This window comes from Sander vitreus, chromosome 9 (assembly GCF_031162955.1).
Source record: "Sander vitreus isolate 19-12246 chromosome 9, sanVit1, whole genome shotgun sequence".
Taxonomy (NCBI): domain Eukaryota; kingdom Metazoa; phylum Chordata; class Actinopteri; order Perciformes; family Percidae; genus Sander; species Sander vitreus.
Genome location: NC_135863.1, coordinates 2,279,909 through 2,351,997, shown reverse-complemented (window position 1 = coordinate 2,351,997; position 72,089 = coordinate 2,279,909). Strand labels below are relative to the sequence as shown.

Sequence of the window (72,089 nt, the reverse complement as noted above, 5' to 3'; positions counted from 1 at the left end):
ACATTATTGCATAATGCCGAAGGTAGGTTAAGTTTCATCGGTCTCTGAAAAGGAAAACAGTGGCTTAAGAATTTGTTTCAGTGATCAATTATTATTAATAATTTATGATCGCTGGTGGAATGTAACAAAGTACATTTACTCAAGTATTTTACTTAAGTACAAATTTGAGGTACGACTCTTTTCTTTGCGTGTCACTTTCTACTTCTACACCACTACATCTCAGAGGGAAATATTGTACTTTTTACTGCACTACATTAATCGGACAGCTTTATTTACTTTACAATTTAAGATTTCTGCACACAAAACACATGTAGTTTATAAAATACGGTGTTTTATTATAAATGAAACTAGCCAACAATATAACGGCCTACAAGTCCACCAATGATCAGCCGAATGAACTGTTTTGATTGTGTCCAGTTTCTAAAATGTGAGGGTTTTTCTGCATTGAGTACTTTTACTTTTAATAAAAAAAAAAACTTTTAATAAGTACATTGGGCCTCATTCACCAACCGTTCTTACGAAGAAATGTGTTCTTAAACCCAGTGTTCGAACTATACCGTGTCCTTTTGTCGTGCGGTTGCGACTTACAATGACTTACAAAGATACATAACAGCTACAAGTGTATGCACTATACAGAATTTACCCTATTATACTTTATCGACAGGAATTGATAGGTCAAACGGCAAACAGCCACCTACATATTGATTATAAACAAAGCATCGGGCTGTCTTTGTTGGTGGCTTTAAAACCACTGGAAACACTACTAAATATTATGCCTCGTTTGGCATTTACCTGTTGCAGTAGAATTTCTATTTCTGAATGACTGAAGTTCTTTTTTCGTTTGGTGATCGGTGGACCGTCTGTGCGTCTTTTGGACATTCTCCAACTTTTCTTGCACACGGCCCTGAAGTGTCATGTCCTTATATGGGAATTTGCGGGGGCGTTTTCTCATGCTAATTAGGAACAACTGGCACGCGCTTTCATTTACGAAGACGTGGGATTCATCAATCCTAAGAACACACGTGCGAACAATTCTGTTGTTTAAGAACACGTCATGAATCCAATGTAGACTTTTCTTAAGAAGTTTATTAAGAACAAAGTTAAGAAAATTCTTAGGACGATATTGGTGAAGGAGGCCCATTGTCCTGACGATACTTTTACTTTAGTAACATTTTCAATGCAGGACTTTTACTCTTAACAGAGTATTTTTTATAGTGTGGTATTGCACTTTTACTTAAGTGAAGGATCTAAATCCTTCTTCCACCACTGTATATGATCATGAGGAAAAGAAAGAGCAGGAAGCATGTTGTCAACAGTGGACAGTGACAAGGACCGCGATGTATTGTTAATAATACGTCCCCGTTTTATGTTTCCACTCAGACCCTTGTGGCGGTGAACGGGGAGAAAGATCCAGTTGACATCATCTCGTTGACGAAGGGCTGGCTGAGTCGTGTGTGTGAGCTTCTGGGAGCCAAGCCTGGGAAGATCAGCGAGGGCGAGTTGGCTTCCTTTTTGTCGTACGCCATCGCCTACCCTCAGAACTTCCTCCCAGTGATCGACAGCTACAGTGTTGCCTGGTAACTAGCTGCGGGTTCAGTTCGGACCTGCGGCCCTTTGCTGCATGTCATTCCCCTCCCTCTCCCACTTTCCTGTCTTAATCTGTCCTATAAATAAAGGCAATAAAAGCCAAAACTAAATCACAAAAAAAGAGTAAAGCTGCAAAGATTACTTGATTATTTGATTAGTTGTCAACTATTAAATGAATCGCCAAATATTTTGATAATCGATTAATTGGCTTGGGTCATTATTTATGAAAAAAAGGGAAAAATTCTGTGATTCCAGCTCTTTAAATGTGAATATGTTCTAGATTCTTCTCTCCTCTGTGACAGTAAACTGAATAGCTTTGGAGTTGTGGACAAAACAAGACATTAGAGGACATCATCTTGGGCTTTGGGAAACACTGATTGACATTTTTTACCATTTTCTAGCTTTTTCCCAAATCAAAAAAGTAATCGATTAATCTAGAAAAGTAATCGACCGAATAATTGATACTGAAAATAATCGTTAGTTGCAGCCCTACTAAAGAGCTATGTATTATACTTTACCTTGCAGCCAGACAGCCCTTTCTGTTGACACTACATTTTTTCAACAGTAGAACTTTCGTATTTCTACTCATAAGCTCAACTCTGCGTGTGTGTGTGTGTGTGTGTGTGTGTGTGGGGGGGGGGATTTCTGTGGAAAGGAAAGGGCTGTCTGACAGCAAGGTAAAGCAATAAAATTATTTTAAACATAGCATATTGACAAGTACAATGTGCTATTGTTACCAGCAGGTGTCACTAGCGTACACTGAGTTAAATCAGGTTTGGAGTTATTCATCTGTTAGTAATATTATTTGCTGGAAATCCTCATTTCAACATCACAACTGGCAACTGCAGTGATGCTCACTGTTGTGAAAAGACTATGGAAGACTGTCCTCCACTCAAGGCTGCAACAAACAAATGCCTTTGTTATTTAAAGCTTTAGTGCGTAACTTTTTGATATTAATGAACGTCCGTTACATTCAAGCCATTGCCAAATGAGTTCCTACAAAGCTAACTAAGACTATCAGCTCCACACAACTCTCTCTGGATTTCAGAAGAAGAATGTTCAGAAGATTGTGGTGTCCGGTGACTTTCGCGCGCAGAAGCTCGAGTGAAGATAATGACCTCTTCTAAAGAGTCCGTCGTGTTTTTTTAATCCTCCGTGTCCTCCTTGGCTACTAGTAACTGCGTGGAGGAGGGGTGGGGGTGTGTGCGCGATCACGGAAGGCTTGTATCATGTGGATGCAACAACAGTGGTGTTGTCATTACTTAGAATTCCTCATGGGGGCGACAGAAACTACGCACCATAGCTTTAAATCATCTGTTGATCATATTTCTTTTAATCAATAATAGAACATTTTCAAGTAAAGATTCTTAGAAAAAAGTGGGAAATCCCTAGCCTGGGTAAACCCTGACGAACTTCCGGCAAATTTGAGATTTGCTCTGCAAGTCAGTCTGGCGAAGACCCCATTCAAACCCATTTCCAATGTCCCCAAAATCGAGGCACCAATCACAACCGCTGAGGCGGGCTTTACACCAATCACAACCGTTGGGGTGGGCTTTACGCGCCGACGATAGCGCAGCGACGGCAAGCAGCTTTTTGTTTACATTCAACATGACGGTTACCGAAGCACAGCGTCACCCGGATCGTTGGTCTGATTGGTTGAAGGACTATCCAATTGCGCCCAGAGGCATTTGAGCGGCGTCTGTTGGTGACGCCCCTTTGGAAATGAACTGTCAATGAACCTTTCCCAGACCCACTCTCAGTTACAACTGAGAAGGGTCTGGTGTCAACCAGGCTAGGAAATCCCACTTTCCCAGAACCCAAAGTGACCTACACATTTTTAGGGCTGGGTATTGAATTCAGTACTTTTTAGGCACTCGACCGAATTGACGCCTTAGTATCGAGCGTCGAAAAATGCCTCGTCATTCAATACCAAATTTCAATAGCTAAGGAGTAAATCCCATCAGCGTCAATGAGCCAATAAACATGCAGCATGCTTCTACGAAGTATCGGTATCGAAGTAACGGCATAGGTATCGGTAACGTACCTGTACCGGTAATTTTGAACGATACCCAGCCCTACTAATTTTAACAGTTCATGTTATAGTTTATGTTCATTCTCAGGTGTGTGTGTGTGTGATTTCAGTAGTGGTCTGCTGAACTTCTGCGCTGTGGCCTTGTCGCTGTGTGAACTGGGCTACAGGCCTGTCGGAGTGCGTCTGGACAGCGGGGACCTCTGCCGGCAGTCGGTTGACGTCCACCGTGTCTTCAGACTCTGCAGCGAGCAGTGAGTGAGGTGCCACGCTGTATGTGTACCTTTAAACAAGGTTTCTGCAGGTTTCACCATGTCAAATAGAACACTGTTTAAGACCTTTTTAAGGCCATTTTCAATGAAATTTAAGACCTTTTTCATGACGTAAAATGTCAAATGTCTGTGATATAATCCGAAAGAGACTTGGGCCAGTAAGACGAAGGCTGATTGTAATGCTAGTGGTAATGCAGCGAATTATATTTGTACTAGCGCAAGAAAGAACTACAACACCACGGAATCAAAAGAGAAAACATTCTAAAGCATTTCAGTGAGCATTAGAGGTAGCATTACATGGGTGTAGGAACATTAAGACCTGTTTAAAATGATTTAAGAACAAGAAGTGAGATCTTCAACAGGGGGTCCTCAGAGTTACTGTAGGGGGGGGCATCAAATTAATCAATTTTTTGAAAGTTTTTCAAAAATGAAAATGTCCTAACATGAATCCAACATATTATTAGAAAATATAAATCAGCCTGTTTGTGGAAAAACATGATCATATGCTAACTGGCCTGTAGGTAAGGTAGTCCCTAAGGCCATCCGCAGATGCAGCTAATCCTGAGGATCCACGGCGCCACATTTTATAAAAATGATTTATAAAATCATACCAACAATTATTATTTAAATTGCTTAGTATTCTTTGCACATAAAAGGTATGTATAAAGGCTTTAGGCCGCCCTACACGTTATTGCAGGCCCAGTTTAATATATATTAATATTTAATATATATATATATATATATATATATATATGCAACTTAATTCTATACAATATATGTAGTAGGGGGTCCCTGCACCGTCTCTCTTTCAGTTAAGGGGTCCTTGGCTTAAAACACTTTGAAAACCCCCGACCTAAAGCCAATAGTTCAGCGAACAGCGACTTTTTAAGGCCTACAATTTGGATTTTGAAATGTTAGACTTTTTAAGACCCTGCAGAAACCCTGTTTAAAACTGACAGTGAGAATATATCTCTCCCTTCCAAAGGTCAGTGGTACATGTCTGATTGTCTGTTGTTCCTTTCGTTCGCTTCATCTCTACAGTTTCTCCATCTCGGCCTTCGACTCGCTGATCATCGTTGGGACCAATAACATCACAGAGCAAAGCATGGCGGAGCTCAACAAGAAGGTAGGTTGACTGGACGTATGGATTGTCTGTGATGAACAAGAAGTGCCTTTCTTCCCTTTCCCCTGATGTTCTGCGTGTCATCGTTTCAGGAGAATGCGATCGACGTGGTTGGCGTTGGAACACACCTGGTCACCTGCACACAACAACCCTCGCTGGGCTGTGTGTACAAGGTAATGTGTCAAACAAACACAACACTTAAACTGTCTCTCCAAATGCCCCAAAAACTCACTTCTCCTATCATGTTAACGTTGGTGTTTGTATATGTGCGTTAGCTGGTGGAGGTGAGGGCGAAGCCCAAGATGAAGATCAGTGAGGACCCAGAGAAGAGCACTGTCCCCGGGAGGAAAGCTGTCTACAGGCTAGTTGACGCTGACGGTGAGAATCTATCTGCTTCACCCCGATTCCAACATACTTATTTCTCTCTATGTTTCCACCATCTTATTTTAGTTTTGGCTGCTTTTTAAGAATCAGGGTTCTTTTTTTCAATGTTTTTAGTTGTCTTTTACAGCACTTTTGTCATGCAACTTTGGTTTTTTTGTCACATTTTCCCAACGTTTTGAACTGATTATTTACTTTATTTGTGAAGAGTGTTGTAGGGAAACATCCACGTTATTTTTTATGTTTTCTTGGACAATTTGGTTGAAAGAAACCGACATTTGTGAAATAGAAACTTTTTGAATATGGGTCAAAGTTGACCCGAGGACAACAGGAGGGTTAAATCTTTGACAATGTGGAACGGAGCCCAACAAGTTTGGATGCCCTAAAAAAGTCACCATTCTAAAAACCTTTTGGATTTAGGTAACTGGCACTACCCTCATTACAGTGTTTCCATTATTTTCTTTACAAGTGGCTGTAAGAATGAAAAAGGTTTGGTTTCCTGGTGTATAATGAGCATTTAAACAGCCTCACTGGGCTGCTACTGTGCCTGTAAACGTTTTCACAGCTTCCCGCTCTCTTCTCCCTTGCAGGCCATCCTTTTCTGGACCTGGTGTGTCTCGCTGCGGAGCCTCCTCCAGAGGCGGGACGTTCTCTAAACTGTTACCCTCTGAGGTGTGATGACTCCCGTATCTCAGTCATTCCAGCTCACGTCGCCTGTCTGCGCCAGGACGTGTTTACCAAAGGACAGGTGAGGACGGCCCGTGGCTGCTCAGAGATTGAAATTAGACCAGTTGCCGTTTGTCTCGCCATTTACTTTTATTTTTTCAAAACGGGACACAAATTCCAGTATCCTGGGTGAAAGTCGTGTTATGTTTTTCTTATACTTTATCACCTTACGTCCTGCTTTTCTCCCCGAGGGGCCGGCCACTAGAACTCTCCTGTTGTCCTCGGGTCAAATTTGACCCATTTTCAGAAAGTTTTTATATCAGAAATTTTAGGTTTCTTTCAACCTAATTGTCAAAAAGAAATAACATGGATGGTTTCATACAACGCTCTTCACAAGTAAAATAAATGATCAGTTCACTACTTTCATTGCATGTGCTGTTTATTCAAATTTATAGCATTTAAAAAAAATTGTGACAAAAAAAGTGACAAAAATGTTGTAAAATGTTTCAAAAACATTGGAAAACAACAACAAAACCGTCAAAAAAAAAAAAGGCAGAAAAAATTGACTAAAACATTGTAAAAAGCGACAACAGCTTAAAAAACAATTACGACCCAGAAAAACAAAAAGTTGCATGGTCGACGGGAAGACATTACAAGGGTTAATACGAGTCGTAATTGCTGCTTGAACAAACGACGGAGCGTTTTTCAGGGAGGACAGTCTCCAATAACCGCATGAACATCTATAATGCTGCCGTAAAAACCATAAAGAATCATACTTAAACATAAGAAAAAGCAGATGTGTTGTTTTGGGAGGCATTGAGCAGTACAAAACAAGACAGGACTCTACTGTGTAGGAGTTTAATCTTCATGAATGCGTCTCCCCCTCTTTCTAGGTCACACACCCTCTGTGCAGCGCTGCCGAAACTAGAGCAAAGGTCCAGAGCTCCCTCCAGACTTTGCACCCCCGACACAAGAGGCTGCAGGAGCCAGACTCTTACACAGTGAGCTTCACAATCAAACCAAACCTCTACTGGCTACGTACAAAAGAAATACAAAAAGATTTTTGTTCACAGACTTAGAAGCCGGATCTTACAAACTACACTCTATCTTGTCTTTGGCCTTCTCTCCAACCAGGTGGCGCTGTCAGAGAAACTCCATAACCTTGTCACAGAGATTCAAAAAGGAATCTCCAACAGCAGGAACTTTCTCTTGGCCAACTAAAGAGAATCCGAGACAACCGCTCCGTTGTCATCTCCTGTTTTGTTCTTTTTTTGTCTTTTTATTGACACTCTTTTCCAAAGTGCCTCACGGTAAAAGAAGTGCATACTATTCTAACAGTATACACACCATACTCTCCAAATACAGGAATACACAAATGTGTTGTGGCCGGTATCATTCTATAAAACAGGGTTCAAAGGAACAGAGCTTGACAAGGAGTTTTGTGCGTAAAGATGGAAGCAAATGAAAATGCAGCATTCGTCTAAGTTAGTGGATGTATTTTCTGCTGGAAACTGGTTTTGATGGTTTCAACAAGAAGCTTCCAAACAATTGAAATTGATGGATAATGTAACTGCAGAGCACAGTCAGTCACACTTATGTTTATATTTACGAGATATTTAATAGAACTTTGTTTCCTCTCTTATTGTCTGTGATCCAAATGTAAATAAAAGAGAGGGCTCACTTCTAAAAATAAAAAAATGCAACCTGTTAAGTCTTCTAAATTGAACAACAACAATATTAAAACTTAGTCTCTAATGTTTTCCGAGTGCTGTAAAATGTTTGTTTGCATCAGTAATGAAAGTAAAACTTCATTGTTGACCACGGAAAGTCAAGTCAAGATCACCTATTAGCTTTTTTAGGAGATTTCAACCAAATTAGATTAGATTAGATTCGGTTTGGCTCCAACCAGAAGTGCAAAAAGAGCAGAAAAGTCCAATGTGATATACAAAGTATAGACAGGTGGTGCATAGACCGGACAAGGAATATGTGCAGTGTAGACAGTAGTATACAGTTGGTTTACAGAAGGTGGTTTAGAGTAATATAAATTAAATATAAATATGTGCAGTGTATTAGCAGTTACCTTATAAGAGCAGAATAAATATGGCTATGTAATATGAACAATGTACAGATATGTGCAATGTAGCAGCAGTAACATTATACTAGTAGTAAGAATAATATAGATATATGCAGTATATTAACAGAATATATTATAAGAAAAAACACAATACATTTGGATATTCAGTATGAACCGTATAGACAGATATGTACAGTATAGTACAGCTATGTGCAGTGTGGTAACAGTACCATTGTAGTGCAGCGACAGTAACTTAGAGGCACAAAATCTCACAGGTGGACACAAACACGACTCCGATGGGACGGTCATGTTGCTCTGCGTTAGCTGGATGTGTAGTTGTTTGCTAACACAACTTTATAATATATCAACGCTGTTTTCTAGATTGTTTTTTTGCCCCCTAGTGACCAAAAAATTGATTAATTGCAGCGTCATTTTCTTTTTTTCTTTATTCTTTTTTTTAGATTATTTTTTGGGCATTTTCGCCTTTAATCACCAGGACAGCATGAAGGGGGAGACAGAGGGGGAAGACATGCAGGAAACTGCCGCAGGTCAAACCCCAACCCTGGACCTCTGCGTCGAGGAATAAACCTCCCCCATATGGGTGCGCACTCCACCAACTGAACTACCCGGTCGCCCCACTGTTGTGTATTTTGACCAATTTTTAAACCACCTGAAATAATACTACAATTGCAGTTGGTCAGACTTGCCAATATGTTTATTTTTTTTCCTTGTAGTTTTCAGTTGGTGTTTGTATTAAAGCCACTAAGTCTAGAATTTGAATCTTTTCAACTTTGGTGCCTTACAGTGGTAGTGTAAAATTGAAATGTATTTTGGTCTGTAATTATTTGCACAAACAATTTGGGATAAAAGCATATAAACATTATTTTTCTGACTCACTGCAAAAGATTGTTATGAAACTGCTAAAAACAAAACGGTGCTAATTTTCACTAGGATTGTCCTACTTTTCTTCAAACAGAACGTGTGCCATCAGAATAAAAGTTGCCACTATCACTTGTAACTTCGACAGATGGGGGTTTTGAATTTGCTCCATGCTATCTTTTATATTTCTGACATGTCAAAATAATTAAAAATGATATAATTATGAAGAGAAACTTCTTTGCAGTTCATTTGCAGGCTGTATTTTGAGTTTTAAAGGCAACTGCACAAGACAAAACATCCCAACAGTGTGCAAGTTGTCCTGTTTGTGTTTGACTTTTAATTTGGATTTGAGATCCGGCTCAGGAGGGTTCAAATGACTGAAGAGTTACACACTCCTCTTCATCCTCCCTCTGTCATGAAAACTCTTTTCCACATTACTCTCCACCCTCCCTTCCTTTCTGCTCTGAGACACGTTTCCTTGAATTCTGATTGGCTGCCTGCTGACCAGTGGTAGTAGACGTGCAGACATATGGAGCTGGTTAGACATGGAGAGGCTGTGATGTCATTTATGTCTGCCTCATCTCTCTCAGGTGGACGACACTCTGCTGATGTTTTCTGCTCATGCACATCACTGAGGTTTTATTCATTAGGAAACCTACTGTGACTGATATTCATCATCAGAGTTGGATGTAACACAATGTATACAAGATATTCCATTACAAGAAAACATCTCACTTTCCAGAATACCAGCTGAGATCAGTTGCACTGCTTTTTTAACCAGGGCAGCAGTTTTCAGATTACATTATGTGCTTACATAATTGCAAAAGGGTTCTCCAATGTTTTCTCAGTTAGCCTTTTAAATGATATCAGATTAGTAAACAGAATGTGCCGTTGGAACGTTGGATGAATGGTTGCTGATAATGGGAAATGTAGATATTGCATTAAAGATCAGCCACTTCTTTCTACAACAGTCGAGAACCCTTTTGCAATTATGTAAGCATATAATGTAATCTGAAAACTGTTGCCCTGGTTAAAAAAAACAATGCAAATGATCTCAGCTGGTTTTCTGTCTGGAATGGAGTGGAATGGAAATTTCTACGTGACATATACAATCATGTGAACAAATTAGGACACCCATGCTAAAGTTGACTAAAAAGAGGAATAAGAAAACCATCTTTAGGAAATTGTATCGTAATTGGATCGTAATGCCTTAATTAAAAAAATGAGGAAAAATCCAATCTTTAAGGACACCAATTTTCTTTGTGAATGAGTAAAGTATCGTAAATAAATAAATGTTCGTCCTTAAAATACAGGGGGCATAAATAAGTCCATCCCTATGTTATATTCCCATAGAGGCAGGCAGATGTTTATTTTTAAAGGCCAGATATTTCATGGATCCAGGATACTATGCATCCTGGATCATAGTGGCACCCTCCCCACATCATCACATACCCTTCACCATACCTACAGATTGGCATGGTTTTATTTCAGTTCAGTTTCAGCCTAATATCCATCCATCCATCCATCTTCATCCGCTTATCCGGGGTCGGGTCGCGGGGGTAGCAGCTCCAGCAGGGGACGCCAAACTTCCCTTTCCCGGGCCACATTAACCAGCTCCGACTGGGGGATCCCGAGGCGTTCCCAGGCCAGGTTAGAGATATAATCCACCTAGTCCTGGGTCTCCCCCGAGGCCTCCTCCCAGCTGGACGTGCCTGGAACACCTCCCTAGGGAGGCGCCCAGGGAGCATCCTTACCAGATGCCCGAACCACCTCAACTGGCTCCTTTCGACGCAAAGGAGCAGCGGCTCTACTCCTCACGGATAACTGAGCTTCTCACCCTATCTCTAAGGGAGACGCCAGCTACCCTCCTGAGGAAACCCATTTCGGCCACTTGTACCCTGGATCTTGTTCTTTCGGTCATGACCCAGCCTTCATGACCATAGGTGAGGGTAGGAACAAAAACTGACCAGTAGATTGAGAGCTTTGCCTTCTGGCTCAGCTCTCTTTTCGTCACAACGGTGCGATAAATTGAATGTAATACCGCATCTGCTGTGCCGATTCTCCGACCAATCTCCCGCTCCATTGTCCCCTCACTCGCGAACAAGACCCCAAGTTACTTGAACTCCTTCACTTGGGGTAAGGACTCATTCCCTACCTGGAGAAGGCACTCCATCGGTTTCCTGCTGAGAACCGTGGCCTCCGATTTAGAGGTGCTGATCCTCATCCCAGCCGCTTCACACTCGGCTGCGAACCGATCCAGTGAGTGCTGAAGGTCACAGGCCGATGATGCCATCAGGACCACATCATCTGCAAAAAGCAGCGATGAGATCCCCAGCCCACCGAACTGCAACCCCTCTCCACCCCGACTACGCCTCGATATCTTGTCCATAAATACTATAAACAGGATTGGTGACAAAGCGCAGCCCTGGCGGAGGCCAACTCTCACCTGAAACGAGTCCGACTTACTGCCGAGAACCCGGACACAGCTCTCGCTTTGGTCGTACAGAGATTGGATGGCCCTGAGAAGGGACCCCCTCACCCCCGCATCTCCGCAGCACCTCCCACAGTATCTCCCGGGGCACCCGGTCATACGCCTTTTCCAGATCCACAAAACACATGTAGACTGGTTGGGCATACTCCCAGGCTCCCTCCACGATCCTTGCGAGAGTAAAGATCTGGTCCGTTGTTCCACGACCAGGACGGAATCTGCATTGTTCCTCTTCAACCTGAGATTCGACTATCGACCGAACCCTCCTTTCCAGCACCTTGGAGTAGACTTTACCGGGGAGGCTGAGAAGTGTGATACCCCTGTAATTGGCACACACCCTCTGGTCCCCCTTTTTAAAAAGGGGAACCACCACCCCGGTCTGCCACTCCTTAGGCACCGTCCCAGACTTCCACGCAATGTTGAAGAGGCGTGTCAACCAAGACAACCCCTCCACACCCAGAGCTTTAAGCATTTCTGGACGGATCTCATCAATTCCTGGGGCTTTGCCACTGTGGAGTTGTTTAACTACCTCAGCAACCTCCACCAGGGAAATTGATGCCAATCCCCCCTCATCCTCCAGCTCTGCCTCTACCATAGAGAGCGTATTAGTCGGATTTAGGAGTTCCTCAAAGTGCTCCTTCCACCGCCCTATTACCTCCTCAGTTGAGGTCAACAGCATCCCATCCTTACTGTACACAGCTTGAGTGGTTCCCCGCTTCCCCCTCCTGAGGTGGCGAACGGTTTTCCAGAAGTACCTTGGTGCCAACCGAAAGTCCTTCTCCATGTCTTCTCCGAACTTCTCCCACACACGCTGCTTTGCCTCTTTCACGGCAGAGGCTGCAGCCCTTCGGGCCCTTCGGTACCTTGCAACTGCCTCCGGAGTCGTCTGAGATAACATATCCTGGAAAGACTCCTTCTTCAGTCGGACGGCTTCCCTGACCACCGGTGTCCACCACGGTGTTCGTGGGTTACCGCCCCTTGAGGCACCTAAGACCCTAAGACCACAGCTCCTCACCGCAGCTTCAGCAATGGAAACTTTGAACATTGTCCACTCGGGTTCAATGCCCCCAGCCTCCACAGGGATGCACGAAAAGCTGCACGAAGTTGAAAGTCTGTCGGACAGGGGCCTCCTCCAGACGTTCCCAATTTACCCGCACTACCCGTTTGGGCTTACCAGGTCTGTCCAGAGTCTTCCCCACCCCTGACCCAACTCACCACCAGATGGTGATCGGTTGACAGCTCCGCCCCTCTCTTCACCCGAGTGTCCAAAACATATGGCCTCAGATCAGATGAAACGATTATAAAATCGATCATTGACCTTTGGCCTAGGGTGCTCTGGTACCAAGTACACTTATGAGCATCCCTATGTTCGAACATGGTGTTCGTTATAGACAATCCATGACTAGCACAGAAGTCCAACAACAAACAACCACTCTGGTTTAGATCAGGGAGGCCATTCCTCCCAATCACGCCTCTCCATGTGTCTCCATCATTACCCACGTGCGCGTTGAAGTCCCCCAGCAGAACTATGGAGTCCCCGACTGGAGCCCCATGCAGGACTCCACTCAAGGTCTCCAAGAAGGCTGAATACTCCGAACTCTTGTTTGGTGCATATGCACAAACAGTCAGAGTTTTCCCCCCCACAACCCGCAGGTGCAGGGAGGCGCCCCTCTCGTCCACCCGGGTTAAACTCCAACGTTGCGGCGCTCAGCCGGGGGCTTGTGAGTATCCCCACACCCGCCCGGCGCCTCACACCCTGGGCAACTCCGGAGAAGAAAAGAGTCCAACCCCTATCCAGGAGTATGGTTCCAGAACCAAGACTGTGCGTAGAGGTAAGCCCCACCAGATCTAACCGGTAGCGCTCCACCTCCCGCACAAGTTCCGGCTCCTTTCCCCACAGAGAGGTGACATTCCACGTCCCCAGAGCCAGCCTCTGCTGCCCGGGTCTGGTCCGTCGAGGCCCCTGACCTTCATTGCCACCCATGTGGCAGCGCACCCCACAGGTGGTGGGCCCATGGGATGGAGAGATGTCTGTCACGTAGCTTTTTCGGGCTGTGCCCGGCCGGGCTCCGTGGCAAACCACCAGACGCTCGCTGACGAGCCCTCCATCTGGGCCTGGCTCCAGACGGGGGCCCCGGGCTTCCTCCGGGCAGGGTCACTTCATCCCTTCCTCGATTTTTCATGTGATTTTTGAACCATTCTTTGTCTGGCCCCTCACCTGAGACCACTTTGCCTTGGGAGACCCTACCAGGAGCACAAAGCTCCAGACAACACAGCCCTCAGGTTCATAGGGACACACAAACCTCTCCACCACGATAAGGTGATGGTTCCCGAAGAAGTTAGCCTAATAGCTGGTTTGATTTGCATTGAGAGATGATTTTATGGAAAGTACCCCATGCCAATCTCTAGGTAAAACACACACATATTACATTCTTTTTATTTAGATGATAACGTGATGATGTTCATGCAGATATTTCCTCCTTCAGGAAGAACATTCCTCCTGAAAATGGGAGGGATTCTTGCTCAAAGACACTTCCCAAACTTTGCAACTTTTCAACCAACTTTCCCCTTCATAGACCATCTAAAATAAAGTCTTTAACATCAGTTTCATAATGCTGCAAACGTTATGCAATACAAACTGATGACAAGAATCTATTATATTTGGAAGAGATTACAAATTTGTTTTAAATAGGTTTGAAAAAATGTCAGCTTTGCTTTTTGATATTTCAGGACGCTGTTTTTTTGAGCAGTCATCTAGCTTTACATTGTTTTATTAATATTGTTGAAAATATTATTTCAGTGTTTAAGATTATTTCTGACTTGGAGACAGCAGTTAACTGATTTGTTTTTTTATGACTCATTATTAAAAAGTATTTATCTTCCCCATAGAAACATTATGAAAAATGAAATAAAATTGCCTGAGATTGACCAATACACATTTTTAAATAGTTAAATGTGTGTGTTATTAGACTGTGTGTGCAATTACAACAAGCACATGGCACCCATTCGAAGGAATGGCTCATGATATTTGTCTGTTCTGGAAATCTAAATCAAACACAGAAAAAAAAGGAAACACTAACTTCCCAAACTAAATCACTGTAGTTTGTACGAAATGTAAATGATTTGTTGCTGCAGCTGATGGCTGTCTGACATGTTGTGAGCTTTGTCATTTGAACCCCACATCTGAACACCCCCCCGCAGAGTTCTTCCTCTCACCGCCGCTGCAGATCTCCTGGAGACCCGCGGAGGTCGCTCATGCCTCCTTTCTCCCCCCGCTACACAGACTCCCCCTCCCCTCCCCTCATCCTCCCTCAGATATACCACACTACAGCACAGAGAGAGAGAGAGAGAGAGAGAGAGAGAGAGAGAGAGAGAGAGAGAGAGAGAGAGAAAAGCTCATGGGGAAATATCCTTTTCATTGTAAGTGGAGATGTTCTGGAGCTAGACCTACGGAAGAGGATTAGAGCCACATGTGAAATGATGTATTTGGGTTCTGTCAGAAAGTCAGAATTCTGAGTTTAAAGTCAGAATTCTGAATATTTAAAAATATAATCATTTTTTTACTTTTAAAATAGGCTGTAGCCTATTAATCTCGGAATTCTGAGAATAAAGGCAGAATTCTGACTTTAAACTCAGAACTCCAATAATTTGTTTTACATGTGGCCCTAATCCTCCTTCCCTTGTTTGGTTTATGAATGATTTAAAATTGTTTTTTCCTCACTTAAAAAAGTAAAATCTAGTAAAATTGCAAAAAAAAATAAAAATAAAATGTGTAGAGATAGCCTATGTCTAGAGAATGACTTTTTAGATTAATCTCCCCTTGTATGGCGCTCCTAAATGTTGATTTTATTTTCTCTAGCCTTGTTGCTTTTGACTGATTTGAAGTAATAACCCCCTTTTTGATTTGCTTAGGTGATTCTTTTCTTTCATGTACACTAACAACATTTGTACCGAACCTAGTGATCCCGTACGAGAGTTGTTTTTCATGTCAATTAAAAAAAAAAAAAAATAATGATAATAAAAAAAGAAATTAAAGAGAGAGAGAGAAAATCGGATCAAGCTTTTCGAGCTTTTCCGGTCTGCTAGCCCTATTTTCCTCTCAAGACCTCTGGCTTTGGAGCAGAGCGCACGCGCAGGCAGAGAGATCCTGCCGACGAGCAGCGACGAGGAACTGGGGTAATTAACGCGTACGTAGGCTACCACCACAACCCCACACGCCTCCGTACGGCTACTCCTGCGCACGATAATGCATCCTGTCCTCAGTGTAATGTGTCCGGTAAGGAGGAGTGTGTGAGGGGAGAGCAGAATGGGAGGGCGGCCGCTCCGTGCTCTCCCATCCCCTCCGTCTCTCCGTCTCCGGGACGCCGCCACAGAGCGCTCGCCGATGCCGGTCCTCCTCTCCGCCGCCAAGCTACACTCACCTCCGGGTAACTGTCCGACTCGTCATTACATAACTCGGAGTTAACCGTGTCGCTCGCTTTGTCGACTTAAGAACCCCCCCCAAAAAGGAGAGGGATAGACACATCTTGTTTGGACTGGGCTGCCTTTGCTGTCGTGGATTCAAGGACCATAAGGGTGGAAACCTGAGATCAGCGGTGATGAGAGAGGATTTCACTGGTCTTCCAGAAGCATCTGGAAAGGATAACACGGGGATACACTCCCCCTCTAGAGGACCAGAGGATCTTTCACATCTCAGACATTTGAGTGTTTTTAGCTTCGAGTGATGTCTTCTAGCTTGTGTTTTTAAGTGAAATTGGTTTAAAATCACTGGCACAATTTGGGCTCATAACAAGATTTCCTCTTTGCACCAGTGGTTTTGGACATGTTGGATAACTGGTGCATTCAATAAGTGATTAAAAGGACCAGTACCACCCGTACAGATCAGATATCCTGCAAGGTTTCCTCGTAGCTATGCAGTGAAGATGTGTGCAGCCAGGTTCAGTGGCTGCCTCAATGGCTGTGCCGAGGAGGCTGCAGGTGGTGGCGCCACAGCGGGGACTGCCGGTCCGGTCACGGCCTCCAGGATGCTGGACTGGACAGAGGCCGGTCCTCGCATCCTCCACAGCCTGGAGATGGGGACAGTGATGACCATCTTCTACCAGAAGAAGTCCCAGCGGCCCGAGAGGAGAACTTTCCAGATAAAGCAGGACACGCGGCAGATAGTGTGGAGCCGAAGCCCTGACAAACTAGAAGGAGAGAGTGAGTATTGATATGAAAGCATAAATGGATTCCTGAGAGGGCCATCTGGGCTCTTAATCCATTCGCGCATATGGGTGGGAATCACAGGGTACCTCACGATACGCTACATGGCTCACGGTACCGAAAATATCATGATAAAGCAATTCTGCGATAATCAATGTATTGCTAGACAATCCTATAATGATGCATCACGATATCGGTGAAAAGGTTAGGGCAGGTTTTCAGTCTGTGGATTCAAATTACAAATACCATAGAGCAACTATGGGTCCAGACTTTGGACTTAAACAAGGCTGGGGTATCTGTTATTTTCCTCAAACTGCTGTCCGCCATCCCATTGAAAACCTCTTCCTCTTCTGCTACGCATTCATGTGTTGAGTGTATGAAGTAGTGACGCTGGGAGCAGGGAAATCTATTTAGAGCGCTTTATTTTATTAACTAAAATATCGATATTTGGCGCCAGCGTATTGATTCTCGTATCGCACGAAGGACGATATATTGGCGTATCGATATTTTGTCCCACCCCTATTCACGCATGACATCCCTGATGTGTCTCAGTCACATGCACCGTATGCACTTCTTCTCCTCCTCCACATCATTTACATTGTGTGCCAGTCACAGATTCTGACAAATAGAGAAATCCAACACCAGCGACACTTTCTTCTGTGTGTGCGCAGCTATTTAAGTGGTGGTTCCCAACCAGGGCCTGAAGAGGCACATTTTTTGAGATCAAATCCAATGGAAATGGCAGAATGACTTACTTACATTTTTCTCAATTACTTTGTTTTTGTGATCGTTATGAGCCAAAAATCAAAATTCGATTTATTGCAAAGCTGTAGCGTGCGCGCGTGGGTGTGTGTGCGCGTGTGTGCCCCCCCCCCTACATCCTGACCCCAACTTGCAGCTGAGGCGCTGTCATGGCCGTATCACGACCCTGTGACCCGCTGCTTCCTCCATGTCAGCCTGCCTGTAACTCTCACCAGACAGAATAGCATGCATGCTGCAGCCACATGGGCCCTGACTCCTGGTCCAGCCCCGAGCTTCCTGTCTGACTGCCTGTCTTACTGTGGGCTGAGGTGGCAGTGGCAGCCTGCTGGAGTGGAGTCAAGTGGCAGTGGTGTACTTAAAGCGGCAGGCCGTTCTTGTGCCGTTGAAACGGCCTGTCTGGGTGTGGGGGCTGTTGTCGGCGCCCTGCATTTTGTGGCCTGGGGGAGGATTTGTTACAGTGTCTGTTAACAACGATAAAAGTTATGGCATTCACAACAGGCATGATAGAGTTTCCTTCTGTCTGCCATGTGTTATTCTAACTCTCAGATTTTATGGTAGCACTCTGTAAAAAGAAAAGGAAAAAAAAGACTCCTCCCCTATCCTATGAGATAGGAATAGGTTTACTGCTGTCAAGTTTGTTTTTCCATCGCCCCACTGAAGGTGATTCTTTCTGCCATAACTTAAGAAAACATCTTCACCGTGTATCATAAGGAAACAGAAAATAGAGACGCTGCAAGTTGCACAAAAAGGAAACCGAACTGAGTTGAAAGACAACTGACTTTCTAGGCAACATTAAAAACTGATGAACACGCCTGAACGGCCAAGTTGTTGCCAGTTTGAAGCGGAACTATATTTTGTCATTCTAACATATGTAGCCTGTATCTTATGCAAAGTCCTTAATTGTGCCTAATTCATCAGTTTATATAAATTGGGACGCTAGTAATCAGGGCTGCAGCTAACAATTATTTTCATTGTCGATTAATCTCTTCTCGATTAATTGATTAGTTGTTTGATCTATAAAAATGTGAGAAAATTGTGAAAAATGTCAATCACTGTTTTCCAAAGCACAAGACGACGTCCTCAAATGTCTCGTTTCGTCCACAACTCAAAGATATTCAGTTTACAGCTTACCGATTAATCGGTTATCCATATAGTTGCCGGTTAATTTAATAGTTGACAACTAATCGATTAATCGTTGCAGCTCCACTAGTAATCAGTAAAACTTGGTGTGTAGAGAATATTTGCAATATTATCTGCAGAACATCAGCCAAGTAATCAGAATGTTTAAAGGGGTGGTTCAGAATTTTGGACATAGGACCTCATTTCCAAGTTAGCCAGTGTGTTATATATCAGTGGAGACAGATTTCAACACTTTTCATCCAGTCCTTCCAGTTGCAGAGTTAGCTGATGCTAGGCTAGCGCAAGTCAACAGTATCTGCTAGCCTGCCATTAAAAACAGTCTTAGCCACTCCACAGTACACCCGAGGCAAATAAATTATAACGCCAGACTATCGATGTAAATGTCTGTGTTGATAGAATAATGTCAGAAATAAAACTACCCTTTTTACACGCGTGTGACGTTGTTCTCGCGATAGCACGGCACGTTCTCGTGATAACACGGCACATGGTGTGTGTGTTTACATCCGCTGTATACAGTGTAGACATACACGTGGATAGCTCAAAATGCGTACAAATAACACGCCATTTGGCTTTAGGAAAGTGGCGTGTATGTTTACGCAAAGTCATGATGCCATGTTGCTGTAACCAGAAAATAAGTCTGAGGATATTTGCGAGGTGTCTGCCAGCCAGTTTATGTTATGTTAGCAAGCAAACTTTAGCACAACTGCCCACAAAGTACTGCTTGCCGGCAAAGTGCTAATTTCAAAACGTTACCGACATATAGACACTTTACAAACGGATAACCCTGTCATTGTAACCACAATATGTCTGAGTTTATTTGCAAAGCTTATGTCAGTGAACAAGCAAGTTGCTACTCCCCACAGTAGGCTGCTTGAAACACCGACTATCGGCACACAGGACGAGTTGACCAATCACAGTCCTTGTGGTCTGCGTCGCCTAGACGCAAAGTTACACATTCTGCGTCGATTCCACGCAGAAGCATAAAACAGCCTTTTAGCCAACACCACCGACAGGTAGTCGACAAAACATGGCAACAATCCTCGTGTTGAGATGAGTTCATCACCTTCTGTCCTCTCGAAACCTGTTTCAGTTAGTGAAACTTGCAGTGTTTCTGTATTTAGTTTTCCTTTATTTGCGTGTTTGTGTTTCTGCACGTGTTGTCAGATCGAGGAAGATGTTTTCTTCATTTGCGTGTGTGTGTGGGCTTTGCTCTCGGGGCTACTGCAGTTTTCTCTTCTTTTCCATTTCTAGTAACCCCCCCTTTCCCATCATTCTATGAAAGCTCAGAGACTAATTGGCAGCTGCACACATGTAGGTGTTGTTTCTGCTCGGGGAGCCTTGTCAATTATTTATCCATAATCATAAACGGCGCTGCTACTACGAGTCTGAGCGTGCACGAAACCGCGGTGAACACCTCCCACCGCTCAATCAGACCAAATCTACTCAATCCCACACCGATGCTCACACACACACACACACACACACACACACACACACACACACACACACACACACACACACACACACTCTCTCTTTCGTAACCCACAAACGGCCCTTTACAAACAAACTCCCTCTTGACAAACCCACCACAACATTCCGGGAACTCAGCGGGTCTCTCCTTCACTTTATCTCCCACAGTACTATCTCTCAGCTACCCATTTTCCTTCCTTCCTTCCTTCCTTCCTTCCTTCCTTCCTTCCTTCCTTCCTTCCTTCTCTCTCCATTTTCCTCCTCCAGCTGTCCTTTCCCAGTTTCGTTCCCCCCCCACACATCCACCTAAACACCCTTTTCATTTTCAAGGTTTTCTCTGACCTCCCATGTCACTTACTCCGTTTGTTTTCTTTCATTTTTTTATTCAGAATCTGAATTCTCTGTTCTCAAAAATCTCACTCCAGTTATCTAAGTGACCCCTTCACTCCCTCTCCTCTCACCTCCCCCCTTCTCTCCTGCTTTTCCTTCCTTTGGTTTTGTTTTTTCCCCCTACTGTTTGCTTTAAAATGAAGTTTCTCACTCAGCTTTGCTGTTTTTCTCTGAGATGAGCGCCTTTGGCAAACAGTGGAGGTATTAAATCCCGAGGCACAGGAAGTGTGGTATTATCGGGGAGTGTCTCGCTTCCCGTCTCAGATTGAAGGACTGGCTGGCTGCAGGAAAACAAAAGGTCCAGCATCTTCTGCAGGAAGCAGAGACATGGACCACAAATGAGGCGACGGTCAGCTGGTTTGCACCAATAGGGAATTATTTAAAGCGCGATTAGGACTGAATCGGTGTGCCTGGTAAAACTGGCAAACACACTGACTGACTTGAATTTTTTAAAGACTGGATTCAGCGTCCTTTTGCTCAAATATGCAGCCACTTTTGGTGTGGACGATAATCCAGTTTAGGGCTGTCACTTATAGAAAAAAGTTAGAATTTAGTTTGCTTAAAGGTCAACGACTTAAAATGTCCCTTTGCGCTGATAGGCTCTACATTTAGAATTTAAACAGTTCATTACAGTTCATTACACGTTCTACCAAAACAAGTTCCTTCCCGTCCGGCGCTTAGCACCGCCAACGATTGTGATTGGTTTAAAGACATGCCAATAAACCAGAGCACGTTTTTCTCCCATCCCAGAATGCTGTGTGGACTAGCCAGACCTTCCTTCGCAGCGCTGTGGATGAAGGTCTGGCAATGCGAGACTAATTTGTGATTAACTGCGATTGACAGCCCTAGTTTGAAAGCAATTTGGACTTTGGAGTAAAGGTTTTGAATTAGTCCTCTGTGGGCCTCCGTACTGACCCCCTGTTATTTATTAGCAACTTTATTTCAGCCTCCCATCTTTCTAATCGGTTTTCCATTTTATAACCTGCCCTCCTGCCTATTCTCGTCTCCCTTTAGTTTGCCTTCCTGTGATTTATAATCCCCAAGTAGACTTTTACCATCTGGTAGGGAGTGATATCACCAGCTGTACCAGGAACAGTTTGTTTCACTGGAAATGCACTGCAATTATCTACGGCTGGTGGTTTCAGGTCAGCAATGCACACAACTCGTGGTGCCTTCACTGGTGCGAACTGACTGAGGAAAGAAGAACCGTCCCATAACGGAGTGATTTAACTCTGATGAGACTGTTCATAGTATCTTATACTCTGATGTCTCTCCTGTTGGCTCACTGTGTTGACTCCCGTCACATCAGACTGTATCTTTAAAGCTGTGTGTGTGTGTCTTTATCACAACCATGTTTACAGCCCGGACCTGGATTAAAGGCCACAGTGGGAGTAATTGTGTGTGTGTGCGTGTACTCTCCTTACCTATTGTTGTCTGTGTCATGGAGTGAGACAGGCAGGGTGTGTGTCCAACATTCAGACTACATGGCAGGAAGTAATAAAGGGAAAGATCTGACAAAAACAAATACCAGGTTTTGAGGTACTTTTAATATCAGTTTGGGAGGGAAATTAGCCGACTGTGAAGCATTTTGTGTTAACATAACTTACCAGTGTCAAGGTCATACCTGAGTTTCCATACCAGTCAAAGTGAAACTTTTTTCTAAAAAAACACTTTGCTCTTTTTAACAAAACCTCTCCAATGTCTGAGTTCAACCAAAGATCCTCTGTACTAAAGAGAGCGCATGTCAGGCAGCACCAATGGTGTGAAACGGTATGCACATCCTGTCTCCTAAATGGGCATGGCCTCGTTTGAAAGTGTGGTGAACGTCATGTGTGGATGGATGAAAAGTTATAGTTGTATAATTTTCTTTTGCTAACATTAGATATTTACACAGCTAAAAGAGATATTTAGCATTACGGAGATTAGTTTTGTTAATTGAATTCAATTTTCAATTCAATTTTATTTATAGTATCAAATCATAACAAGAGTTATCTCAAGACACTTTAGGTCTAGACCACACTATAATTCTTTTTTTTTATTAACGTGTATTTATTGTCTGTAATGGCAGCTACTACTATGCACTACGCACTCTTGAGTCCATGACCAATTTCCCCTAGGGGACAATAAAGTATATTATATTCTCTTCTAATTTACAAAGACCCAACAATTCCAGTAATTCCCCCAAGAGCAAGCATTTAGTGCGACAGTGGTGAAGAAAAACTTCCTTTTAGGGAGAAACCTCGGGTGGTGAGGAAAACTTCCTTTTTAGGAAGAAACCTGGGACAGACCCAGGCTCTTGGTAGGTGGTGTCTGACAGGGGCCGGTTGGGGGTGTGATGAACAATGGCAATTATAGTCACAATGAAGATAATGGAACTACGACTAGAAATAGTAGTTGTAGTAGTTCATGGCGTAGCAGGGCACTGCAGGACATAGCAGGACACTGCAGAGCATAGCAGGACATAGCAGGGCACTGCAGGACATAGCAGGACGTAGCAAGGCGTAACAGGACGTAGCAGGGTGTAGCAGGGCACTGCAGAATGTAGCAGGGTGTAGCATGGCATAGCAGGATGCGGAGCAGGACCCCGGTGACAGGTGCAACCATGGTTTAGGTGCCACCCAAATCCAAGGAAAACTGCTGGGCGAAAAAAAACATAAGGACTCTGGGGAATAAGCTCCCCAGAGCTAAGTTAGTAACGAGCATTTCAGGGACAGATGAAAAGCGAGAGGAGAGAGGAGCTCAGTGTGTCAAAGGAAGTCCCCCGGCAGTAAAACTATAACAGCATAATTAAGAGCTGGTCCAAGGCAAACCTGAGCCAGTTCTATAAGGGTTGGTAGATGAATCTGACGACTATGAAGAGAAGCAGAGAAGAGAAGGGGTGCCGTGTCTGCAGCGATACACCCTCCCCCGCCGCTCTAGGTGAACTCTGCAACTCCTCACTCCCCTAACTATAAGCTTTATCGAAGTGGAGAGTTTTAAGTTTACTCTTAAATGTGGTGATGGTGTCTGCCTCCCGAACCCAGACTGGGAGCTGCCTCCTCAGGAAAGGAGCCTGATAGCTGAAGGCTCTGGCTCCCATTCTACTTTTAGAGACTCTAAGAACCACAAGTAAGTGCTCTAGTGGGACAATAAGGTACTATGTGCTCTTCAAGATATGATGATGTTTGACCATTTAGAGCTTTTTAGGTCAGGAGAAGGATTATAAATTCAATCCTGGGTGTTCAAAAACTTGAGTTGACGCTAGCTTAGCTGTGTTGCCAGATCTCGCAAGAGTTTGGTCCTGAGACAGAAACAGGTCTCAAGTAAATTTTCTGTCTGAAAAATGCCATTTTAGTGTCAGAATGGCTCCAATATTTTTTTTTTTTACTTTGGTGACTATGGGGCAAAATAATCGCTCATAACCTGTGTTCACGTTCACTTCTCCCTTGGAATCAATCCACTCAGGACCTGCCGCTAGTTTCCTAAAGAGGCGTGGCAGTTGCGGAGCCCACATACAGGAAACTACTCTGAGTTGGGGCGTCTCGGTTCTAAACTGTCTCTAGTTCAACACAAAGCAGCCGTGAAAGAACTACAGTCTAAAACTACCAAGGATGAAGTTGCCATTGAAAACAGAAGCTTGACAAAAGAATTTGTGGCGCACGGTTCAATTGACTTGTTTCTGATACGACATCTACAGTTGTAAATGTTAATACATTGGATGGAGTTTGGTCCAGATTCTCTGCAGCTTTTCCTCCCATAATGTTAGTGGTCAAACGGTCCATTAGAGGGCTTTTTTTCTGATGGATTAAAATAATAAGGCTGGTGTTATTTGATGTTTATTATCGGCCGTATCTCAACACCCTGTCTTTGGCTCTCAGCACCAAGCCCATCGGTTTCATCAGTAATTTCCCAAAACAGCTGCTCACTGTAGTTTTTATCAAACAAACAGGAGGAAATAGGGCATTTGTTGGCGTACTAGTTTCAGCTGCAGATTAATTCACATTTGTTGCTCTAGTGAGCACGCACGCACTGTCTAGTGCGTGCTTGCGTGCGTGCGTGAGATTGAGTCAAAATAAACTACAGTGTATGTGTGTTCATGGTAATGAAGGAACATGTCACCCAGTGCAACAGTGTAGCTCAGTGACTATGTTTACATGCACATAATATTCCGACTAAGCAGGGCTAATGGAACTGAATATTCCACTAGCGTTCCAGTTTACATGCAGCAGTGCAAAATAGGATTTTTTTTTCAAAGTTTTCCTCCCTCTTGCATTCCTTCAACCACCTTCTTGAAAAGGTCGGCGTTGAGATGTTTGTACATATTTAAAAAGCTGTTAATATCCAAATCTTTCATAATGTTTTAGAGTAGGTGTGTTACTCCTTCTTTTCTTTTGGCCATGCATCTCTACTGCAGCGCTGCAAACTGTTAGCTAGTAGGTTTGTGTACAAAAACCATAGCAACGCACAGAGAACAGGCAAGAAGCTGTAAACTGTCACAAACTGCGGTTAAAAACCCCAATTAAGACGCATATTCCTAAATGCTCTGTATACATGTCCAAAGAATCCGAATATATCAACAATACAAAATATAATATCCAAACAGAATATGCTGTTTACATGACCTGTATCAAATTCGGAATATTGTCATATTTGGAATAATAAGGGGCGCCTGGATAGCTCACCTGGTAGAGCGTGCGCCCCATGTACAAAGGCTCAGTCCTTGCCGCAGCGGCCGCAGGTCCGGGCATTCCGGCCCTTAAATAAGAGAGGAATATTAGTGTGTATGTAAACGTACTCACTGATTTTGTGTTTTTATGGTACAGAGGAAGAACATATTACATATGTAACACATTACATTTAAGGCCTTTATTTAATCGGACAGCTTAGACATGAAAGGGGAGAGGGGTAATGACATGCAGCAAAAGGCCGCAGGTACCGGAACCGAACCCGTGGCTGCTGCCTCAAGGACTGAGCCTCTGTACATGGGGCTCACGCTTCACCAGGCGAGCTAGCCAGGCGCCCCAGATATATGCTTTTAAAGTGGGTTTTGATGACAATAAGAAGAACATAGAAGATCATCACGCTTCTCCTTGAATTCATCAGGTAGTTATTGTGCTGTGCAACAGGAACGCACTGTATTTGTTGCAGAATTGTTCTTTTTTTAAAAGCTTAAAACAGAACAGGCTATCCGTGGGTAATAACTCAGACAGATTCAGTTACGTGTTCTGCTGCTTCCAGCTCTGAACCCCCCCTCTCTTCTTCCCTCATTCTAAATTATGGACACATTTCCATCTGAGGATAATGGACTTCTCTCTTAATCTCATGCCAAAACGCTCTCCCTGTCATCTCCACATGTAGGAGGCTCAGATAGGAACCAGATTCCTCCTCTCGGCTCTTTGATTCCCGATTATATACAACCTACTGAGGACGGCTCGCTTTGGCCCGATAAAGAGCAGCAACAGACTTTGATTGTTCCGTCCTCTGTGTCTCCTGTTGTCTACCTGTTGGGGAGATCACTCTGGCCCTCATTTATCAACCTAACGTAGAAACCAGCGCAGATATGAGCACAGAAATCCTTTTACGACAGGCTTCATGTGTGATTCATGAAACGTTCGTATCACACCAATCACAGCGTAAAAATGGTGGTACATTGATAAATGCAGCGGCTGGAAACTATCAGAATTTAAATATCACGCCCCAATGTATTCTGGGTTTTGAGGCCTCGCCCCTACAATTTACGACATGGCAGGACGTAATCCGGCTAAAAAGTGGCACTTTTCAGAGATTAGCCGATTTCCGACCGGAGGGATTTTTGCAGTTCCTAGAACATAAAATTCCTAGAACCCTTTTTTGGGGATTTTTAAGTCCCTCTGGCCGCAGTTCCTGTAACTCTTTCAGCTCCTACTTCAGGGCAGGGTCTTTTCCCTTTTCAGCATATGAACCTAGGGGAACGAGGGTCGGGTTTCCGGTACAGACAGACCAACAACGGGACAATTTTAAAAATTTTCGCCATCTTATTCATCAACGTTTTAGGCGAGAAATTAACTGTTATTGGCAGTCTTGCGAGAATTGATGCCGAATTGACAATTTGCTTCAAAGTTTTCGGAGTTGAGAAGCTCCATGAAGTGAGGCGACAGCCAGCAGGCTCCTGCCCCGGCCTCTAGCTCGTCGCTCGGCCAGTCATGCTCAGAGACCCCGCTGTGAGCTGGAGGTCTCTCAGACCGCTCTCGTTAATAAGAGGCTTTTATTTCACCGTTGATGGTTCGTTTGTTTAAATATCACAACACATGTCCATCATAAGAGTAACGGGAACCTGTGGTTAACTGTCTTTTCGGAGTTAGACAAGCGTGTCCTGCAGCTGGTTGGCCGTCACACACACACACACACACACACACACACACACACACACACACACACACACACATACACACACACACACACACACACCCACAGCGCAGCAGACAAAGGCGGGGGAGAGAGATACCCGTTTCTCTTCGGGAGACTTGTTTAAATTATGACAAATATGCTATATACATTAGATTTAGTTCATACTTTTTTGGTGTATTTGTTTTCTGATTTTAACGCTATAAAGACCGTTGCCGTGCTTGCATCACTCCCTTACCCCTCCTACCTGTCCCTATGGCCACTTGGCCAGTGCGAATGCAATTGGAAAAAACGGTTTTGGGGGGAGAGTAGTTAGTAGATCTGTTTAGAAGTGGACTTTTCCTAGAACTACGTTCCTGTCATTACTTGGTCGGAAAGCAGCTAATGAAACCCTGATATCTCAGGTTCATTTGCACTGTGTGAAGCTACTGTTTGGCGGCCTGAAAACGGGTATTAAAGGCTGTAGAAAAAATGTGGAATGGAAAGAGATCACTGATGCGGTCAACAGTGTTGCCGTAGTAAATCGGACTCCAGCTGAAGTTTATTTAATTTATACATCCTTGACATATGTATGCTATAGTCCTAATAGTAATATACACAGACTTATATTGCAATATCTTAGGCCTACATGGTGTACCTATATTTAAATAAACACACAGTAGCGGAGTTTATGCAGTCTTTTATTTTACTCTTTTTACTCTTTTTTTTTTTTTTTTCCATTTTTCTTTTTTCGAGTCTGAGCCAGGCAACCGAGCTGTGAGGGAGAGCACGTGTCCTCCGCCTCTGTTGTACCGGCGAATAAAGGTCTTCTAAAAGAGCCAGATCTGCCATTGCTGATAAGCGATCAACTGATGACTTCTCCTTCTCCTGTCTACACTGACTCGAAAACGTGCGTACACGAGTTCAGACCAGACGTGAGATTTAATCGTAGCCTCCGCTCACGTCCATATTGATAAATGCCGAGCTTTGCGTGGAAATGACCATACACCAGTTTTACACTTGTTTTCTGTGTACGTTCGTTTAGTAAATGAGGGCCAATGTCTCTATTCTCTCTATTATTCCTGTTTTCGTTTTCTTTTATTATTATTGCATTCATGCTTGACATTGCCAGTTCTTTCTTGTTGTTGGTTACATAAAGTTGTAACAATACGCTTTAATTAACATTGTTTGAAACCAACATTGTCACGATACTTGTTTCCCCCCCCCCCTTTTTAAATAAGAAAAAATATTATTCCTACATCAATAGGTAAATAAATATTTAAACAGGTACGAAAGAAGAAAATAAAAATATATGCACATAAACACACCCACACATGTATTATTCCTGTTTTCATTTGGCTGAAGGAAAATAGCTGTGTGTGTCTTTATGTGTGTTTACACAAGACATCTGCTAAGTCAATAAGCCGAGGTTTTCTCTGTGGGTGTGTCGACTGCTGTAAGTGTCAGAGTAGAGTCCAGAGTTTACATCAGACTCTGCGGTCGGTCGCCTTGCCTCACTCCTCCTCGGCCACTCTGTTAACCCTTCTGGTGCAACATAAGCTTTCGGTAACTGTTCGTTTACTTATTAAATGTAGTAATACGGAGACAAAACCTGCCACAAGTGCAGATTTTAAATGTTTTTACAGTTTGAATAAAAATAAAAAAAAATTTTTTTTAGCTTGTTAATACCTATTTTTTTTTTTTTTTTAGTTTTTTTTTTTTAACCTTTATTTATCCAGGTCCAGGACTCATTTGCAACGACGACCTGTCACTAGGGTTGGGTACCGAAACCCGGGTCCACTATGGAACCGGTTCCTACGCAGCTGGTGGGAGTCGGACCGGATTAGAACGCAAATTTGGGTTCCTCATTTCAGTTCCACTTAATGTGTCGACTGAAATATTTTCCCTCTGTCGCTCCGAAACGAACGTAAAAATATCAAACGTTCTCTTTCTTATTATATATTTAAGTACTTTAAAACGTTAATATATTGTTACATTTAAATCATTTTCAATTTAAAAAAAACAAACTATAAAAGAGCCTTTCTTTGACGTCATTTTTCAGTTTTTCAAGAATCGGTTTAGGAATTGGAATCTTTTTAAAAGCACCGGTTCGTCATCGGAATCGTAAAAATCCAAACGATACCCAACCCTACCTGTCACATTCACACAGCTACACATTCATACCTGGAAGCTGCCCAGTACAACCACAGTCTGATCTGCTGGTCACTGAGCAGCTCCACTGGAGTGGTTGGGGTTAAGGGCCTTGCTCAAGGGCACCTCAGTGGTGGTAATGAGGGAGGGGACAAGCGCTGCTCCTTCACTTTCCCCACCCAGATTTTATCCTGTCGGTCTGGGGATTGAACCGGTTAAACAAATATCATACCTATCAATCAGAAAAATATCCCTTAAAAACTTTTAAATGCCTTAGCTATCCTATAATCTGTGTTTCAATGCTCTGTAATATAAACTTGCAGTACCTTAATATCTGATGTTAAAGCTTAGGGGACAGCTCAAATAAACAAATGTTTATTTAATAAAATTAAAAAAAATAGGGCGCCTGGGTAGTTAACCTGGTAGAGCATGCACCCCATATACAGAGGCTCACTCCTCGCCACAGCGGCTGCAGGTTCAATTCCGACCTGCGGCCCTTTGCTGTCATTCCCCCTCTCTCTCTCTCTCCCCCCTTTCATGTCTAAGCTGTCCTATCAAATAAAGGCCTAAAATGCCCCCCAAAAAAAGACCAAAATTAAAGTGCAGATTAGCATTTTAATTGTTAAGTCTTTACATGAGGTAGAGTCTTTGAGAAAATTGGGTTTGCATGTTGATTCCTGTCACAGAAACAACTAGAAGGGCACTCGGAGAGGGCAGACCTCTAAAAAAGGCATGCCCCATCTCACAATATTAATGCAGTAGGAATTTTTCCATTCGGGATCCCATTTCTTTCCGATTATTCCGACTCAGACATGAATGCAGCACAGATGCCCTATCTCGCAGAGTTACCAAAAGTGTAAACTAATTTGTGTATGTGCTTTGTGAGTCGGATCCGCTCCAAAATGTAATGGGTTCTTCCTCTGTTCATGCTACAGCCTTCCACCAAGTTTCTGGAAAATGGGGCAAGTAGTTCTTCTGTAGTCCTACTGACAGACAATCACACCAACTGCTCCAAATCCATAAACTCCTAGGCGGAGGTAGATATTGTATATTTTCAGATTTGTTTGACAAAAGCAATATGTGGAGTAGGGCTGCATGATATGAGGAGAATATCGCGATAACGATATTACCACAACAGTGTTCTCAGGTCTGCTGCTGTCAGTAGTCTGCTAAAATACACATTGCTCGTTGAATTTAAAACAAATGAAAGAAAATCATTTCCAACATTATGTTATTGAACATATTGAGCATGGAATTGAATATAAAAGGCAGCACTAAAAAAACCAATGACAGTTTCATTTTAAAATGCAGTTTTCTAATGATGTTTTCTTTCAACTAACACAAACAATCTCTGAGTGTCTTTCGCGATGTCCTAACCTTTCGCGATGTTTATTGCGACGGATAATATCACGATGACGATTAAAAAACAAACAATATTGTGCAGTCCTAATTTAGAGCTATATTTCTACAAGTGCATAATTAGCAGACATGGCTGCAGAGCTTCAGCCAAAAATAGAAATAAATGTGGGTAAAAAATGTAAATGTGTCTTTTGGGGGTCACATTTTTTTTTTTACCACTTAAAGTGACTTATTCCATCAAGGTTTTAAGGGACTTTTGAGCTTAAAGGTTTAGGGATTTTGTCTTCTGATCTACGTGAAGTAAAGGTTACAAAAAGTGACTTTATATGTTTGGCTGCTGCTGCTAAAAACCTCTGCAGACCTTTGGAGCATCCTGCCCATGGACAGCTGACATGTTTGTGTCTGAGTCTGTTCTTTGGCTCTCTGGACTCACACAAAGTACTTTTGTTGGACTCTCCGGCAGCAGATTGCGGTGTGTTTGTCAGGCAAATGAACAACGTGCCAAAGTGTGATTTATGGTTGTGCATATTTGTGTTCATGCAACACTATCCTTCCTTCCTTCCTCCCTCCCTCCCTCCCTCCCTCCCTCCTTCCCTCCCTCCTCCAGTCGACATAGGAGAGATCCGGGAGCTGCGGTTGGGGAAGGGCTCCCGTGATTTTGAGCGCTATCCGGAGGAAGCCCGGAAACTGGACACCGCCCACTGCTTCATCGTGCTCTACGGCTTGGAGTTTCGCCTCAGGACGCTCAGTGTGGCTGGTCAGTGTGTGTGTGTGTGTGTGTGTATACTCTGTGCGTGTGATGTACTTTCACTGCTACTGTTAAATTTACTTCAGAGTTGTTAAAGGCCACACTACATCCCTTTTTCATTTGACCACTATCTTTTCTGCTAATTACTAATCTAATGCCATTCTGCTTCTTTTCATCTGTCTTACACTAAAGAGTCAAATTATGTTTTAGTTTGTGAAAACTCTACCCTGGAAATCCAGAGTTCTTGCGAGAGCACAATTTGAATTTTCTCAGCGAGTCACTCTGGCATTCAGTAATGATGCTCATTAACTATGCCCTTGTAGCCAAGCTGCACCAATCACATCGGTGTATCTGATATAGGCGGGCCAGAGGCGAGCTAAACAGATGACGACAGCGCTGCGACGTTGAAAGGTCCCATGGCATGAAAATTTCACTTTATGAGGTTTTTTAACATTAATATGAGTTCTGCCTGCCTTTGGTGATAGGTGTAAACCAAGCCCTGGGTATCCTGCTCTGCCTTTGAGAAAATGAAAGCTCAGATGGGCCGATCTGGAATCTTCTCCTTATGAGGTCATAAGAAGCAAGGTTACCTCCCCTTTCTCTGCTTTGCCCGCCCAGAGAATTTGGCCCACCCATGAGAGAGAGACATCATGGCTTTCAAACGAGCAAAGTGGCAGTTGGTCAAGGCCACACCCCCACCCTCCCCCCTTCTCTCCTCCTCAATAGCATTTAAAGCTACAGACACAGAAATGGCACGTCCTTAGGAAAGCTCATTGTGGGACTGGCTCTAGTGGCTGTAATTCTGCACCAAGGCTGAATTTCAGGAAAGAGACTTAAGATACAGTATTAGGGGACCACTAAGGCCTATATAAAAGAGACTTCAGATACAGTATTAGGGGACCACTAAGGTCTATATAAAAGAGACTTCAGATACAGTATTAGGGGACCACTAAGGCCTATATAAAAGAGACTTCAGATACAGTATTAGGGGACCACTAAGGCCTATATAAAAGAGACTTCAGATACAGTATTAGGGGACCACTAAGGTCTATATAAAAGAGACTTCAGATACAGTATTAGGGGACCACTAAGGTCTATATAAAAGCATCCAAAAAGCAGCATGTCATGGGACCTTGAAGTCATTAGTAAACATTGCAAGATGGCTACGGATGAACACTAGTTGTTTGAAACGGCTTTGGCCGCTACGATGAACAAGTTAGACTTGGCTTTTTATCTAAAACAGGAACAGAAGATGGCGCTCGAATCGTTCCTTTGCAAGGACGTTTTTGCTGTTTTGCCGACCGGATATGGCAAGAGTTTAATCTACCAGTTAGCTCCACTGGTAGCTCAGCGTATGGGTATGCTCTAGATACATCATCCCGTGTATTGTTGTGATTGGTCGTAGTGTTATCCAATTGCGCGCAGTGAGATTTTCAAATGCATGCTTGGTGCCGCCCCTCGAGTTGGGGCATTTTCATTACTCAATGCCAGACCCTTAATCTTTTGGATTTGGGTCTGGATTTCCAGGCTAAGAAAACTCCAGATGTGAATCACAGCCATCTCTGAGCCGCTTTATTCACTCTCACTTTAAAAGAAGTAGTATGTTTGTAGTTTTGTCGTTTTTCCCCCCAGTAATAATAACATTGTAGTCAAGATTTTTTTGTGACATCTTGGGACATCGTAACGTCTCGGATATGGGAAAAACGCATGATCAATTATTACCCAAACTGTAGTAGTGTGCGACACAGTTTCCCTGAGGAATGAGGGATTATTACTAGGGATGCACCGAATCCAGATTTTTGAGGTTCGGCTGAATAACGAATCCACTGGTTAAGATTCTGCCGAATCCGAAACCAAATACCGGATCCTACTCCCATCCTCAGTCCATTAACACAGTAAACGCGTTAATGAAGTAAACAACGTTAACAGCCTCTAAAATAGTTAAATGTAACAACTTAATGTTGAATTCACACGCTCTTTTCACATCGTAGGAAAGCACATCACTATCGCCAGATAAGTGACAATTTTGTTTGGCAAATGTTCGCTAACCAGTGTATGATGAAGGCATGTTGGGTGGGTGAAATTAGAAAGCTAACGTTAGCTAACGAGCAGCAGCCGGCCGTTCGGTCGCTCCGCTCCCCCTGTAGGGAGACTCATTTGCCGAGCGAATGGCTGACAGCCCGGGAGAGGCACTGTCTGGTTAACACAAGTTTTTAGCTGTGACTGTCCTTCCTTTGCTGTACCTGAAGTTGCTGCATTTGGCTGCTGTCTGTAGATTCCTTCATGCACAACTCGTATTCTTTTGGATGTTTCATACGCAAATGTCCTAACAGCGGTGATGTTGTGTATTGTTTAGGGTCCTCGCCACCACCAGACAAATCAGCGTTGCAAATTGAACATGTAGCTGGACTTGAATGGCCTTCTTTTGACTGAAAGTACTGCCAAACAACACTTTTTCTGCTCACAAGTTCCATTTTCACTTTCTCACAGCCTACTGCATTGAATGGTCCACCTACATAAACACCTTCCCGTAATCAACGGTGGAAAAAAATTCTAAGGTTCGGCAGAAACCGAACCCCCATCAAAAAGCCCAATATTCAGCCAAATCCGAAGCCGAATCCTGGATTTGGTGCATCCCTAATTATTACCATCATTTCTTTCAGTTTTATCTCCAAATAAAGTGGATCTAACTAGATAACATGTTGATTTTGATGTCTCCATGTTTCCAGATTTCTTTTTTTTTCTTTTTTATGACTTCACCGTTATCCTAACTCATAAAATGTAAATGGACAAAACTGCAAAAATAAGGCCCGAGTTCCAATAAATTGGAAATGGTATCTTAAATTAACTTTCAAATAAACATTTCTTTTAGCTGTTTGTTCCCTATTAACTTGCAATCTGACATTAGAAGGATTAGGAGTCGCCAGTCAGACATTTTGACAGTTTTTTTCCCGTCTTTGTGTCTTTGCAGCCTTCAGCGAGGAGGAGGTCAACATGTGGATCACTGGCCTCAACTGGCTGATGGTTGACACTCAGAGAGCGCCCGCACCACAACAGATCGACAGGTGTGTGTCCACGTGTAACACTGTTGTCGTGACTTTAAAGGAATACTCCCCTGAATCTCTTATCTGTTGAGTATCAAACACTCAAACTCAGGAATGCTCTGAACAGTTTGCAGCGTGCTCCCGGTACGGAAACTACTAGTCAATTTATTTCAGTAGTTAATTAGCAGAAAATGAATTGGCGACCACTTTGATAAAAGTAGTTACAGCAGAGTGTTCCTTAAACTGTGGAAATAGTTTTATTATCATAAACATGCATCACTGAACTACTTATTTGGGGTTTTATAAATCACGCAACACGTTCCCACACAGTGTGTGGGTGTCTGTGTGGGTGTGAGATTAAGTGATATCCGGTTGCATCAAAAAAAAGCGGCGACCGGGATGGGAAAGGGAGGTGCGGGTCGGAGGAGAGGACAAGTATTTGTTTTGAAAATATTTACCCCAGATGAATGTGCGGAGGCAGTTTTGGCTCCTGTGGTGCAGGCAGGAGAACAGAGCGAGGCTGTCAACATAATGTGAGCGGTATATGTTTGGAGACGGTCAGAGGAAATGAAATAGCTAAATATGTTTGTTTGTGACAGTTGTGTAAACTGGAGACTCATCAGCTTTCCCTGGGTTTGACGAATACAGACTCTTAGTATCGAGCTACAAGCTGTTGCTTAAAGGGAAAGTCCAGATTTTTGTGGTTGTATGAGCTACTTCTCCATAGTCAGTGTGTTAGCTAGAGTAGATGGCGGTCGGCTAGTCCCCAGTTTGGAGAAGCAGGCAGGAGTACAGACATAGAAGCTAAGTAATGTACTGCTGTGGACGAGGGCAGCAGCTAAATGCATTTTAGACACTATATAGTAGGGCCGCATGATATGAGAAAAATATGTGGGATGTGATAACGTTGAATATCACGATAACGATATTACTTATATAAATGAACAGATATCAAAGTGTACTCAGTTCTGCCTTTTTGCTGCTTTCAGTAGTCTACTAAAATAAAACAAATTGCTTGTTGAATTTAAAAGAAATGATAGGGAATCATTTCCAATGTTATTTTATCTAAAATCTTTGAGTGTCTTTCGCAATATGGTTATTGCGCCAGTTGATATCGCGATGACGATAAAAAAACAAAAACAAAAACAATATATTGTGCAGCCCTGCTATATAGCCGTTTTGTCCATCTCTGCTCTCTTCAAAGCCACCACACTCCTTTGACAAAAACAGTCATTTTTGCCTCGCAGAACACAGGAGTCACTAGTCTACCGCTGCCTCCCTTGGTTAGTTAGGGTTGTTGTGCGACTTTGGTTAATCCAAACTAATCCTTTAAAATCACAACCTAACTGATCGAGGCAGCAGTAGACAGAGCATCTCCTGTTTATTGCAAGGTAAAATGACTAATAATTCCTCACCGGTCAGGTGGGGTTGGCAGCCCCTCTAATTAAATGTGGAGGGCGAAACCATAAAAAAATGGGAGAGGAATCTAAGCCTGGGCAATATATTGATATCGATATATTGATATCGATATATGAGGCTAGATATCGTCTTAGATTTTGGGTATCGTAATATGACACGTGTTGAATTTTCCTGGTTTTAAAGGCTGCATTACAGTTAAATGATTGATGACATTTTCTGAACTAACCAGACTGTTCTATTATTTGCCTCAGTCATTATATCCACATTATTTATTAAAAATCTCATTGTGTAAATATTTTGTGAAACGTCTATTGTCAACCCTACAATATCGCCGCAATATCCACGTCGAGGTATTTGGTCAAGAATATTGTGATATTTGATTTTCTCCACATTGCCCAGCTCTAGAGGAAACAATGGAGAATATATATAGGTGATTTCTTCATTAAATGTCTTTTAATTTCAGTTTCTAGCAATGCATAGCACTATTTCTGCTGTCACCAGTCACTCGCATTTTCTCCAGGAAACGTGTGGTTTCTATTTTTAATAATTTAAAACAGGATTCTTGTGATAATCACTCCTTCTGCCTCATGTTTTTTTTTTCCCTTCTCTCCATCCCTCCCTCCATAGGTGGCTGAGGAAACAGTTTGAGGTCATGGACCGGAGCCACGAGGGCAGGTGGGTGACTCGCCACAAACACGTCAACACCCAGTCAGAGCTTTCACATTCGCCTGTGATGGATGCTCATTGGCCGGCCTGTCCGACCCATTCTCACTCCCAACTCTAAATACTGATGCTTGGTCAGTGTTTCTCAGCGTCCGATACCGACGCAAAAATCACCCTTTAGCGTCTATGGAACGCACCGCGGGCAGAGCAGCAGCTTTACCGCAGTGCTGTCAGGTGACGTAGTATTAAGAGCGACAACGGTAGCGAGTAGTATGAAAGACCGAAAATCTGGGTAAGGAGGTTGGTTGGGGTGGTGGATGGGTCAAACAACACAGGAGACCGGGGTTCATGTCCCGTTCTTGTCCTGTGTGTAACTAAAAAACACATTTTGTAACTCCACCCACGACCTAGTCTATATCCACAACGTTCCACTTCCATTGCTCCAGTGCCGCTGGAAATTCCACCGGATGTTACCTTCCGCTTTCTTTGTGTTGTCATTTTATACTCATTTTATGTCTATCCAGACAGCTAGCTAGACTATCTGTCCAATCTGAGTTTTCTGTTGCACGACTAAAACAACTTTTGAACGTACACGTTCCACCAAAACAAGTTCCTTCCTGAGGCTATTTTGCAGCGGAACCGTGGCTCCTTGCGGCGCTTAGCGCTGCTGAAGACGATTGTGATTGGTTTAAAGAAATGTCAATAAACCAGAGCACGTTTTTCTCCCATCCCAGAATGCTGTGTGGACTAGCCAGACCCTCCTCCGCAGCGCTGTGGAGGAAGGTCTGGCAACGCGAGACTGTCTGAAACCTAACTGTACCGTTCTTGTGCTGCATGTCAGTTTAAATGTCTGTCCCGCCCCAGAGCGTCTAAAAGTGACGCCAAGAGTCCCGACCAAGCTCGTCAAAATATGTCACTAATGGAGACTTTTTGCGTCAATAACAAACGCCAAAGGCGCCTGACCAAGCACCGCTTTTGATTCGCTGGGAGTGAGAATGTGTCAGCCTGTCACAGCAGGTGGAACGTGGAGTTGAAACCAGATCCAGATGTCATCAAAGAGCGTATTGGACCCCTTTTCTCAGGGGGGATCTGCCCTGACCTTAACCTGCACACATTGCACACTTTCTCTTGTCTGTTTCTCTCTGGTGCTTGCATTAATAAGTCCAGGCTTCTGTTTTGGGTGGAAGCTGCTCCAGGACAAACAGCCTGCCAACGCCTGATAAGGAGCAGGAAGTGATGCGATGGGCTGGGAGAGGGCAACTTCCTGTCTCCTGTGAAAATAGTAACAGTAGCTAGACAGAGGGAAGCGGGTGGGGAGACGAATCAGACCGGGCAGGGAGGGAGGTCATTGACCCCAGATGATCCTCTCAGAGCATTGACCTGGATTCTTGTTCTGCTTCTACCTGCTTTTCTCACTTCCTTCCTCATTCTGTTACTGACGGCTGCGTGTGTTTTGTTAATCAGTAAAAGTAGTTATCCATGTGCTGTTTGTCTGAGAGAGAAAAAGATGTCCAGGTAAAGACTTAAACAACTCCACAGAAGCAAATTTCCATTTTCTCTGAGCATTTTAAAGACTCTGTGATGGCGTAAAAACCAAGATTGAATGTTCATTCTTTACCTAAGAAACAGCTAAACCCTGTAAGCCAACATGAATGAAAACATGCTGGGGAAAAAAAAATGGAAATTTGAACATCTACAATTCCACGACAGCTGGGAAAACTCCATCTACTGTTTAGGAGTGTTAAATGCCCCAAATCTCCAGAACAGCTGTTTAAAGCGTAAATCTCGCCGTATTTTCGTTTTTCGGTCAAATGGCCTTTTGAATGGGAGTGCTAGGGACACTTTTATGCTAGCCTCAAAATAGCTATTTTTAAAACCCTAAGAAGGCTCAACACAACATGAAACTTTGCTCCAGGGGCTCTACACCTTAACGCAAGCATTGACAACATTGTTTGTGTACACAGAGTTTACTAAAAAGTGTCTTAGTTAGGAAAGTAATGTTTAGTTAGGAATGACTGGTGCCTTTAGTCTCTTCCACATGGTGGAAGGAAGGTATACAGTGTATTATTAATTCAACAACGGTAGTTATTTAAAAATTTAATCGTGAACAGGGTGAATCGAGATCGCGATTTTTTTAACGATTAATCGTGCAGGCCTACGTCTAACCCCCTGACCCTAAACAGTGAAAGCTTTACTGTTTACTCACCCTCAGCCTGGAAATATAAAATCTTGACATCGACAGCGCCATCTCCTGGTTCTTTAACATTTTCTAAATGTACTTTCCCTCTCTCATTTCTTTTTCAGCATCACAGTGAAGGATGTGAAAGGTCTGCTGCCTCAGGTCAACTACAGAGTCCCCAACATGCGCTTTCTCAAAGACAAGCTGCAGGTCAGAGCACAATAGCAGTCTGAAAAGTCTTTGTTTTTCTACAGCTCCTGTTAGGGGCGGGGAAAGAAATCGATACAGCATAGTATTGCAATATTTTCCATGGCGATACTGTATCCATACACGGACGCCAGCTATTGATCTTTTATTATATAAATTGCACATTACTTTTTTTTAGTCCCAAGGCTAGAAGCAAACAGTGGCACATTTGGTTTACTTTAAAGCACAATTCCGGCGCAAAATGAACCTACGGGTTAATAACATATGTGTACCCAGTCGACCGTTCTCTGGGACATGTTTTCATGCTAAACGAATGTGTCTCTAGCTTTAAACAAGGTCCGCAAACCAGTGGTTAGCTGCTAACGCTAGCTTTCGGGGCAGATGGTAAATCGCTATTTCTACACCACTAACAAGGCTCAAAATAGCACCACACTTCAACGGTAGCATAATGAGGGTCCCTACATGCAAACCGAAGCATTGAGAACTTTGTAAGTGTACAGACAGTTTATTAAAAAGAGAGATTATAAAGACAGTAGCGTTCATGTTTACATGCGGGTGCCATCTCGGAAAACAGTCATGAGCAGTCGAACGACGAACGTCGTGCAACCAGTAACATAGCTCAAACACAGCGTTCGTGATTGGACTGCTCATGACTGTAAGAGTACATGTTTTATTTGATTCGATTTCAAATCAAATGGTGGGGGTGATGGCGCAGTAGATATGACACATGCCTTTGGTGTGGGAGATCTGGGTTCAATTCACATTGCGATACGTCAACCAATGTGTCCCTGAGCAAGACACTTAACCCATAGTTGCTCCAGAGGCGTGCGACCTCTGACATATAGCACATATAGCAGTTGTAAGTCGCTTTGGATAAAAGCGCCAGCTAAATGACATGTAATGTAATTTCAATTCCCCAGTTGCTAAAGGGCCTGCGCAACTTTTTCAGTTACACAATTGTTCTAAACACCTGCAGTAGCACAGCAGTACATACCTGTTTGCATTGAATTAAGGTGGACTAGACTGTAATACAAACGGTTCAGTTTTTCAGGTGCATACAACATTTATGGAAGGTTTTCATTTAGTTTTTCTGCTTGGAAAATCCTATTTCACACCAATAACATTTAAGTAAGATGAACAAACAGAGAAATGTGACTTTTTTTAGGTAGAACAGATGTTGACAAAGTTTTCCCTTGGGGACATCATTTGAAGTTGGAAGAAAAGGTAATAAATTGCGATATATTGCAGAATATCGCAAAATGTGTAACATCGCAGTAATGTCGTATTGTGACACAAGTATGGTGATAATATCGTATCGTGGGGCCTCTGGTGATTTCCCGCCCCTAGCTCCTGTGCCTCTTTGAATGTTATGTCCTGGATGTTCGGACGTGACCACAGCTCTGTTTTATGTCACACTAGCTCTCATCCTCCCTGTCTTTACTCAGGAGGTGGAGGCCAGGAGCGAGCTTTCGTACCCCAACTTCTCGCAGCTCTACAGAACGCTGATGTTTGACGCACAGAAGAGTGTGAGTCACTTTTGGGTTTGCACACTCACACTGTCGTGGAAGAAGTACTCAAATCCTTTACAAACGTAAAAGTAGTTGTATCACAATAGGACCATATATAGGGTTGGGCATTGCTTGGATTTTAACAATTCAGATTCCAATTCCGATTCTTCCTTTCGACTCCGGTTGTGATCGATTCTCGATTGTGATTCTTTGAGGGGTGGAGTTGAAGCGGGTCACATGCTTATTTCACAAATAAGGGGAAAGTTTTATTTTGATTCAATGGTGATTTACAGTTTTACAGGGCTTTTTCAACGTAAAATAAAGCCAGACTAGAGCGCTGCTTACTGTGCTCCATGGCTGCAACACAACAAGTGCCTGGCTGCTACGGAAACCAAAACGTGTGCATGTTAAAGCTTTAGTGCGTAACTTTTTGATATTAATGAACGTCCGTTACATTCAAGCCATTGCCAAATGAGTTGCTACAAAGCTAATTAAGACTATCAGCTCCACACAACTCTCTCTGGATTTCTCAGTATGACTGTATTCAGAAGATTGTGTCTTCCGGTGACTTTCCCGTGCAGAAACTCGAGTGAAGATAATGAACTCTTCTGAAGAGTCCATCATGTTTTTTTAATCCTCCGTGTCCTCCTTGGATACTAGCAACTGTGTGGGGGAGGGGTGGGGTGTGCGATCACGTAAAGTTTGTATCATGTGAACGCGCGGACAGTGTTGTTGTCATTACTTAAAATTCCTCATGGGGGCGACAGAAACTACGCACTATAGCTTTAAATTTGGAACCGATGATCGGATTTGAAACCAAACGATTCCAATAAAGAAACGATTCCGATGGAATCGTAATTTTTGGAACGATTCCAAGTAGGAATCGATTCTCGATGCCCAATCCTAACCATGTACTCGTGTTATTGCAAGGTTTAGTTCCATAATTACGAATCATGTAGACTTTATGTTTATGCTTATGTGTCATTTTTGGTAATGGTAAGAATGTCATTTTTTTAATCCTCAGATGTATTTTCTTACCGTTCTAGGCAGCCATTGCTTTCCATTTATGTTCTGTAGGGCATGCAAATCGAGTAGCAGACTCTGGGAAAGTGTTTGAGTTGTATGATCCCTCACATTGAACATCAACTCTGCACTCAAAGGGCAACTCATATATGTAACTATGACAAAAAATGAATGCAGACTGGATGTTCACAGCTGGATTTATGCAACTCAAGCAAGTTTCAAAATGGTTTAACTGGGACTTCAGATTCATGTGATTTGTTGTAAAAATATTGCAAAACCACCAAAATCATCCTTTTAATAAATAATTATGAAATAAAATCCCAAAATTAGAGATGGATTTTTTTGGAGATACAATAATTAATACTGTTATTAAGTCTCAATCTGCAACATAACCAGTAATATCAGCCATCAGATGGATGTCATTTCCCTCTGAGATGTACAGTAGTTGTGGAAAAGTTTAAAGTTTCTCCCACTATGGAAAAGTACAGTTTGTGTATATCCCAATCCCACTTCAGTACGGTATTTGAGTACTTCTGCACTCGTGCCACACCACGCTCACTCACTGTTTATGCTTCACCTGGCTCCCTCCCACCTGTCCGTCACCTGGTTCCTCCCCTTCTGTTCCCAGATTATTGAGCAGCTGGAGCTCTCCTTCCCTCTGCGGTGAGTCCTTCCACCTTCACCTCCACCACCTTCTCTTCCTCTTCCTCAGTGTCTACTCCCACGTCTTCACGTCCCCCTAACTGTTGTCCTTCTACATCTCCGGTTTCTCTTTAACACACACTAAATGGATAGTCCGGATCTTTTAAAGTGGTGCTGTATGAGTTACTTCTCCATAGTCAGTGTATTAGTAGTCTATATCGAAGACATTTAATTTCCGGTATTGTTCAGGTCCAGCTGGAAATACCGCCGGATGTCCCTCATTTCGGCCGGATGTCCGTCACCTTCTGCTTTCTTTGTGTTGGCATTCTAAACTCGATTTCTGAGGACTGTGGTTAACTGCTCCTCAGATCTCTGCAGGGTAAATCCAGACAGCTAGCTAGACTATCTGTCCAATCTGAATTTTCTGTTGCACGACTAAAATAACCTTTGAACATATACATGTTCCACCAAAACAAGTTCCTTCCCGAGGCTATTTTGCAACGGAACTGTGGCTCCGTCCGGCGCTTAGCGCCGCCCAAGACGATTGTGATTGGTTTAAAGAAATGCCAATAAACCAGAGCACGTTTTTTCCCATATCGGAACGCTGTGTGGACTAGCCAGACCCTCTTCTGCAGCGCTGTGGAGGAAGGTCTGGCAATGTGAGACTAGTGTATTAGCTACAGTAGATGGCCCCCAGTCTGGAGTACTGACACGGAAGCTAAGTAATGTACTACTGTGGACGGGGGCAGCAGCTAAATGGGGAACTGAAGCAGTTGCCTCTGCTCTCTTCGAAGCCACCAGACTCCTTTTGACAAAAACAGTAATTTTGAACGTTGGAGTTGCTGCTCTACTGCTGCCTCCACCAATAGTTAGTTTGTGTGATTGTGCGACTTCTGTGAATCCAAACTAACCCTTTAAAGTCACACAATAACACAAACTACTATAGCTAACACACTGACTGTGGAGAAGTAGCTCATACAACACCACACTTCAAAAAATCTGAACTATCCCTTTAAGGGAGATTTAGGCTTTCAAGAAAGTGAACCATTTCCATGTGTTTTTGCCATTTTAATGGTACTTCAATTTTTTTTCTTGGCTCTCTGGATGTGAAACATTTAACGTTATGGAACATTAACCTTTAAAACTGGCATAAATAGAATTGGCATAGGTAGTAGAGTAACATGGTTAGTTGCCAGACAGACATTTGTATGTTAATGTGTCACGCCTCCTTTATTTGAACTTTTCTTTACCTTTCCCTCCTCGGCCATCTGACATCTTGAAAACCGTTGTGTTCGCAGGAATGTGGACAGACCGGAGCTTTGTCAGATCTCCCTCTACGACTTCCAGAAGTTTTTACAGATGGACCAGAAGGTACGGAGCAGACTCATCGCCCGTCGACAATTCAACTCTTTATTTCAGACACACCGGTCCATATCAGTATAAAAATATGTAAAACACAACAACACAGACAAGTCAAATAAGTTATACAAATTGAAGTTCATAAAATCAAAGTGATTAAAAAAACATAGACATTTGTTCCAATGTTTCCAAAAGCAAGACGTTCTTGTGTCACTCTGTGTGGGGTCATTTAAAGCCATTATACTGTAATTAGATTTTTTGAGTTAAGCGACGATGGCAGTGATTACTTGATCTTTTGTTTATTAAGTGTGCTGATGGCTGTGGGTCTCTGAGTCTGGTGGTCCGAGTTTTGGCAGCTCTGTAGTGTCTGCCTGATGGTAACTGTTTAAAGAGTGGATGACCAGGGTGTGAGGTATCTTTAATGATGGTTTTTGCTGCATTGATGTAGCGTGAAGTGGCAAGTTCTTCCAAGGGAGGCAGGGAGCAGCCGGTGATCTTTCCTGCAGTCTTGATGACCCTTTGCAGAGCCCTCTTGTCTGCTGCAGTGCAGCCTGCATACCACACCGAGATACAGTACGTTAGAACGCTCTCAATGGTCCCCCGGTAAAACGCCACCAGCAGCTTGTTTCACACCAATACATTTCGAGCACATTTTGACTATACTGTTCAGGCTGTCTCTGTCTTTCACTGGGACGCTGTGAAACCAGCAGATAAAAGAAGGATTCATAAGGCTTTCGATAAAAGATTGAATAAAAACGACGAGAATGACTGGCCTGACAGAAAAGGAGTTGAGTTTCCTGAGTAAGTGAATTCTCTGTATCCTTCTTTTATAATAGCCTCATTATTAACACTGAATTCAAGGTGGTCATCAAAAATGGTACCTAAATATTTATATGAGGTGACCATTTCAACCTTTTCATTGTTAATAAAGGACTCCCTGGCTGCAGGTTTTTAGCGTCTAAATGACGATGGAAAGTTCCTTGGTTTTTGAGATATTTGTATAGAGGGGAGTACAGTAGGATCTAAAAAGGGCCGTTTTAACATCATCTGTGCACATGTGGAATTTGCGTGCCAGCATATTGGCTTGTGCATACAGTTTGCAACACTGCCGCACACAGAAAAATGCTCTCTTATAAAACTGCTCTGTGCTCACTTCTTTCTCCGGCTCGTCTCAGGAGTCGTGGGCGTCGGATCTGAGTCGTGTCAGAGAGTTCCTCACCGGGTATATGAGGGGGGGGCCGCAGCCTGAGCCCATGCTGCAACTGGATGAGGTGAAACAAAGACACAGCTGGAATAAACTGTGCAGATTTTTCTTTCTGGCCTCACAGTCTGATCGTGTTTCTTTGTGTTTCTAGTTCCTTACGTTCCTGTTCTCTAAAGAGAACTCTGTGTCTGACCCTCGGCTCTCAGCTGTTGTTGCTGATGACATGAAAAGGCCACTGTCTCAGTACTGGATCTCCTCTTCACACAACACGTAGGTCTCAACGTTTGTGTCTCAAATCATATCTTTGTCTCAGGAGTCCCCATACTGTATAAGAAGATCTTGTTATCGTATTTAAAGGAGCTTTAGGGAAATAATGGTGCTTTAAACACTCCACATTTTGAAAATCCTGCTTATTTTCTGTCTTATTAAGCCCAGTTCAAAACAAAGATTCGCGACGAGACGAGGTGAAACTTGGAACTACTTGCAACACACCGGTCTGGAGCGTTCTAAAACCTGCCAGTTCACACCAATGCAACGAGACGGTGTATCATCCCCAATGGAACGACTCTTTGTACTTCTGTTCTTACTTCAGACCTCCAGGCTTTTTGTGGCTAAATATATCATGTGGATAAAGTCAATGATAGTGAGCTGCTTGCTTCTAGTGATGAACCTGATTCACAGCTTAGTCCTGGGCGCTTCCTCTTTTTAGTCATTCTCTAGCTCGCTCAACCATACGGGTTAGGTTACGTTCTACGTTTTAATTTTCTATAGTTTGTAGCCGACTTTACAAAATGAATTTGCTATTGGCTGTTGAAACGGGTGACGTCCCTTACGTTCTGAAACCAGCCTCTGCGACTTGAACAACTGAGTCGCAGCTAGACCATCAGCTGGTTTGAGTCGAGCTGAGACGGGCCGGTTCAGACCGCTGAAACCTTTCTCTGTGACGCTCTAAAACGGTTTCGTCTCGTCACGAATCTTTGGTCTGAACTGGGCTTTAAGGCCCTGTTTACACGACAACGCTCGCGGGTGAAAATGACAACATATTTGATCAGATGTGCCTTTCGTTTAGATGGCGACGACATTTTTGGGGCTTAAAAACACACAAAAAAATTGAAACCACCCTCCAGAGTGGAAATCTTAAAAACGCTCCACTGTCGCATTCCCGTCTAAAGGGTAAAAACACACTGTGTCTGTGTGTGTGTGTGTGTGTGTGTGTGTGTGCGTGCGTGCGTGCGTGTGTGTGCCATGTGTGTCTGTGCTGTGTGTGTGTGTGTGTGTCTGTGTCACCTCCTCGTCTGTCCAGACAAAATTGTTTGCTTTTGTTGTTCGCTTCGTGCTACTAGGGAGAGGAGAGGGAGAGAGGAGGAGGAGGAGGAGAGGGAGAAAAGTAGAAGGAAAAAAAAATAAAGTGAACAAAAAAAGTGAGAACGCAACGCCACTTTTGCGTTTTCTCTTCAGATGGTTTCCGTCTAAACATAGCCTAAGAGTCATATGAAAGGATACATTTCTTCTGTGTGTCCAATATTAACATATCTCAGGCTAGCCTAACGTAACACAGAAACTGGAAGCCTAAGTGATGCCTCCCAACATCTCCAAATCTGTCTTAATCACATGTTGCGTATGTGTGTTTAACATGTCTAAAAAAAGAAATGACGCACGGTTTGATTAGCAGTTAGCTGCACGTAGCAGCTTTGTATACTTTCATAACTCGGAACAAAGGCCCAGCTAACTCTTCTCGAATGTAGTAATGACTGAATTAATGCGAACTGCAAAATAAAATGTGTAAATAACAGCTTTTTTTTAGTTCATCAAGTTTTTTTTCCTTTTTCTTTAAACGAAACATGTCACGTTTATATTGAGTGTAATGCTGAAACAATAAGAAAATTCAACACCAACGACTGAATCAACTGATCATTTTAAGCCAAATGTTCTCTGATTGTTGCTTTTCAAATGTGAGGATTTGCTACTTCTCTCAGTTTTATACCTTTCTAAATTGCATTTTTTTTTTTTTTTTTAAAGCATTTTTCTGACTCAAATGATTAAAGAGGAAATAACTGACGTTCTGTATTAATCAATATTGGGAGCTAACATTAGTTTGAATGCAAAAAATGAAAATGAAACGGAACATCTAACTCTCAGTGAGACAGCAAATCTCCTTGAATGACATTATTAAAGCACCACTGCTCTTGTGAACTTGTTTCCATGTCGTTGTTCTCCCAGCTACCTGACAGGTGACCAGTTTTCCAGTGAATCTTCTCTAGAAGCCTACGCCCGCTGCCTCCGGATGGGCTGCCGCTGCATTGAACGTAAGAGTCTCCAACATTTGATTCTAACTCACAAGAAAATTAAGTGTTGGCTTTAATCAGAAATCCACTGGGCCTAGGGGCTGGGCAATACATCAATATCATATCGACATCGAGTTATGAGGCTAGATATTGTCTTACATTTTGGAAATCGTAATATCCTGATAATAGACAAGTCTTTTCCTTGTTTTAAAGGCTACATTACAGTAAAGGGATCATTTCATCTGAACCTACCTGACTTACTAGCTGTTTTATTATTTGCTTTTACCCTCTTGACTCATTGTATCCACATTATTTATGATTATGTATCAAAACTCTCATTGTGTTAAAGTGCTCATATTATGCTTTTTTGGCTTTTCCCCTTTCCTTTATTGTGTTATATATCTTTTTGTGCACGTTATAGGTTTACAAAGTGAAAAAGCCCAGAGTCCCCCCCCATAGCTAAAACAGAGAGCTCAACACACAGGGTGAAAAGAGGAGCTGCAGCAATGTGCAGTACAACAAAAAGATGGTGTTTTTTGAAAATTAAACCACATAAACCTATTCTGATATAACCTCTAAATACAATTATGAACCTGAAAATGAGCATGATATGAGCACTTTAAAGCTATAGTGTGTAGTTTCTATCGCCCCCATGAGGAATTCTAAGAAATGACAACGAAACTGTATGCCCCTCCACATGATATAAGCCTGGCTCCCCTAGTATTCATGTTGCCTGGTTAGTTTCTGACATTTAACCATTCACTTGAATAGGAAGTGTGTCCAAACTTCTGACTGGTACTGTATTTGGTGAAAAATATCATGAAATATGACTTTCTCCATTTGGCCCACTGTTACTGAGGATATTTAGCTGCTCTTTTAATCAAATGTATTCTGCAACACCCCCTTTTGTTGTCTTATTTCGTGCTCAGATTTCTGTTTTGGTCTGGTCTTTTCTGTCAGGGCCACACAGCTTAAAAGCCTGAACATTCAGTCGAGGTTTGTAACTACATGTGTGTGTTTTCTGATCTCAGTGGACTGCTGGGACGGACCTGACGACCTGCCGATCATCTACCATGGCCACACGCTAACCTCCAAGATCAAATTCCTGGATGTGCTGCACACCATCAAAGAGCACGCCTTCGTCACATCAGAGTAAGTTTGGAGCTGGTTTTCATTGTGTTGAGATATGTTAACTGGGTTCGTCAGGTCACACTGGTCTGGGTGACGATGCCAGTGCTGTCCCAACTTTATCAAAGTAAACAATGTATTGGTATTCATTAGGGCTGGGGCGATTGTCCCGATTCGATTCTTCCACGATACATGGGTGCCAATTGGATTTCGATTTGTATTGATTGTGATTCTAGAAGTATTGCAATCTGATAGAACTGAGTATTGCGATTTTCTTTTCCTTCTTTAACAAAAACAAAAGTTATAAGTATTACACTTCTAGAGACGATATATGATGAGACATTTCTAAAAACAAATTGTTTTCTAAGAAGAATGCACATCACAAGTCAGTCAGTGTGACATTTAATTCATTTAAAGACGAACATTTAAATCAGGAGAGACTTCGTTGCAAATATGCAAAGGTTTATTTGTACATATGCATAATATGAAATGTACAGAGTCTCGGTAAGACACCATCGTTATAAAAATAATTTTAAAGGGGTAGCGAAGCAAAGGCATATCCCCCCAATGGAGTCTAGACACTGGTGGTGGAGGACCCGAAGACCGGACCAAAGGAGCCGACGGGAGCGGTCTGCCGGAGGAGGTCCCAGGGTGCCGTGGGTGACGATGACTGGAGGTGGAAGGGGAGGAGGAGGGTTTCACGCTTTGCCTGACATGACAACTGACAGCAGCAGAGAGAAGAACAGAATTAAAGCATGCCATGCTGTGATTGGCATGTGAAATTCATGGCCAATTCTGCTTGGTTTAACTGAAAAGTGAACCCCTCGAAACAGCTGATCAGTGTTAGGAAGAGAGAGAGGTGAATGAAGTTTAGGAGTCTTCCTGAAAGAATTTACGCTGAGCTTCATAACATGGATCTTTCTGCATTTTCTGCTATTGCTCAGTTAAGCTGGAAACGGATATGATGTAGTCGCCGTTGGCGGTACCGTATAAACAGAAAATATTTAGGTGAATCATTGGTAAAAAAAAAAAAAAAATATTGATTGTAGGTTTTATAATTGTCGCAAAAATAAATCAGGATACATACAATTTTCCCACATTAGAAGAGACTCACCCACCTGCTGTTGTGCCTCTGCAGGTATCCTGTGATCTTGTCCATCGAGGACCACTGCAGCGTGGTCCAGCAGAGGAACATGGCCACGCACTTTAAGAAGGTGTTTGGAGATCTGCTGCTCACCAAGCCTGTCGATAACAGCGCCGAGGAGCTTCCCTCACCCTACCAGCTCCGCAGGAAGATCCTCATCAAGGTACACAGACAACCACACACCTGCGTAGCAAACCATATCAGACACAGCAAGGGCTGTGCGATATGGAGAAAATCAAATATCACGGTATTCTTGACCAAATACCTTGATGTCAATATTGCGACGATATTGTAGGATTGACAATTGGTGCTTTGACAAAATATTATTTACACAATGAGATTTTTGATAAATAATCATCAGACATGTCGATTTAATGATAAAGTGTGTAAAGGCAAATAATAGAACAGCTACAACAGTCTGTTGAGTTCAGAAAATGAGATCACTTTACTCTAATGCAGCCTTTAAAACCAGGAAAAGACCACACTTAATATATTACGATTTTACTCATATCACGATATCGATATCATATCGATGTATTGCCCAGCCCTAGACACAGCATCTTTCAAAGTTAGATGTGTAATGTCATAATAGGGCAACAGACTCTCACAGAGCTACAGAAAGTGATTTTGAGAGGAGGTGCAGAGTCGGTGTAGGTTTCAGGTAGGGCTGGCGTCTCCAGGTCAGTTGGTCGACTGGTTGGTTGATTTGCTCTGGTACGACCAAATTCTCATTGGTCGGACAGTCGCTGGTTTAAATTTCACAAGGTTGCCTGTCAACCAAAGCATTTTGTCCCAGCTGAAAATGCCAGGCGCTCTTCTGAAAACACTCAGCTGGAAGAGCTAGAGCACTTTGGCGCTTATGGGTCGGCACCGTTAGGGTTAGAGTTAGAGTACTTGTTCTGAATGAAGGGAAGGCTGAAGCACGCAGATAGATAGGAAAGATCTATACAGTTCAGCAGTATTCATTTCTCCTACTCCGTTGTTGTTCAGCGCTTGTACATGACGGTTGGTCTTTGTGTTGTTATTTGTCCCACCCCTCCTCCACTGTGATTGGACGGCTGGGCACACTTTACTGGGTGAGCTAGAGGACGCCCCCTCGAGCATGATGTCTGACCTCCATAAAAACACGTTGCTCAGAAGTTGGTCAGAAGTTCCGACACGGGGCAAGCATGCAGTAAAACGCTACCACATTGAACAGTGTGTCTCGAAACGTTTCTTCACTCTGTCACAGCACAAGAAACTGGTGGAAGGCACGCTTTATGAAGAGGTGACTTCAGCCAGCTACTCTGAAAACGACATCAGCAACTCTCTGAAGAACGGCATCCTTTACCTGGAAGACCCCATCGACCACGTGCGTGAGTTCTTATACATCAGATATACAGTCCGTGTAGTGTGTGTGTTACTGACATGTGTTTCTGATTCACAGACGTGGACTCCACACTATTTTGTCCTGACCAGTAATAAGATTTACTACTCGGAGGAGACGTCTCACTACCAGACAGCTGAAGAAGAGGACGAGGAGGAAGGAAAAGAGGTGATTATGAATAAATGAGGACAAATAGCGTAGCACTTTCTCCAAAAGGCTATAACAGCTTTGGGGTTGCCCTGCCCGCTACAAGAAATCGTTCCTACCACATGCAATAAAACGTTTTATCACTTCAACGCTTAGTGTTAGATAAGACTCAAATACATCACAATACTGCACTATAGAGCAACTTGCACAAACATATCTTTACTTACATATTTATAAATACTATTTAATAGGGGTGAAAAAAAAAAAAGTAAAATAAAATGTATCGTACAATACAATGTACCTCGAAAGAATAAAATCGGGAAAAAGCCACTTGTATATACGTTTCTACATGCTTTCCTGTGTATATTTTTGGAATAGTTCTTATTGTATTCTATCCTATTTAATATTTCTTTTGTATGTGTGCTGTGTGTCTTATATTTGCTGCTGGAGCGCTGACGTTTCCCAATTTGGGATCAATAAAGTCAATCTAATCTGAAAAGAAAGTATTAGTCAGGTACAGACGATGCTCACTCCTTCTTTCCTGTTCTTGGTCAGGAGTGTAACAACAACGAGCAGCACTGTGCGGAGCGCTGGTTCCACGGGAAGCTGGGCGGAGGCCGCGACGGCCGACAAGTGGCGGAGAAGCTCCTGCAGGAGTACTGCGAGGGCGGGGCCAAAGACGGCACCTTCCTGGTCCGGGAGAGTGAGACGTTTGTCGGGGACTACACCCTCTCGTTCTGGTTGGTAACACTTAACGGGACGGCTCCTACACAAGTGATAACCCTCAGCTTTCAGTGGAGAAGAGAAAACCGATTTCAAATTTAGAATGTAAGCAGAGTTAAAGGGAATTTGTAAAGTTATTGGGGAGAGTTGGGAGAAAGTTTTTTTCAGCATTTGTTCAAATTTAGTTGTTAAGGAAATCTGAAGTGAACTGAACATGAAATAAATAGAAAAAAATAAGGATAACATGATAGATTGATAATTTGTCACAAAATCTGAATTGGAAAGATTTCCTTTTTTTATTTATTGCATTGGAAAGATTATTTAATTGTATTAGGAAGCCATTTAAAATAATAAACCAACCTGCAGCCCTTTGCTACATGTCTTCCCCCTCTCTCTTTCCCCTATCCTGTCGACAGCTGTCCTATCCATTACAGGCCAAAAAATAATCTTTAAAAATCAAATATTTGCCAAGATTGTAAATTTCAAAATAAAAAGGGATCAAATGCACCACAGGTCATCCAATACATCTGCTCCTTGTCTGGCAAATTATGTTAACAATGAATCAATAACTAAATATTATTAGGAATAAAAGTTTGATTTACATTCCCATTTCTGCAGCTTTCAGTCACATCTTGTGGCCCCTAAAGTCGAAGGATGAGGAAGGCCACAAGGTGTAACTGAAAGCTTCGGAAACAATAAGTGAGTTAGACATAATTTATTTGTAAAGCTGCTTTTTCATTTTGTATAGCAGTTTGGGTGACATTTTGGCAACTTATAGAAGTATTGAAAGTTTGAATTAGTGTCCAGCCTGCCAGATTATTATTTTTATAATATTACCATACTACCACCCAACACGAACATGTGATCTGTGTATCATTATGGGACTGCAATCATGACAATAAATGTTACATGTTTGGTGTGTGTGTGTGTGTGTGGGTGGGTGGGTGGGTGGTTTAGGGGGGGGGAAAGGTCTGTCAGATGTTTGTTGGGTGACCATACATTTTTTTTAATGTTCTTTATCTGTTGATTGTTGGGGCAGACCGATGCAAGAACAATTTCTGTGTGAACAGACAAAGTTGTATCTTATCTTATTATTATTATTATTATTATTATTATTATTATTATTATTATTATGACAGATTACTAGAAATCAACGTACTAACTCCTGCTCCTCTTCCAGGCGCTCTGGTCGAGTCCAGCACTGCAGGATCCATTCACGCCAGGAGTCCGGCTCCACGCGCTTCTACCTGACCGACAACCTGGTGTTCGACAGCCTCTACCGCCTCATCTGCCACTACCGAGACACGCCGCTGCGCTGCAACGAGTTTGAGATGAGGCTGGGCAGCCCCGTGCCTCAGCCCAACGCCCACGAGAGCCGAGAGTGAGTCTGGCTCTCGCTTTTGATTTGTGTCCAAGTAAAGGGGAAAACAGTTAATCCATGACTGAATAGAATAGCTTTGTGTTCTCCAGGTGGTTCCACTCCAGTCTGTCCCGTGTTCAGGCTGAACACATGCTGATGCGCGTCCCCCGAGATGGAGCTTTCTTGGTGCGAAAACGCAGCGAACACAACTCCTACGCCATCTCCTTCAGGTAGAAAAAACCAACGACAACATAAACTCATCGGTTTCATTTAAAGAGCCCCTATTATACTCCTTTTCAGTATCATATTTGTACTCGTGGGGTCTACTAGAACAGGTTTACAATACATTATCCTTTTCATATTGCCCATTGCTGCAGTGTCTCCACCTGAAACGCTCTCTCTGAACCAGTCTGCTCTGATTGGTCAGCTGGCGCACTCTGTTGTGATTGACCAACCAAATTCAAACAAGCCCCTGGGCGGGCTGTACTTGCCCAGGCAGCACCTATGGGCAGCACATATGAAAAACTGGGCTGGCTTTCTCAATCAGTGACATCACTAATTGAGGAATTTCAAACAGGAATCAAAAAAAAAAGGAGAAAAAAAGTGCTGTCTGTGGGAGAGAGAGCCTTATTTGGAGTTTTTTTTTTACTTTACACATCTATTGCATACACAAACATTCATATAACACACTAAATATATAGGGAAAATCCCCAAAAAGCATAATAGGTGCTCTTTAAAAAAACCCACCAAAAACTCCATTATGTCTTTTTGTTTTTGTGGCTAATTTTCTTCCTGTGCCCATCATGCGTCTGCAGGGCGGAGGGGAAGATCAAACACTGTCGTATCCAGCAGGAGGGCCGTCTCTTCATGTTGGGCAGCTCGGCGGAGTTTGAGAGTCTCGTCGATCTCGTCAGCTACTACGAGAAGCAACCTCTGTACCGCAAGATGAGGCTCCGCTACCCCATCAACGAGGACACTCTGGACCGCATGGGCACCACGGTGAGACACACACACACCCACACACACACACACATACACACACACACACACACACACACACACACACACACACACACACACACACAGAGCTCACCAATCACATGTTACAAGTTTACATTACTGCTGTCTGTAAGCAGCCAATGGTTTCCATTCATTTTTGTACGATATTAAAGTCTAACTTGACTTGAAATATGAGTTTAGGGCTGCAAATAATGATTACTTTCAGAAATGTTTTCATCCAATTAAAGGACAAATCTGGCGCAAAATGAAACTAGGGATTAATAACACGTGTACCAAATCGACGTTCTCTAGGATTTGTTTTGAAAAAATAAATCGCTATTTGTATACCATAACAAGGCTCAAAATAGCACCACACTTCCACGGTAGCATAATGAGGGTCCCTACATGTAAACTGAAGCATAGTGTACAGACAGTTTATTAAAAAGATAGATTATAAAGACAGTACCTTCGGGTATACAGGCAGGCGCCGTCTTGCGAAAACAGTCACGACCAGACAAACGCCGTGCAACCAGTAACCAGTAAGATAGCTCTAGCAGGGCGTTCGTGGTTCGACTGGTCATGGGGGGGGCCTCATGCGCGATCAAGGAAGGCTTGTATGTGGACGCACCGACAGTGTTGTTGTCATTTCTTAGAATTCCTCATGGGGGAGACAGAAACTACACACTATAGCTTTAAGCATCTAGTCCATAAAATAGTTAAAAAGAATTATCCCAATTTTCCAAAACTGAAAAACTAAATCCATGTTTTGACAGTCTGTTGGCCTATTATGACATATTTTATTTAGTGTTTTTTATTTGACCAGGGAATGTTTGAAGTCTTTGCTCGATAAAAGACATAATCAATTATTAAACTTGTTGATTCATTTTGTGGATTAATTATATCAATCAAATGTGATTTCCAGAATGGCATTATTGTAGCTTGACAATGCCGTGCAGCCTTTTCCAATCAATCTGCACCTTAAACCGCATTTCGATGCAAATAAAATCAGTACTCAGGCAAATATTATCATTTAATTGACAACCCCGCCTTTATCGCCAAAAAGGGGATATTATTCATGTGCAGTGGTACATAAAATGTAGCTTAACACTGAATGAGTATTGTTGCGGCTGTAGGTAGTCCAACAAAGTGCTGCCGCGAGGGACTAAACACAGAGAGATGCATCAACACACTGGGACGCGCTCCAGATTGTAGTGCAATGATTTATTCCTCCACACGTAAAATACAACTAGCACTGCAGTTACCAAATGTAAAGTTACTTTGGGAGTCAAAATAAGTGTTAGTGCAGCGGTCAACAGAAAGTGTTCCCAGCCTCACCCCCTCTCTGTCAAAGCCCAAATAAACCCAGGTGAAGCAAACACATGTTATCACTTCCGCTCAATCCGCGATGAAAACGCCCACCACCTACAATATAAGTGCACAATATAATAATCAATAAATAATATAAATGAGACCATAAACAACATACGATATGTGGCTCCAACAAGTATTCTTGTGTGTATTGTTACATGTATCGTTAGTCTTTTGTAGAACCAAACCTACTGTATGGAGGGTTGGTGGTATGCAACACTTGGGCCTTAGTATATTTGGGTACCCCTAAAATCTCATGTGGCCCCTCCATTTGAAATGGTCTAGAACCGCTACTGTTGAAGATCGCCGTTGTAAACACTTCCTCCATGTATTCAGAAACATTTCAACATCAAATCCGACAGCAGCATTACTCTCCAGGAGGAACCAATATTTCTTGTTTGTTTGTCAGGAGCTTGACTACGGGGCGCTGTATGAGGTCCGCACGCCTCACTTCTACGTGGAGGCCAATAAGATGCCCTCCGCTCGGGTAAGTGAGACTGTTTGCACTGCGGACCTTCAGTTCAATCTGTGTGTTGTTGTTGTTGTTGTTGTTGTTGTTGTTATTATTATTATTATTATTATTATTATTATTATTATTATTATTATTCAATCATCATATCATTTAGGAAATGATTAGCAGATTTGAATACCTGTAAAGCTCCTATGGATATACTTTTCTTGATAATCATCAGCAGCAAAAGAGGTACACAACCCATTGCAGTACAAGTACAAGTTAGTTCATATTTGCATTCAACTTTGTAATGTAAAAACAGAAATATTGGAGGTGCAGTGTAATCATTTAAAGTGTAGATAGTAAAATGACTGATACTGGAGGAGTTTAGTGTCTCCAGTGTGGGTGATTTCCGGGGGGGAGGATCAATAAGGAAAGAAACATTTGAGGAAAGAGATGTTTTTGAGTGTGGAAATGGAAACAATATTTAGGATTGAAGTCTTTTTGACTTTGGCACCCCTTAGTGGTCCTATCTAAATGTTCACTGTGGCAGACCGACTCATGGTGTGTCCCTAGTAGGGCTGCACGATATACAGTTTTTTTAATCGTCATCGCAATATCAACTGGCGCAATAAACGCATCGCGAAAGACGCTCCGAGATTTTTTTTGTGTTAGTTGAAAGAAAATATCCGTAGAAAACTGCATTTTTAAAATGTACCCGTCGTTGTTTTTTTAGCGCTGCCTTTTACATTCAATTCAATGTTCAATCTGTTCAATAAAAGAATGTTGGAGATGATTTCCTTTTTATTTGTTTTAAATTCAACGAGCAATTCGTTGGACTTCAGCAGACTACTCAAAGCTGCAGAAATGCAGAACAGAGAACACTTTAATTTCTGTTTATTTATCACAAGTTATCCCATTATCGCAATATTCAACAACGTTACCGCATATCGCATATTTTCCTCATATCGTACAGCCCTAATCCCTCGCTGCTGTGTGTTTCAGTGTACGGTCAAAGCTCTGTACGACTATCGAGCTCAGAGGGAAGACGAGCTCTGTTTCCCCAAACAGGCGCTCATCCTCAACGTGGATAAGCAGGAGGGCGGCTGGTGAGTGAATCTCAGTGGGACTTCCTGTGCGTCTGATAACATCTATAAAGCTCAACAGGGTCGTTCCGGAAGTAAATATCCCGTTCATTTTCTCCATAAGGATTTTGATTATTATCTGTCTAAACCAGGGTTTCTGCGGGGTCTTAATAAGTCTAACATTTAAAAATTTAAATTTTAGGCCTTAAAAAGTCTTGTGTTCTAGTTCTTAAATCATTTGGAACAGGTCTTACATTGTCCTACGTCCATGCAACGCTACCTCTAATGCTCATTGAAATACTTGTGGTATTGTAGTTCTTTCTTTCGCTATAGTCCAAATATAATTTGCTGTATATGAACATAATATTATTACTCTGTGTCGCTTTTAATTCAATTTGAATACATTTATTTACTTTGCAAGTACTTTCGTGATTCTACATTTTGTTGTATTTTAATGTCGTGATATAGGTCGTAAATTTCATTCATAAAGGTCTTGAAAAGGGTTTAAAAAGTCTTGTGGTAGTCTTAAATTTGAGAAACCCTGGTCTGTACCATCCGAGGTAGACTGACCACGAGCTCCGAGGTTGTAAAACGAAGGTTTCTGCTCCTGTAGAAGCTAAACTTCCGTATGAAATCAACCTGGTTTTAAGAAAAACACATTTTATTCGCAATCTTTTGGAGAAGTACAACTAGGGATATAACTGTATGAAAATGTAACCTCACGGTAGAGCTGGGCAATGTATCGATACATTGCCCAGCTCTACCGTGAGGTTACATTTTCATACCTTTGCCTTTTTTTGCTGTCTTCTAAGTTATATTTTGTGCCGAATCAATTGTTTTATGGTCAAGATTCATCTAGGAGCTGGTTGGCTTGGTTCCAGGCTTTAAACTCTTTGTATCAGCATTTAATGAAATGTCAATAGAGAAGTTGGACGACAAAAAAAAAACAACGCTTCCGGAACCAGAGCTGTTAAAAAAGTGCACGGTCACTGTTGAGCTCTACAGCAGCTCGTCATGGACCTGTGTGTTTGTCTTTAGGTGGCGAGGTGACTACGGAGGGAAGAAACAGCTGTGGTTTCCTGCAAACTATGTGGACGAGGTTCCCAGTTCTCCCACCAGAGAGCTGGACGAAGTGGTGAGTTTGCATTCTTACATGGAGCTTTAACAATGTCAAATGTTGTTGTGTCTGTTCTTAATATCTTGATAAAGTAAGACGTAAATGGGAGTAGTATTTTTGTATTGTTTAGTCTGTTTGATTTTTCCTGTCTGTAAACTGTGACGTAGATGTGGTAAACACTGGTGGTAGGACCCGATGAGCCTATAGGGCTTCTACCTATCCCTTCTCGAACGGGTCAATACATTTTGTTTCGTTTTTTTTGTTATATTTTTAATTAGTTTGTTTACATATTGTATGTATGTATATATATATGTGTGTGTGTGTGTGTATATGTGTGTGTGTATGTATGTATGTATGTATATATATATATATATATATATATATATATATATATATATACATATTTCTTTCTTTTAATTGTTCAAAAGATTTCATTCATTCAAATGATCAACTTCCAATCATAATCAATCTTTTATTTTGTATTGTTGTGTCGTCTCAGTCTACAGAGAACAGTCCTCTTGGAACATTCCTCAAGGGCTTCATTGATGTACCCACCTGCCATGTTGGTGAGTCCCGTAAACAAACATGTTTGTGAGGCAAACAGAGGTATACTCAGTCAAATGATGTTTGTTTGTTTTTTTAAGTGTGACTTGCCAATTTCAATTATGCAATTTAACCCAGAAAACCCTACCAAAAACTACACCTCATGTAGAAACAAATTCTCCTTCAAATTTTCTTGCAATAGTCGGTTACACTTTACTTGAAGGTATCTACATAAGAGTGACATGACACTGTCATGAACGTGTCATAAACATTATAAACAAGTCATAAACGTTTGACATAACGCTTCTTTTAGTAAGTGTCATTCGGTTTTTGTCATGACAAGTTATGGTTAGAGTTAGGGTTAAAGTTAGGGTTCATGTGTCATGACAGTGTCATGTGTTCATGAGTGTCATGTCACTCTTATGTAGATACCTTCAGGTAAAGTGTTACCAATTGTCTTACTATCTAGCAAAATACACAATATTTTCACTTTAAATTGTCTACATATTCTTTCACATTTAGCCACCACCAGTCACTGCAGTTTCCCATGTAATTGATCCGTTCCTAAACTAACCAACCAACATCTTGAACACATAAACATACATGCTGATACATTTCACGCTCAAGAGACTATTGGCATTTACATTTTTTTTTCCTCCCACTAATTGATTGCAGTTATACAAAAGATTACAAATTCCACTACTTGGGCCACATATTTTTTTCAAATCTGTTAATTGAAAATTCAAAGTTAACCCGGATTCATACGTTTTGATTTTCCTGTTTTGTAATAGCTCTATTAGCAGATGAAAACAGTGATTTATTACCTATTAGCCCTCATAGCAAACACACAAAACTGATCACACTTCATCTCTTCCTCCATCTTTCTTCAGTGGTGCATAAGGACGGGAAGAATTCTCGTCCCTATGTGTTCACCATCCACTCTCAGCAGCTGTCGTCTCACCCGGTCCAGACTCTGGACGTTGCAGCCGACAGCCTGGAGGACTTAACCAGCTGGGTCGCCAAGATCAGAGAGGCCGCACAGAACGCCGATGCACGGGTCAGTATGACCAAAGCGACGCAAACTAAATCTTGGGGAATGGACAATCTGACTTTTTAAACTTCAATTTTCAAAAAAATGTTGGGGCATTTTTAGGCCTTTATTGACAGGACAGCTGAAGACATGAAAGGGGAGAGAGGGGGGGAATGACATGCAGCAAAGGGCCGCAGGTCGGAGTCGAACTCGAGGAGTAAACCTCTATATATGGGCGCCCGCTCTACCGACTGAGCTATCCGGGCGCCCAATTTATAAAATTTTAAGACATAATGTGAAGACTAATTATTTGAAACAGAATGTTGTGGCCGCATTGCTGCTGTCTCGAAAGTAACCAATATTTGAAAGGGATTTTTTTGTATTGGCTGAACAGTATGGTTGGCTTATCTCCATGGTAACAGATGCAGGAGGAGAAGCAAATGGAGAGGAGGAAGAAGATCGCGGTGGAGCTGTCTGAGCTTGTGGTCTACTGCAGACCTGTCCCCTTCAACGAGGACAGTAAGGATCTAACTGCTCTTTTTGTCTCTTGCTTCATTTTTTATTTATTCTCTTTAAGTTTCTGTGATAATTCTTTTTCTTTTTTTTAATTTGTTGCTGCTTCCAGAGATCGGGACAGAGAGGGCGTGTTACCGGGACATGTCCTCCTTCCCAGAGACAAAGGCCGAGAAGTTTGCAACACGCAGCAGAGGGAAACGCTTCCTGCAGTACAACCGCCGTCAGCTTTCCAGAGTCTATCCCCGGGGACAGAGGCTGGACTCGTCCAACTACGACCCGCTGCCTATGTGGCTCTGTGGCTCCCAGCTAGTCGCACTCAATTTCCAGACCCCAGGTCAGTGTGCAGATGCACAAGTATTTACACAAAGTCAAAGCAAACAAGAGAAGTACCCAGAGAATTTACAAGAGACATTTCTCTACACATTGAGTCTTTTCACAAAGATAAAGAGCGTAGAGGCTTTCACAGAGAGACACACAGATAAGTTGATTCAGCAGTGACTTTATTTTCCTTATTTCCAAATTCAAATAGCTGAAATAAATAAATAAAACAGAGGTTTTTTTGGTAACCACATTGATCAAGAAATGTGGCATCACTTGCATTAAATCAGCTTCTTTGTGCAGGTTGTAATATTAGATTTTGTATTTAGTAGTGTTACAGTTGCAGCAAAAAGTACTATAGTAGCTCCAACTTATTGTCAAACTGACTTTTTCTACTTGTAACTAAAGATTTAATTACAGTTAGATTAAAATGTCTATCTGCTGATTAGCAACTAATCATCACATTTTGCCTCTAGTTTCAAATGCCTGCAATAAAGTGGCCACCAAGGGAAGAGATAACTATTTCCTGGTTCTAAACCTAACAACTCTTTACTAGGTATAAATAAGTACCTGAATGCATCATTAGGTTTTGTCTTTAGTGTTGTTGGACTCTCTTTTGAGGAGGAGAACCAGGTTCAGCCTTCGGGTCCTCTGATGGACACATCAACAGGCTTTTAACCCTTATGTTGTCTTGCCGTCTACTATGCAACTTTTTGTTTTTTTCTGGGTCAATATTTTAAATTCACACATTTTTTATAACGTTTTAGGACGTTTTTTTTTGACACTGTCACTTTTTCCAATGTTTTTGTCATGTTTATCGCCGCTTTTTTTTTTTTTGGACAATTCGTATTTTTCCCAACATTTTTGTCACTTTTTTCAACATTTTATCACTTTCTTTTTTCATAAATTTAATTAAACACGCAAATTCAATGAAAGTAGTGCACTGATCATTTATTCCACTTGTGAAGAGCGTTGTAGGGAACCATCCACGTTAATATTCTTTTTGACAATTTGGTTGAAAGAAACCCAAATTTCTGATATAGAAACTTTTTGAAAATGGGTCAAATTCGACCAGAGGAAGGGTTAACACTGAGGATGTCAGCTGTAAGACACAAAACTGGGTGTGTGTGCAGATAAACCCATGCAGCTGAACCAGGCCTTGTTCATGCTCGGAGGCGCCAGCGGCTTCGTTCCCCACCCTGATGTCATGAGGGACGACGCCTTTGACCCTTTCGACAAGGACACCTTACACGTGGAGCCAATCACCATCCAGTTACAGGTCCGATCGATCACAGGCAGAACAAACACTACATACAAGTATTGAACTTGTAGCGAGATTAATTTAGTCTTGTCACACCTAAACATTTCCAGTGTAGTACCTGCTTTTAACATTCATCTGCTGTTCCTGGATCAGGTGTTGGGGGCCCGTCATCTGCCTAAAAATGGACGCAGCATCGTCTGTCCCTTTGTGGAGGTGGAGATCTACGGAGCGGATTACGACAGCTGCAAGTGCAAGACAGATGTCGTAGGTAAGACAGCTGCCGCCTCGTTGCCTTAATTGATTTGATTCCCGTTCATGCTGTAATATATGCATTTATTTATTTTTTTACCTCCCAGCTGATAACGGTCTGAATCCTGTGTGGGTGCAGAAGCAGTTTGTGTTTGACATCCACAACCCCACCTTCACCTTCCTGCGCTTCACGGTCTACGAGGAGGACATGTTCAGTGATCCGAACTTCCTGGCACAGGCCACCTACCCTGTCCGCCTGCTACGAACAGGTGAATGCAGAATAACTCATACTTCAAGCAAATCCTTTTTAAATAGTTTTAAACGATTCTGCAAAACCCCTGTTTTAATGGCATGGTTGAGTATTTAAAAGAAGCCCACCGTAATTAAAGGTCTGAGGGAGAGTTAAGAGTTGTAAATTCTTTTTGCAGATGTGACAAAAAAGAATTAAATATAGACAAGTATTTTGCAATGTGTTGCTTTATCCATGTGTTGTCAGGCTACAGGAGCATCCCTCTGAAGAACAGCTACAGTGAAGAGCTGGAATTGGCATCACTTCTGGTCCATATAGAGATCGTCAATGCAAAGGTAAACCATTAGTTCCTGCGGAGGGGAGGGGGAGGGAGAAGTAGAGGTAAAGAGAGGGAGAGAAGTAGACAGGGAAGATGTGGGGAAAGGGGTTAAGTTAGAGAGAGGGGGGAGAAGTTTGGAGTTAGAGAGAAGTAAAGGTAAGGAGAGGGAGTACAGTTGGGGAGAGAAGGGGTACAGAGAAGTAGACAGGGATGAAAGAGGTAGGGGAGGGGACAGTAAGTAAAGGTGGGGAGAGGGTTAGAGTTAAAAAGAGGTAGTCTAAGTGGAGGAGTTAGAAGTAATGGAAGGGGGAGTTAGAGAGCACCCGCGGTGCTACCATTGGGCCCAAGTCCTCCCGTAGGCAACAGTTAGGCTAACGTTTAGCCGCTTTCCGACCAAGTAGTTACAGGAACGTAGTTCTAGGAAAAGTCCACTTCTAAACAGATCTACTAACTACTCTCCCCCCAAAACCATTTTTTCCAATTGCATTCGCACTGGCCAAGTGGCCATAGGGACAGGTAGGAGGGGTAAGGGAGTGATGCAAGCACGGCAACGGTCTTTATAGCGTTAAAATCAGAAAACAAATACACCAAAAAAGTATGAACTAAATCTAATGTATATAGCATATTTGTCATAATTTAAACAAGTCTCCCGAAGAGAAACGTATCTCTCTCTCTCTCCCCCGCCTTTATCTGGGGGGGGTGTGTGTGTGTGTGTGTGTGTGTGTGTGTGTGTGAGAGAGAGACGGCCAGCCGCAGGACACGCTTGTGGAGTTTAACTCCGAAAAGACAGTTAACCACAGGTTCCCGTTACTCTTATGATGGACATGTGTTGTGATATTTAAACAAACGAACCGTCAACGGTGAAATAAAAGCCTCTTATTAACGAGAGCGGTCTGAGAGACCTCCAGCTCACAGCGGGGTCTCTGAGCATGACTGGCCGAGCGACGAGCTAGAGGCCGGGGCAGGAGCCTGCTGGCTGTCGCCTCACTTCATGGAGCTCCGAAAACTTTGAAGCAAATTGTCAATTTGGCATCAATTTTCGCAAGATATTCGAAATCTAAACGTTGTCAGAAGTGAAATTAGTGATGAATAAGATGGCGAAAATTGTCCCGTTGTTGGTCTGTCTGTACCGGAAACATGACCCTTGTTCACATAGGTTCATATGCTGAAAAGGGAAAAGACCCTGCTCTGAAGTAGGAGCTGAAAGAGTTACAGGAACTGCGGCCAGAGGGACTTAAAAATCGGTCCAGTCGGAACACGAGAAAAAAAGGGTTCTAGGAATTTTATGTTCTAGGAACTGCAAAAATCCCTCCGGTCGGAAAGTGCCTGTTAACGTTAGTGTCTGGCTGTAATAATTCCGTTTTGTGTGTATTGAACGTCGGCTTACTGCCAAGGTGTATGTCTTTGTCCGCTTCAGCACTGAGCTGAGGACAGCGACACAAGAGCCACACAGGTAGGCTACTGAGTCGCTGTCCTCAGTGCCGAAGAAAAGCGCTGAAATGGAGATGAATGTGTGAATATGGAGAGGCAGAGAGAAGGGGAGGGAGTAGGAAGAGACTTAGAGGTAAAGAGTGGTAGAGAGAGAAGGAGGGGGGAGGTAGAGAGAAGGGGAGAGAGGGAGAAGTAAAGTTAAGCAGCGATATAAAGGGGGGAGTTAAGGAGAGTTAGTGGGGAGGGGGAGAGTTAGAGAGAAGGAGAAGTGGAGAGGGGCTAAGCTAGGGAGAGAGAGAAGGAAAAGAAGAGTGAGGGAGTTAGGGAGAGAGAGGGAGAAATAAAGAGAGGGTTAAAGTTGGGGGAGAGAGGTAGAGAGAAGGAAAATTTGCAAACACGACCGGCTTGCATTATCCTGCTTACTGCACAGCTACTCCTACAGCAGTTAGCCGCTGAGGACGCCTGCGTCCCAGTCGGGACGGTTAACTTCACCGCTGATGAGCACGGCTGTCCGGTGGAAGCCTGGTTGCCCTGGTGAGTGAGCTAACTAATGCTCTGTTGCTATTAGCAATGTTGGCGATTGCCGTTTTCTCCAGCCTCTCCCTTCTTATGAGCACACATATTGATTTAGAAAAAGTCCGCCAGAGTCTTTGATCAGTATCAATAATAATCAATATTTGTGCTTATACCCTACTAAGTGAGAAACAGGCTAACAGCGCTAATAGCAACAGTTCAAACAGAGCAATTGTTAGCTCACTGGGGCGACCTGGCTTCCGCTGGAAAGCGGTGCTCCCCAGTGGTAAAGTTAACCGGGATGCAGGCGTCATCAGTGGTAGGGCTGCACAATATATCATTTATTTTTAATCGTCATCACGATATCAACTGGCGCAATAACCAGGAGGGCTGCAACATATCACAAAAGAAACCGTTATTTGAAAGAAAATTGCACTTTAAATGTAACTGTCATTCTTTTTAGTGGTGCCTATTATATTCAACAAGCAATTAGTTGAATTTTAAATTTCTGTATTTTTCTTTTACACATTTTCAGCGCTTATTTCTACGTACCATATTTTCTGATATTTTTCTTTTTTTTTTAAATGGGTCAATGTGACCCGAAGTCAACACAAGGGTTAAAGCAACACCAAAGATTCTTTTATACCTTAAAATAATCGTTTCAGTGGTTCATCAACTCGTAACAGGGTGAACGGCACTTTAGCAGTCACTTGCGGCCCTCTACCTGCTATAACCACACTACGCAAGTTTGCCAGATCGGGTAGGGGATCTGTAGTTCGAATGACATCGGTAATGGACAATTCCACTTCCAACCTGTAGGGGGACCGAAGAGGAAAAGCAGCAGAAATGCAGTACACTTTAATATCTGTTTAATTATCGCAAATTACATTGTTATTACCGCGATATTCAGCAACGTTATCACATGGTTAACCTCTGCATGAGTAGCCGTGTCATAAGCTGTGTAATTAGCAGGATAATGTAGAGCGAGCCGGTCATTATTGCAAATCAGAACCCCTTCGTGTCCGGCTCGCTGTACATTATCCCTTACATAATAACTTCCACTTGCTGTTCTCCGTTCCTCACTGTGGCTCCAGGAGGAAGACGATGAGAACCTGTACATGTCCATCCAGCGGCTGCGGGATCGAACCAGCGAGCTGTCCAACCAGGTTTCCCTCCTGGAGAGGTCGGGCTCGGGGGATCTCAGCTACCAGCAGAGTCTGGAGGAGCTCCGAGCGGCTCAGGACCAGCTCAGCGAGCTGGTGGAGGCTCGAAACCGCAGGTGACCGATCACACAACCCACTCTGGGGAAAAACATGTAGAGAAGAAGCATGTATTAACTGATTTGTGCAGAGAGCCTTTATATTCCATGCAGGGTTCAAATTATGATTTCATCTTTGTGGGGGTCTCCTTTAAGTACTCTATTAGCAGCAAATTTTGAGCATTAAACACTTCATTTCCTGCATTCTGGTGAATTTGTATGCACCTATTTCTACCTTTTTCTGAATCAATGTATGCTGGAAATATCTTTATGTAAAGGGAAACAGATTACAATCCAAATATAAAAATATAATGGAATATATTGCAGTAAGGCTCAGGCATTCTGTATTGCTTTCATTTATTTATTCTCCTGTAGATCAACATTTCTTATTATAGCTGAGTCAGCACACATGTAGCCTAGTCATCATTTACTCCTCCCTCCTCTTTTGCGTCTTTTGTTGGGGAAGTAACCTCCTTAAATGTGCATATGACAATTATTCACCTCATCAGTTCATTTTAATGGATTAATAAAGCCCTGGACTGTAATAATTGTGTTTGAGCAAGATTTCTGCTCATGTTCAAAACTTTGTGCACATTCAAAATATATCCCATCTGTGCTCTCTGAGATTTGGAGGAGTCATGATATTTTGAGAAAAATAAAGTGATAATAGGCTCTTACAAGAATAAAGTCACTATATTTCAGAAAATAATCTACCTGCACCATAGTCTGCTGTGCATTACGTGATTGCTCTGCTGATACGGTAGATCTCAGACCTTCTGACAGACTCAGAGCTCCGTTTGAGACTCTGGTCTCTGAATGAGACAAAGTTTAGGGAAGTGGCTGTACGCTGCTCTACATCGGAGGTGGAAAACCAAAACTACGGCAGAATTACGGGGAGCACAAACGTGACCCATCTGCCGCAGCAGAGCGCGTCCTTTATAAACCTGAAGCTGTACAGACCACGGACGGAAGGCGCGCTGCTCATCTCTATTGTTACAGCGACGCTAAGCGACGCACAGGTCTGCTTCAGAGCTCCATGTGTTTGGGAAAAGTGCTTTATTTGTGATTTAACTAATGGTGCTGATGATTTTTAGAGACCCCCACAGGTATATGATTTTACTGCTTTCATGGGAGCTCATCCTCTCTCTATGGGAGCTCAGCTCCTACTGGCTCCCACGTAATTCAAACCCTGATTCCATGTTTAATGTATTATATTGTTTAATACTATATGAAAATAATGTCCATTTCGCAAATGTATCTGTCTCTGCAGTCATCTCAACCACCGAATCCAGCAACAGGAAATAACACTCGCAGGCTCTTTTTTTTCTGTGCCGACATGTTTCGCGGTGTTGGTGAATTCTTACAAAAACAAACCCCACTAAATGTTGGGTTAAAATGCGTTGTAACTTGCGTTATTGAGATTGTAACGGATGTAATATTACCGACATTTTATTAGTAATGCGTTATAATACTGTGTTACAGCAAGAAGGAATACCAGTGTTTCCTCTAGAATTTTTTTCAGGGGTGGGGGGTGAATTGGACGTCAGTGTATGGGCTTATCTGCTAATGTTAGCTGCCGACCGTTACCTTGAAACCATCCAGCAAATAGACGGTACCGTAGGGTGATTTAACGTCACCGCTCATTTTACACACAGTTTAACAGCAAAACTAAACGCTGAGTGAACATTACTAGCTACATTTTTCTGTAGCGGTCATATTTCACGGGCGTGAGTGTGGATTTCATGTCGCGGCTTTCGTCGCTGTTTATCACTTATTGAGTGAAGTAGTACTCGCCCTGTTGTTTATTTGGTTGCCAAGACTTCGCGAGTGATGACGTCCTGTCACTGTTCCAGTTGCTCTGCTCACCCTAGGGGGAGAGAGAGCGGATGACAGTTGCTTGAGTTCAGTGGAGCAGACGGCTTTACGACTTTATCACTTTTCATAAACAGCTGAAGGAGCGGTGGTGCGCGGTGTACATAGCGGAAACCCTGTTGTGAGTCTGCCCTATTTCTGATACCGTGGCACTGGAAATGTTACCGTGGTGGACCGCCACTATGCTATTAACGTAGAGGAAACACTGAATACATTACTGTAATTGCGTTACTTTTGTAACGCGTTACTCCCATCACTGGTTGGGACAGACTCCTTGTTTCTTTAGGCTAACTTTATTAGCTTTAGCCTGGCTGGTAACGTTAGCAACTTTCTGGCAACTGTGGTGAAAAGAGGCCGGGAGACATTCAATAATCGGGTGATTTATTTTGTCTTTGCAGCGAACATTACCACTGACTACTGTAGCTTCACTACCCATCGAAAAGCATGTGCATCATTGTGTCTACGGCAGCTGCCTCTGGCAGTACTTTTTTCTCACTTCCCATAACGCACCCAGTCGGACTAACGTCATGTCACATACACACGTTGCCCACATGGCTACCTGTCTTTAAGGGGAAGGGTCGGCCGGTAACAATCATGTAAAAGGACAACGGTGAAAGTTTACTTTTCTATCAAGCTACAAAAAAGTTGTAGCGTTAACATTGCACGTTAGAGCTTAGATCGGGCCCAAAAAATCAAGCCCGACCCTACCCGAGCCCTTGCACGCTGCGTCCGAGCCCGGCCCGACAAATTAACTGTAATTATGATCCCGAGCCCGATTTAAACTGGACGATTTTTTAATACATGGGCCGTTATAACTGACGTTCTCAACTACAATTCTGAGTTCTTTGAACTACAGAAATATGTTTAATGCAACAAGGATGAAGCATGTAAACTGTGCCGTTTGTTTATTCAGAATGGAATGGATCGCAAATAAATCCGAATGAAGAAACGTAAAAAAAAAAAAAATAAAATAAAAACCTCGACCCTAGCTCCCTCAGCCGAATAGTGAGGGGAACAGATCAAGGCAGCAACATAAAGCCCTGGAACCATATAGGAGACTTTCTTGTATCGATCACCTACACATACTGTCCTTCGGCACGGTCTGCATGCTGACGCACTGGCCGACAACAGTGCTGCAGAGGGGGGGAGACACGATGTAGCCCAGTTTACCTCACACTCAAGTCAGTGCAGGACATACAACCAGAGCTACGGGAGAAGCAGAGCTTTCGCTCCACCGAATAAGGCTAATAAAGTAATGATTAAAAAAAACACAAATGCTTGATCAAGGGCCCGGCCCGAGGATAGCGGCCGAAAATATCGGCCCGGCCCATGGGTCGGGTGAAACTAAATATCGTGCAGCTCTAGAGCAAGACGCACATACAACAGAACCATTCACAAACTAATTGTTACATATATTTATGTATTTATTTTCTGCTTTTCCAGGCTGATGGAGAAGAAGAGGCGGGAGAAGCTAAGGCAGCAGGTGGCAGCAAAGCGCAGCTAACCCTCCGACACAAACCGTGCCGACACACACTGCCACCAGAGCTGTGCAGCGACAGCCTGGGAAGACCACAGGCTGTCTACAGCAGCGACATGCAATCCGTTTATAACTGGAAATAAAAACATGTTCTTTCACAAAATAATGTGAGACTTTATAGCACCATGCTGGACTAACAGCAGAACAAAAAAAGACTAAAAATAAGACCTCACTAAGCTATAAAAACAATCATGGACTTGTAGCTGAAAGACATTAAGAGCTAACTGGAGATGGGTTTCTTCTGATGTTTTCATGAAAACAATACAGACAGAAGAATTGAATTTCTTGACTAGGGCTAAAATAATGACTTATTTAATCCATTAGTCGATCTGGTCATTTTTCAAGCAAAATACCAAACAGGCCGAGATAATCATAAATAGATGATTTTGTGGTTTTGGACTGTTGATCAGAAAGAACAAGCTATTTGAAGACGCCACCTTGATCTTTAGGAAATATTGATGGGCATTTTTCACTACTTTCCCACATTAATGAATAATGAAGATGATCGTTAGTTGCCGTTCTAATAGTGATGGGTAGGTCTGGTAGTCTTAGACACTTAATGTAATGTCAGCCATTTATCATATATGTGCAGCTGGCCAACTGCCACTACAACAAAAAGTCAAAAATAAAGATTTAAAAGCATCACTCATCAATTTTTACAACAAAATATGAATACAGCAAAATAATGATTAAAAGAAAAAGATCCATCTGTTTGATGATTAGGCCTGACTGCTTCTTGACACCTTTAGAAACTGGAAGGTTTCAGTGTAGATGTATATATAACGCGCCACAAAACTGAACTAAAATCAACAGATGCTTTTGGAAATTAAGTTTGAAGCTCATCAAGTTTGCTCTTACTGTGTTTTGGTCTTTAGAAAAAAAAAAAAAAAAGGATATAAAAGGGAGAAGAAAACTCAGGTTACATGAAGGGATAGAAATAAAAAAATTTATGAAGATGGAAAAAGGGAGCAGTGTAGCAAAAAAAGTTAATGTGTATGTGCCTTTGATGTATTGCGCTTTGTAGAGTATAATTACTCTAGTGTTTAACAAAGAAAAAGAAAACTTTCTCTACAACTGGAATAGTAAAACTACTAACAAACTGGAGGAGGAATCCATTCGTTTGGCTCGGACCACTACTCATAAAATGAGTTTAAAGGGATTTTAAGACTGGAGTCTGTTCCTTCTAATCAAGGCCAAGTGTTTGTTTTTTTTGGGGGGGGTGTTCACATGAACTCTGTCCCCAGGTGGCGAGGGGCTTCTGACACAGAAGTTCCAGTTCTACCCGGGAGACCACAAACTGGACAAAACAAATCCTCACCAAACCACACCGAGAAGATCTTCTAAAACTTCTTCAAAAAAGGGCTCTAAATATAGCTGTACTGCCTGCTGAGAGGCACGAGAACAGCGAGCGGGCGAGAGAGGAAGACCACAATCCTCACAGTGCCCCTGGATGTCACCTGCACGGGGGCTCAGTTGGGTTCGTAACAGTCGGACACACACACGACAAACAAGGGCTATCACAGAAAACTAGCAAATCTTTTACTTCTTGCCTCACATCTCTCTGCTCTAATAAACAGATGTGGCTCAACTGGTCCTGGATTTGCCAAAAAAAAACCTGCTTCAATCCGACCCACTGCATGGCTTCATATCTAGTAACGCCCCCTCCCACCCTCCCCCTATTTTGCTACTTCACCTTTCGATCATCCCCCTATCTAATTTCTCATTGTATATAACTTATTTATCATCCGTAGATCCTGTCTTAGTAGATAAAAGAACATACTAGGAGAATGATAATGGACTTCAGCTAGAAGATACTGTAACTTCATGTAGAAATTATTAATATTGTGTCCCTTTAAATGTCCCCATAGACACGAACCTCTCCCTTTAGCCCTACGCTGCAGTTGCACTGGGTGGGGAGGACTTCTATGCAAAAGGTCTTCTTCTTGGTCTTTAGCTATTGTGTATGAGGCGATTTGACTCAAGTTATGTTTTCTCTCTGTATCTATGCCAACTGTCCAGTATTATTACTCTGCATTACAAATCATGTGCAAGTTAAAATTTAATAAAATTCTTTTGTGTACTCATGTCTTTTTGAAACATATGTGTTTTGGTCTTCAGTTTAAAAAAAAAAAAAAAACATAAAAAGGGAGAAGAAAACTCAGGTTACAAGAACGGATAGAATAAAAAAAAAAGCTAGTATTGGGCACACGTAGCAAAAAAGTTAATATGTATGTGCCTTTGATGTATTGCGCGTTGTCAAGTGTTTAACAAAAATAAAAGAAAACTTTCTCTACAACTGGAATAGCTCTTTAAGGGAACACTAACAAACTGGAGAAGGAATCCATTCGTTTGGCTCGGACCACTACTCATAAAATGAGTTTAAAGGGATTTTAAGACTGGAGTCTGTTCCTTCTAATCAAGACCAAGTGTTTGTTTGTTTTTTTTGGGGGGTGTTCACATGAACTCTGTCCCCAGGTGGCGAGGGGCTTCTGACACAGAAGTTCCAGTTCTACCTGGGAGACCACAAACTGGACAAAACAAATCCTCACCAAACCACAGAGACGATCTTTTGAAACGTCTTCAAAAAGGTCTCTAAATATATCTGCACTACCTGCTGAGAGAGGAAGACCACAAAACTTTTGTGTATTTGTCTTTTTGAAACGTGATGCAAAACCAGCAGCAAGCAATGACCTCAGCGAGTAGGAAATTACACATTGACGAGGGCCATTACTTTTACAGACAGATTAACTGTACTTTTGCAGATTTGATGTCTGAAAAGTGGGTCAAAAGTCAGGAGACCTCAGCCTAGGGCTGCACAATTAATTGCAATTTTATCTAAATCGCAATATGGACTATGTGTCAAACCCATCTGAACGAAGTCTTGTGGTGCTGCAGAGACGTCCCAGCCTACAAATTGTGTCCTACAGACTAAATCCTTGCATTAATCACACAATAATCATGTTTATTTTAAATATGTTTCAATGAAAATGAGAATAATGATATAAAAATGATTGTTCCCTCCCATATCATCCAATATTAATCAAAGTAATGGCAATTAGATATTTTCCTCATATCGTGCAGCCCTACCTCAGCTAAAATGATTTGGACCATTTTTTAAACTATCTTCCAAACTACTACAAATTTACAAAATGAATACATACGAGTTATTTATACACACGCTAAGAGGCTCACAATGACAATGTTACCATGTTGATGTTTAGCAGGTATAATGTTTACCGCATTTGTCATCTTGGTTTAGCCCGTTGGCATGCTCAAATAAGCAAATTAGCATTCAACACGAAGTACAACTCACTGTTTCTAAATTAGGCTTACTCACAATTTAGTATTGCATTTCTTTACAGGCATTTCTTGTTTCTTCAACTGACATACAGTATACTAGTGATACAATCGATACTTTTTTAAAGATCAAGTACAAGTACTTACATTTGGGTACTTGCTGATACAAGTACTTAATAATCCCTCTGGGTTCTGAGGGTGTTTTCAGACA

At 42.5% G+C, this 72,089-nt stretch overlaps 2 protein-coding genes across 4 annotated transcripts in view; both read left to right on the top strand.

The window, feature by feature from the left end:
• Positions 1 to 7,769, top strand: part of naprt (nicotinate phosphoribosyltransferase) — an 11,875-nt gene extending 4,106 nt beyond the window's left edge. Inside the window, exons 6-13 of one of the 2 annotated variants that reach the window (XM_078258331.1) lie at positions 1,381 to 1,577; positions 3,733 to 3,870; positions 4,930 to 5,014; positions 5,104 to 5,184; positions 5,287 to 5,389; positions 5,983 to 6,140; positions 6,952 to 7,059; positions 7,193 to 7,769. In XM_078258331.1, coding sequence (XP_078114457.1) covers positions 1,381 to 1,577; positions 3,733 to 3,870; positions 4,930 to 5,014; positions 5,104 to 5,184; positions 5,287 to 5,389; positions 5,983 to 6,140; positions 6,952 to 7,059; positions 7,193 to 7,279 — 957 coding nt within the window. In that variant the 3' untranslated portion in view covers positions 7,280 to 7,769. Of the gene's footprint in view, positions 1 to 1,380; positions 1,578 to 3,729; positions 3,871 to 4,929; positions 5,015 to 5,103; positions 5,185 to 5,286; positions 5,390 to 5,982; positions 6,141 to 6,951; positions 7,060 to 7,192 lie in introns of both variants that reach the window. The other variant, XM_078258330.1, reaches the window with a different exon arrangement.
• An 8,238-nt stretch (positions 7,770 to 16,007) lies between these two features.
• LOC144523041 (1-phosphatidylinositol 4,5-bisphosphate phosphodiesterase gamma-1-like) lies at positions 16,008 to 70,661 on the top strand. 2 transcript variants are annotated; one of them, XM_078258329.1, is made up of 32 exons: positions 16,008 to 16,698; positions 30,923 to 31,072; positions 34,035 to 34,128; positions 36,154 to 36,201; positions 38,494 to 38,578; positions 40,021 to 40,101; positions 41,735 to 41,769; positions 43,047 to 43,119; positions 44,283 to 44,378; positions 44,463 to 44,581; positions 46,532 to 46,617; positions 47,628 to 47,748; positions 48,863 to 49,031; positions 50,100 to 50,219; positions 50,295 to 50,402; positions 50,937 to 51,121; positions 52,285 to 52,485; positions 52,575 to 52,694; positions 53,280 to 53,463; positions 55,241 to 55,318; positions 56,288 to 56,391; positions 57,406 to 57,502; positions 57,984 to 58,050; positions 58,918 to 59,084; positions 59,480 to 59,576; positions 59,683 to 59,907; positions 61,025 to 61,170; positions 61,306 to 61,420; positions 61,509 to 61,670; positions 61,898 to 61,986; positions 65,009 to 65,193; positions 68,488 to 70,661. In XM_078258329.1, exons 1-32 carry the CDS (start codon positions 16,422 to 16,424, stop codon positions 68,546 to 68,548), a joined length of 3,945 nt encoding a protein of 1,314 aa, XP_078114455.1. In that variant the 5' UTR covers positions 16,008 to 16,421; the 3' UTR covers positions 68,549 to 70,661. The 2 variants fall into 2 exon arrangements, with proteins under 2 accessions (XP_078114455.1, XP_078114454.1); XM_078258328.1 differs by having other exon boundaries at positions 52,560 to 52,694.
• The last annotated feature ends 1,428 nt before the right edge of the window (positions 70,662 to 72,089 follow it).

Coding starts and splice junctions, on each gene's coding strand:
- LOC144523041 (XM_078258328.1), top strand. CDS start 16,422: ATGTGTGCAGCCAGGTTCAGTGGCTGCCTCAATGGCTGTGCCGAGGAG. Junction 43,120..44,282: donor TTTTACAGATGGACCAGAAG/GTACGGAGCAGA, acceptor GGCTCGTCTCAG/GAGTCGTGGGCGTCGGATCT. Junction 50,220..50,294: donor TGGAAGACCCCATCGACCAC/GTGCGTGAGTTC, acceptor TCTGATTCACAG/ACGTGGACTCCACACTATTT.